The sequence below is a fragment of the Aristolochia californica genome, unplaced genomic scaffold (genome assembly GCF_029961685.1).
Source record: "Aristolochia californica isolate CCGP_79_NKW_82.1479 unplaced genomic scaffold, dmAriCali1.0.hap1 SCAF_6, whole genome shotgun sequence".
Taxonomy (NCBI): domain Eukaryota; kingdom Viridiplantae; phylum Streptophyta; class Magnoliopsida; order Piperales; family Aristolochiaceae; genus Aristolochia; species Aristolochia californica.
This window is the reverse complement of record NW_027182257.1, coordinates 6,539,650-6,611,738: the sequence shown is the minus strand read 5'-3', so window position 1 is coordinate 6,611,738 and position 72,089 is coordinate 6,539,650. Positions and strand designations below refer to the sequence as shown.

At 38.4% G+C, this 72,089-nt stretch overlaps 3 protein-coding genes across 4 annotated transcripts; 2 read left to right on the top strand and 1 right to left on the bottom strand.

Moving 5' to 3' along the window:
- The first annotated feature begins 47,891 nt into the window (after window positions 1-47,891).
- On the top strand, window positions 47,892-51,276 carry LOC137934827 (uncharacterized). Of its 2 annotated transcripts, none has more exons than XM_068779363.1 (8): window positions 47,892-48,274; window positions 48,392-48,413; window positions 48,616-48,726; window positions 49,495-49,664; window positions 49,773-50,099; window positions 50,187-50,309; window positions 50,446-50,752; window positions 50,858-51,276. In XM_068779363.1, the coding sequence occupies exons 1-8, from the start codon at window positions 47,933-47,935 to the stop codon at window positions 51,073-51,075; spliced, it is 1,620 nt and encodes a 539-aa protein (XP_068635464.1). In that variant the 5' UTR covers window positions 47,892-47,932; the 3' UTR covers window positions 51,076-51,276. The 2 variants fall into 2 exon arrangements, with proteins under 2 accessions (XP_068635464.1, XP_068635463.1); XM_068779362.1 differs by having other exon boundaries at window positions 48,392-48,512.
- Window positions 51,277-52,322: 1,046 nt separating this feature from the next.
- Window positions 52,323-55,469, bottom strand: LOC137935222 (ubiquitin carboxyl-terminal hydrolase 21-like). The gene is made up of 7 exons (XM_068779914.1): window positions 55,203-55,469; window positions 55,064-55,085; window positions 54,753-54,863; window positions 53,817-53,986; window positions 53,382-53,708; window positions 53,172-53,294; window positions 52,323-53,035 (listed from the first exon to the last, which is right to left on the bottom strand). The coding sequence occupies exons 1-7, from the start codon at window positions 55,467-55,469 to the stop codon at window positions 52,919-52,921; spliced, it is 1,137 nt and encodes a 378-aa protein (XP_068636015.1). The 3' UTR covers window positions 52,323-52,918.
- A 583-nt stretch (window positions 55,470-56,052) lies between these two features.
- Window positions 56,053-59,076, top strand: LOC137935221 (vacuolar fusion protein MON1 homolog). The gene is made up of 10 exons (XM_068779913.1): window positions 56,053-56,350; window positions 56,403-56,578; window positions 57,344-57,423; window positions 57,507-57,578; window positions 57,677-57,716; window positions 58,011-58,112; window positions 58,240-58,361; window positions 58,580-58,636; window positions 58,842-58,883; window positions 58,981-59,076. Exons 1-10 carry the CDS (start codon window positions 56,053-56,055, stop codon window positions 58,994-58,996), a joined length of 1,005 nt encoding a protein of 334 aa, XP_068636014.1. The 3' UTR covers window positions 58,997-59,076.
- Window positions 59,077-72,089: the final 13,013 nt, after the last annotated feature.

Genomic DNA, 72,089 nt, shown 5'->3' with positions numbered 1-72,089 from the left:
CAATTTTAGGTAGAGGTCATGCCCAATTTTATACAGGTATTATATACATAGATTATGCCTAATGTTAAGTAGAGGTCAAGCCCAATTTTATACAGGTATTATATACATAGGTTATACCCAATTTTATGTAGAGGTCTTGCCCAATTTTATGTAAAATGTATGCATAATTTTATATACAATTTATTTGATATGTTTTTTTTGAAAAGTTTTAAATGTATGTTGAAGCTCGAGCTTGCTCGAAATTGGATAAAATTATTGGCTCGATAACAATTTTAGGCTTGAGGCAGGGCTCGGCTCGAGCTCGAGTTCAAAATATTTAAATCAAGCTCGGTTCGAACATAGGCAGGTTCGGGCTCGGCTCGGATTGATGCCACCCCTAGGGACCATCATCTTACCGTGGTCAAGGCCATGGCAGAAATTCTAGAGGAGGACGAGGAAGAGGTGGAAGGAATGGTTATGATATAACAGATTGGAAAGAATGCACTAAGTGTGGGAAAAGTGGCCACACTATAGATACATGCTATTCTGACAAGGAATGCACCTTTTGCAGAAGATATGGCCACATTGGAAAGATATGTTATAAGAAGGTTCATCAAACCTTATTAAGTGCCACAAAGGAGGAACAACCTACCAAATCCATAGAAAAGAAAACCCTTAATGATGATGAGTATGAGTTATTCTAGAAAATAAAAACACTATTGGGTTTGTCCATCCTCCACTATTATTTCCACCACCGCTTCAAGTATGTTATCTGCCTCCTCTTCATCCTGGATAATTGACACAGGAGCCTCAGAGCATCTCACAGGTAACAAAAATGTACTACACTCAGGGTCTCCATGTCTTTCACAAATATTTGTTACCATAGGTAACGGTTCTCAAACTAAAGTTCTAGGGAAAGGATCCACTTCCGTTACATCATCACTTCCGCTCACAGATATTCTGTTTGTTCCTACTTTTCCCTTGAACCTTTTATCTGTTAGTCAGCTAACAAATTTTTTTAATTGATTTATCACCTTCTCGCCTACTTCTAGTATTTTTTAGGATCTTGTAACGAAGTAGGTGATTGGTGGAGGCTATGAACAATGGGGCTCTAGTACCTAGATGTGCCTCAAATAAATATTGTTTCAACCAGTGAAATCGAGACAAGTCTATGGCACAACCGATTGGAACATCCATCTGCACAATCTCTTCATCATATTTTTCCTACTCTTAAAGCAAGGTCAGATTTAAATTGTGAAGTCTGTCAATTGAGCAAACACCAGAGAAGTACTTATTCACTGCGTCCAGAACTTAAAAGTGTTACTTCTTTTTCATTGATTCATACAGATGTATGGGGACCCTTGAGTGTCTCAAATATTTCCAAAGTCAAGTATTTTATTACATTTATTAAAGACTTTACTCGTACCACTTGGGTATTTCTTTTTAAAGAACGTTCTGAAATACCATCCATATTTAAGTCTTTTCATGCTATGGTACTCACTCAGTTTGGTAAGAAAATAAAAGTACCCCAGTCTGATAATGCCAAAGAATATACTTCCAAAGATGTCACTTTTTATGACGACTCTTCATATTATTCTGATAGTGCCCCCTCTAGGTCTCTCTTCAGTACCAGGTTCACCTCGACCGGTTGTGCCCCATGATACAAAAATGGCTCAACCTCCAAACACATTGGTTGACACCACACCTACTGAGTTCATGGATCCCACTGACGTAAGTACATCTTCCCTAGTTGTTTTTGGCCCACAATATGATACTCATCCAATTGCCTTGAAAAAAGAACCCAGAACTTCCACTAGACCTTCCATCTCTTACCCCATTTCAAATTTTGTGTCTCACCGTCGTTTATCACCTCTATGTTGTCAATTTATTTCATCTATTTCCTCCATATTGGTCCCATAGTCCTATCAGGAGGCTCTCAAATATCCAGGGTGGAAGGCAGCAATGGACAAAGACATGCAAGCACTATATGAAAATCAGACATGGGCACTCGTTCCTCTGCCATAAAATAAAACCTATCAGTTGCAAGTGGGTTTTTATGGTGAAACATAATCCGGATGGGTCCGTTGCTCATTTTAAAGCTCGCCTTGTTGCTAAAGGCTATACACAATGTTATGGTATTGATTATGAGGAAACTTTTTCTCTAGTGGCCAAAATGAACTCGGTATGTATTTTATTATCTCTGACTGCTAATTCTTCCTGGTAGGTATATCAGCTTGATGTAAAAATTACTTTTCTTAATGGGGATATTAAAGAAGAGATTTATATGCAACAACCACCTGGTTAAGTGGTTGAGGGGGAGTCGGTATGTCGATTAAAGAAATCTCTTTATGGTCTGAAACAGCCTCCTCGAGTTTGGTTTGAAAATTTTAGCCAAACACTCATACAGGTTGGATTTCACAGATGTTCGGTAGATCACTCCGTTTTTGTTAAAGACACACCCAAGGGCAAGGTGATCCTAGCAGTATATGTTGATGATATTATTTTAATCGGTAGTGATCCCGAAGGCATCCAGGAAACCAAATAAAAGATATGTGCAGAATTCAAAACAAAAGATCTTGGACTACTTAAATATTTTCTAGGAACTGAAGTACTATAGTCCAGACATGGGTTGTACTATCTCAAAGGAAGTATGTCTGTGATCTACTGGAAGAGATAGGAATGTTGGGGTGTAGACCAGTAGACACCCCGATGGACTCAAATACAAAATTATGTGCAGGTACTAAAGAAGATGTGGATATTGGAAAATATAAAGGCTTGTGGGAAGACTTATTTATCTTTGTGTAAAAAAGCCACATATATCATATGTAGTAAGTGTGTTGAGTCAATACATGCACAAACCACAAATCAGCCAATGGCAAGCTTTTGAAAGAATATTGTGATATTTGAAGGGAGCTCCAAGAAGAGGGCTTCTCTACAAGAACCATGGTCACTTCAACATAGAAGGATTCTCAAATGTAGATTGGGTCGGATCTTCGGATGACAGAAAATCCACTTCGGGATATTGTATTATGATTGGAGGGAACCTGGTTACATGGAGAAGCAAGAAAAATAATCTAGTTGCACGGTCTAGTGCCGAACCGGAATACAAAGCCAATGCACACACAGTTAGTGAACTTCTATGGATCAAATCTTATAAAGAAGCTCCAATGGGTCTATAATCAAGTAGCTATACATATCACATCAAATCCGGTCTTCCATGAGAGAACAAAGCACATTGAAATAGACTGCCACTTCATATGAGAAAAATTCAAACAGGCATATTATCTCTTAATTATATATCTTTACAGAGTCAAGTTGCAGACATTCTCACCAAGCCAGTCAGTTATGGACTCCATAGCATCAAGAGTGGCTAGTCGACACAGAGGGTAGATTATGTAATTTTTAACTTTATTTCATTAGTAGATTTTCTTGTAATTCGGTTGGAACTTATGGCCTCTTGTTTGGCCTTTGTTGGTGTCATTCCCTAATACCCCTTAAAGGGACGTCTGGTTAATGAAAGGGTAAACATTGATCAATAGTTGTAAATGAGATCGGGTTCTCTCTCTCACGAGGCCTAAAGTGGAGCTCCTTCGAAAGCTCAACATTTTCCCTAACCATTGGTCGTTCTAAGCACCCTAAGTCACTCTCTTCATCGTCATTCAACCTGGAAACCAGAGGAGATCACCGGGTGACTCGATCCATGGCAAGGGAACCTAACATCGTGGTATCAAACAGGACCACCATTGGTGATTCCTCTTCCCCTGCTGATTTGCGAAATTTCGTGGAGGAAAATGGTGTTGAGGTTCAAACTCAGGTTGACGCACTTCAACAGGAAGTTTTCGGCCTCAAAGACAACTTCCACCAAATGATGGTTCATATGGAAGAAGGGTTTGCTCAGATTGCAGCTCAGCTAGGAAGTTCCTCACGCTCATCTGACCACCCTCCAGCCCATCCCCCTCCACCACCACCGCATTGTTATGGTCCTGGGGTTAAGTACCTATGACTTCTGCTCGTAACAGGCCGGTCTTTTGGGTAATATTGGCTAGGTGCTTAATATTTGGTATCAAAGCAAGCGCTACATCTCAACTTCGAGTCCCCGCGTGCGCAGGTGGACCACACGCCCCTGGCGGGGTGCCGTAAGGGAGTATGGGCTCCTGACCCGGTCCCCGTTGCTATGTTAAGGCCGCCGTGGTCGTCAGCTCAGGAGGGCGGGGTGTACTGTTATGGTCCTAGGGTTAAGTACCTATGTCTTTTGCTCCTAACAGGCCGGTCTTTTGGGTAGTATTGGCTAGGTGCTTAACACGCATTTGCCCCAAACACCTCCTCCAGCCGTGGGAGTCTATGGACCAGGCCACACGACGGTGCCCCGGTATACTAAATTAGACTTTCCCATGTATGATGGGTCTTCGGACCCTCTGATTTGGTTACACCGGTGTGACCACTTCTTTTGCAATCTAAGAATCCACCCCGAGGATAGGGTTCCATTAGCTGCATTCCACATGCTCGATGAAGCACTTTTGTGGTATTATCAACTTAAAAATGAGCATCATGTGTATGATTGGGAGATTTTCAAAGACTATTGTATGTTATGGTTTGCTCCACCAACACGCAACAATCCTCTAGGAGATTTTGTCAATCTCAAACAAACCGGGTCTATTGAACAATATCAGAAATTATTTCAAGAACGGCTTGCCCGCACCAGTCAGTTGGTGCGTCCAAACCAATATGTCCACTTGTTTACCACCGGTCTGGTTGAGGCGCTCTGCCTTGAGGTGGAATTACACGACCCCCCATCTTTGGCACATACATTGGATGCCAAACAACGTATCTTAAAGGAATCATTGGGCAGGAGACCCCCCTGGCAAGGCCGAGCACCACCAGGTGTTCCATCAAGCCCCCCCACCCCACTGCGCTAGGGAACCCCTCCCTCCACTACATCACAGACTACCATGCCCACTTCCCCACCACAATTTATCAGACACCTTTCCAAAGCATAAATGAACCAAAGACGGGCTCAGGGGCTATGTTTTAATTGTGATGAAAAATATCGAACGGGTCGTCTCTGCAAAAGGTGATTTTGGTTAGAGGTGGACAATCAAACAGAGGGTGCCACACAAGAGGATGAAGACGACACCGAAGTGGAGGAACCAATAATTTTCCTCCACGCCATGACTGGGTTGCACAACACCAACACCATACAGGTCCACGCTACCATAAAAAATCTCATGTTACTGGCACTAGTCGACTCGGGCAGCACCCATAATTTTCTCAGCCAACCAGCAGCACAACAATTGGGCTTATCACTTCAGAATAATTCAGGCATTTCAGTCTCTGTGGCTAATGGGGACAAGGTGACCAGTGTGGGGTTATGTTCAGTTGTTCCATTTTTTATAGAAGGGAACACCTTTGTGGCCGATTTCTTGGTCATTCCACTTGCTGGCTTCGATTTGGTATTGGGAATTAAATGGCTGCAATAGTTGGGTGCAATTCTATGGGATTTCCAATCCCTTACTATGAGTTTTACACAAGACCATCACCAACTCAACCTACATGGCACCCAGGCTTAGTTCCCGTGCACTCTCCAGAGTATCAACGGTATGGACTAAGATCGTTGTCACTTAAACACTCTCTTGATAGAATTCACTAACTTATTTCAGGAGCCAGCTGCACTTCCGCCCATACGAGCTTGTGATCATCGTATTCGGTTAAAGATGGACACCAAGCTAGTGGTAGTGCGTCCCTACCGTTACCCACATTTGCATAAAAAAGAGATAGAATGACAACATCAGATGTTAGCTCATGGCCTTATTCAACCCAGCCACTCTCCATTTTTTTCCCCAGTGTTGTTGGTGAAAAAACATGATAATTATTGGCACCTTTGTGTGGACTCCAGCGAGCTCAACGTTCGAACAGTAAAGGATAAATTTCCTATTCCGGTGGTGGATGAATTATTGGACGAGTTACATGGGGCACAATTATTTATTAAGCTGGACTTGAAATCCGGCTACCATCGGATTCAGGTACACCCTGAAGACGTGGAGAAAACCGCATTCAGAACGCATCATGGTCATTTTGAGTTCTTGGTGATGTCATTTGGGCTTTCCAACGCCCCTTCCACCTTTCAGGCGCTTATGAACGAGGTATTTCATCCATTCTTACGTAAATATGTTTTGGTCCTCTTTGATGATATATTGATTTATAGCAAGTCTTGGGAAGACCATCTGTTGCAATTGAGACAAGTATCCATACTACTGCGTGCCCACCATCTCTTCCTCGACCAATCCAAATGTGCTATCGGTACGTCAAAAATTACTTATTTGGGTCATGTTATCTCTGCCTCTGGCATCAAAGTGGATACTAGCAAGATACAGGCAGTTATTGACTGGCTTACTCCCCAGTCAGTCACGGCATTAAGGGGATATTTAGGCCTCACTGAGTATTAAAGAAAATTCATTCGCAAGTATGGTCAGATTGAAGCACCGCTGAACAATTTACTCAAGCGTAATGTCTTCCAGTGGTCTGGTATTGGAGTGTCATCCTTTCAGCAATTGAAACAGGCATTAGCTTCTGCCTCGGTTCTACAACTACCCAACTTTGAGGAACCTTTTGATATTGAATGTGATGGTTCAGGAGGAGGCATTGGCCCCATCTTACAGCAACAGGGCCACCCCATTGCCTATTTCAGCTGCCACCTTGCCCCGCACCACCACAAGTTAGCTGCATATGAAAGGGAACTTATCGGCTTAGCAAAAGCTATTCAGCATTGGAGGCGCTATTTGTGGGTAGAACCTTTGTGATACAGACAGACCACTGCAGTCTGAAATACTTGTTGGAGCAACGCCTCACTACTTCGCCGCAGCAACATTGGTTGAACAAATTAATGGGGTTTGATTTTCAGGTGGAGTACAAACCAGGCCATCTTAACAGGGGGGTTGATGCCTTGTCACGCAAGGAAGCAGGGGACTCACAGCTGCACGCCATTAGTCAACCCCGGTCACTTTTACTCGATTCCATCTGGAGGATATTCAGCACCAGCCCAAGCTTATGGAATTGTATGATAAAATCAAGCACCATACTATGGAGAGCGACTGGGCAGTTCAGGACCGTCTTATAGTGTATACGAGCCACATTTATCTCCATCCGACTTCTACACTCATCCCCAACATTATCCCTTCCTTTCACAACACCACTCATGAAGGCCAGCAGAAAACATATTTTCGTCATAGTCATGACTTTTATTGGAGGGGTATGAAAAGGATGATAGCTAAATATGTAGTTGCTTGCCAGGTTTGCCAACGGAACAAGGCAGAATCTTTAGATCCAACCAGCCTGCTCCTACCTCTTCAGCTACCGTCATAGATATGGGTAGATATCTCCATGGACTTTATAGACGGCCTTCCCCCCTCTTTCGGCAAATCCATTATTCTAGTCGTCATGGATTGGTTCTCTAAATATGTGCACTTCCTGGCCCTCACACATCCCTATACGGTGACCCATGTCGCTCAACTTTTCATGGACCAGATTGTCCGCCTTCATGGCTTCCCCGAGTCCATCACCAGCGACCGTGATGCAATTTTCACAAGTAAATTCTGGATCGAACTATTCAAATTACATGGCACGAAGTTAGCCTTCTCCTCCACCTACCACCCTCAGACTGATGGGCAAACAGAGGTAATCAATCGCACTTTGGAAATTTATTTGAGGTGTTTCGTTGACTCTCCCCGACGTTGGGTCAGTTGGTTGGCTTGGGCCGAGTATTGTTATAACACCTCTTACCACACAACACTGGGCACCACACCGTTCCGGTTGGTTTATGGGTGAGACCCACCTCGTCTCTTATCTTATGAACCTGGGTCATGGCACTGGACCAGGCTTTAGAGGAACGGGATACCATGCTTTCCGAGGTTAGAGCTCACTTGCAGCGCTCTCAAGACACTATGAAGCAAACATATGACAAGGGCCATAGTCCTCTTTCCTTTGCTCCGGGGGATTATGTATGGCTGAAGCTCCAACCATACCGCCAACTTGCACTTGCTATATCCAAAAGGCATAAACTTTCTCCCAAATTTTATGGTCCCTTCCAAGTGCTACAACGTATTGGCAATGTGACTTATCGCTTGCAACTTCCACCTGACGCCAAGGTCCATGAAGTTTTCCACGTCTCTCTCTTGAAGCCATTCAGGGGCGACTCCCCACTACTGCATACACCCTTGCCACTTGTACAATATGGTCGGTCGATTCCTACTCCAGTGCAGGTACTGCAAGCTCGTTGTGCTCAGGGATCATGGGAAGTTTTAGTTAAATGGACTGCCCAAGACCTGGTTGAAGCTTATTGGGAGCCACTCAAGTTCTTCCAGGCCCTATACCCCACTTTCGAGCCTGAGGACAAGTTTTTTCTCTAGGAGGGGATGATGTTATGGACTCCATAGCATCAAGAGTGGCTAGTCGACACAAAGGGTAGATTATGTATTGCAACTTTATTTCATTAGTAGGTTTTCTTGTAATTCGGTTGGAACTTATGGCCTCTTGTTTGGACTTTGTTAGCATCATTCCCTAATCCCCCTTAAAGGGACGTCTGGTTAATGAAAGGGTAAGCATTGATCAATAGTTGTAAATGAAATCAGGTTCTCTCTCTCACGAGGCCTAAAGGTGGAGCTCCTTCGAAAGCTCAACATCTTCCCTAACCATTGGTCGTTCTAAGCACCCTAAGTCACTCCCTTCAACTTCATTGAACCTGAAAGCCAGAGGAGATCATCGGGTGACTCGATCCATGGCAAGGGAACCTAACACAGTCACTCATAAAATTTTATCTACCATCTGTAGCAAATTGGGCATTTACGATGTTTTCTCACCCCCAACTTGAGGGGGACTGTTACAAGGTAGGTTCCACCATGAGGACGAGGGATGAATTGATGATTCATCACACGAGCTAGCATGAGTTGGAAGAGTTTAAGAACAAGTAGGACTGCCACAAGCTGGATGTCTTATCTCATAAGTTGGAAGATTAAGTGGGACTCACACAAGCTGGTTGGAAGATCAAAAAGAACTCTTGTAGGAAGATGGGCTCCAGCCCACACGACCAAGGAAGGCCCACATATCTAAGAGGATTATAAGATGGGCCACACGACCAAGGAAGGTGCACAAGATAGGCCCAAGCACATAATAAGCAGGACCCACCATGATTAACACGATCTGGCATCCTTATCACATAAGTTGGAAGATCAAGAAGGACTCACAGAGAAAACCACAAGCTGGTCGGAAGATCAAGAAGGATTCACAAAGATTACGAGCTGGCATCTTTATGTTGTGGTCACGTCATACAAGAATTCTAGTTTGAGTTATGTTTGTCTTCTATTTATATTGAGTTATTGAATTATGCTAAGGCTTATCCTTAAGTGTTAGATTTTGGGTGTAATTAGGACAAAGGTAGTTTTATTGTAATTGGACTCTACTACCTTCCTCTATTATAAATAGAGGTTCATGTACTCTGATTATAATAAGTTAATAAGTCAATGAAGTATTTAAATTTTCCATATATTAAACATGGTATCAGAGAAGGTTTTGTGAGTTGTCGTGGTCAACCCACAGAGGTAATGTGATTATTTTCTGATCTATCATCTCTAGCAGTTAGGGTTCGTAGTTATTTTTTTCAATCCCTACACCCGTAGTTTGTTTTATATTTTTCACCTCTATACTGAGCATTTCATATTTCAAATTATATATTGACGGAAAGATATTAGATTCTACTATCCAATAAAAAATATTTTTCCAATCATAGTTATCTACAAAGAGAAATTGCTATTTGAAGTAGCAAAGGTCAGATTGCATAAGAGGTTCGAGCAGCAGCAGAAAGCTTAAACTTCTGAGGTATTTTATGCTATCAAGAACGAGACTTTATATGGAGAAATATATATATCAAAATAAATATATGTAAGTCTATTCTCTTTCCTATTCTATCAATTTTCTATCTGAGTTATCTACAAATATAAATCAATATTTTAAGTAACAAAGGTCAGATTGCAAAAGAGGTTCGAGCAGCAGCAGAAAGCTTCAACTTCTAAGGTATCTTATGCTCTCAATAAAGAGACTTTATATGGACAAATGCATATCAAAATAAATATCAGTAAGTTTTTTTTTTTACCTATTCAACAAATTCTCAATCTGAGTTTTTTATAAGGATATATTGATCTTGGAAGAGTCAATGGTCAAGCTGGAAAAAAGAAACGGTACGTAGTTCATCTTGATGACAGAGACCGAAATCTACCAGATTATTTATCTTCTAATAATTATATTTTATGAATAAAAGTTATACTTGGATTAAATTTATTTAATTCTAATTTTAGAAGGAAAAATTCCATGTCAATCTGATCTATATTTTAAGATATATTCGCATTGGAAGAATCAAAGGTCATGCTGGTATCTTGTTGTATTGAAAAATCCAAATTTAAGCCGATTGTTATGCGTCACTGTTTGAGTTTCTATATCAGGTCAATATCTCACTTCTCCTCGATTTAAGGGCTCATTACTACATCTATATTATTTAGGTTTACTGTCACATCTATGATATTTGGTTCAAGCTAGGATCACTACCATTACCTCCCAGCTTTAGGGGGAGAAGAAGAAGAAGTACAAGAAAGAGGTATTTTATTCCATATGTTGTGGATAAGTTTATATGACCAAAATATGTAAGAAAGGGGGAGCACCAAAGATGAAGCTTTTGTATCTAAGAAAAAATATTTATATCGGATTATGATTATTTCATGGGTTCTTCTACAAAGTTTATTATTTTTTTGTGTTATTTGTGTTGGAAGATGGTCGTGTAGTATTCAGTTGTAACTATTATGTCTCTTTGGAGACAATATTATTGAAGAAGACGTGGCCTTAGTATCCTTTCTCAAATCATCATTTATTTGACCTTGTCAAAAAATATCACGGTTGTGAAACCATGACGGAGGAACTTAATACCTTGTCAAAAAATATCATGGTTGGGAAACCATGACAAAGGATACCCTAACAAAAAATATCCCGGTTGGAAACCATGATGGAGGAACTTAATACCCTATAAAAAAATATCACAATTGGGAAACAACGAAGGGCCCTATCAAAAAATATCATGATGGGGAAACCATGACGGAGAAACTTAATACCCTATCAAAAAATATCACGGTTGGGAAACCATGATGGAGGATACCCTGTAAAAAAATATCACGATTGGGAAACCATGATGGAGGAACTTATTATTACATCTATCACCCCCCCCCCCCCCCCCCCCCCCCCCCCCCTGAATTGGCCAGTTGGGCCTCAAGGAAGAGAGCACTAGCATGAAGGGGGGGAGTTGGAAAATGGGAGGACTGCCATTTTATACAAAAAGATTTTATATATCATTTGTAGCAAGCTAGGAGTTCATGATGTTCTCTCATCCCCAGTTTGAGGGGGAGTGTTGGAAGATGGGCTCCAGCCCACAAGACCAAGGAAGACCCACATATCTAAGAGTATTATAAGATGGGCTACACGACCAAGGAAGGCCCACAAGATGGGCCCAAGCACATAAGAAGTAGGACCCACTATGATTACCACGAGATGACATCCTTATCATATAAGTTGGAAGATCAAGGACTCACAAAGATAACCACAAGCTGATTGGAAGATCAAGAAGGACTCACAAAGATAACCCCGAGCTGGCATATTTATCTTGTGGTCACGTCATAGAAGAGTTTTAGTTTGAGTTATGTTTGTCTTTTATTTATATTGAGTTATTTAATTATGCTAAGGTTTATCCTTAAGTGTTAGAGTTTGAGTGTAATTGGGACAAAAGTAGTTTTAATGTAATTTGACTCTACTACCTTCCTCTAAGGGTGGCATCGAGCCAAGCCAAGCCCGAACCTGCCTATGTTCAAGCGAGTTTGATATAAATAATTCAAGCTCGAGCCCAAGCCTAAAATTTTTATCGAGCTCGAGCCTAATAATTTTAACCAAGTTCGAGCCGAGCTCGAGCTTTAACATTCATTTAAAGTTTTTCAAAAAATACAAGTTTCGAGTTCGTGCCCCAACATACATTTAAAACTTTTCAAAAAATACATGTCAAATAAGTTGTATATAAAATTATACATACATTTTACATAAATTGGGAATAAACTCTACTTAAAATTGGGCAAAGGTGGCATCGAATCCAACTGAGTCTGAACCTTGTTCAAGCCGAGCTTGATTTAAATATTTTGAATTTGAGCTCGACCGACCCTAGCCTCGAACCTAAAATTGTAATCGAACTCGAGCCATATAATTTTAACCAAGTTCGAGCTCGAGCTCTAGATGAGTTCGAGATTAACTTACATTTAATACTCTATATAAAATATATGTATAATAAATTACATATAAAATTATGTATACATTTAAAAAAAAGAATGATAGGGGAGGTTCTAGATTGAATTTCAATAATGGATTAGAACACACAATTATTAATCTTTTTTACTCCAAATGTTGTCTAGCTTATTTTGTAATTTTTGAATCTAGCCATAAATTTACTATGGCCTCCTTAGTGCTCCAAGTTGAAAATTTATATTCTAGGAAAAACTAGAAATGTTTTTCCTATGATACATATTTTCAAAAAAACTTTAAATAAAATCCTCTTACTATTGGTGGCTTATTATAAAATTACAAGAAATATTTTAAAATTTTCTTAGGAAAGTTAAATGGACCTCTTATTGCCTCTTGTAGGGAAATAAAAATAATAATAATCAATCTAATATATTACTATACTTATCGATAAATTTTTAATCAAATAAAATGTCAAACACAAATATGCTATTAAAATTGCCTCATGCTAAAACGATTACAACATCAACTGTCAAATACTTATTCAAAAAATTTCTATACGGTTTTCTAGCTCATCTTGGCAGGAAAATCTTACTTAGAAAATTATATGATTTTTTAATAAGAATATTCAATTAGAAAAATGTTTACAAAAAATATGTGACACTAATAGTCCCTAGAAACTTATTTCTACTAAAATATTTTTTCAATTTTAATTTTTTCAATTTATTTCAAAAAATTTCACTTTATGATCTCACAGGTGCAAAATCATCTTCGGACGCAGGGCGGGGGTGGGGAATTATTTCTCCCCTTAACTTAGGTATCTCTGCTTCTGCTAGTTCTGGTTTTCCGTCGAGATGTGGAACGATGCCGAGGAAACTAGCGGTGCCAGCGAGGAACTTTCGTCGGGGATAAAGGCTGCGACGGAGGCGGCAGCGACAAAAGCGAAGGCAGACGAAGGGGAAGAAATCAAGCAGTGGCCACAGAATCGGCGGTGACAGAAAGGTAGAAGGCGGTCGGCGAGGTAGCTGTTGACGAAGATAGAGGTGGCCACAATAGCGGCCGGTGGGGCTCGGTGATGACTAGGGGAGGAAGAATTTTTCCCCCCTCGCTCTCGTTCCCACTCCGCTCGGTGCTCCGGTCCCGACTCCCCCGAATCCCGCACCGCTCGTTAAATTAACGAGTTGGCTCATGAGCTTTCGAGTCGAACCTTGATTTGGTCGAGCTCAGCTCATTAATTTAAACGTGTCGATCCCGGATCTCAAACTCGACTCTAGATTCAGGTATACCGAATCGAACTGAGCCAGAATCGGGCTGCTCGCGAATCGGCTCGGTTCGAAGCCACCCCTGCCTTCCTCTATTATAAATAGAGGTTTATGTACTCTTATTATAAAAAGTTAATAAGTCAATGAAGCATTTCTCTTTGCCATAAATTCAACACTAAGGAGAGTCATGAGCTGGTTAGAAGGTCTAGTGGGACCCACAAGATAGCCACAAGTTGGCCTCTTATTCTAAAGGTCACGTCCTCATAAAAAGGAGTTAGTATTTGAGTTTTGTTAGACTTCTAGTTTACGTTGAATTATCTTATCATGATAGGCTTATCTTTAAGAGTTAGAGATTGAATGTAATTAGGAGAATGAAGTGTAATTACACATGGACTCTACCACATCCTCTATTAAGAAAGTGAGTTTAAGTTTTTCTCTTTCACGTGAAGAACTCTTCTCTTGCTTAACCTCTCTCTTTTCTTTTTCCGTTTTCTCTCTTCTCCTCCTTACCCAAGAGCACTCTCTCTCCTCTTTCTTTTTTCTCCCTCTTTCTTCTTGTTCATGATTTCAGAAAAGGGATCCTAAATTCAACACCAACTATGTGAAAAAGCACAAAAATAATAAGTCTATAGCATATCCAAATTATGAGTGACCATGAAGAAGAATTTTAAAATTCACACTATGAGTATTATTGTACTCAACACTGTATAGACCATACCTTTTCCAGTTCCTCGAACTCCTCAACAAAAAGTTGTTGAAAAAAAATAGATTTGTGATTGAAATGGCAAGGGTTATGCTACATGCATAGAATTTGCCTCACAAATTTTGGATAGAAGTTGTAAATTTCTACATTATAAACCGAGCGAGTGTTGGGCCACTTCTCAACAAAACTCCTTATGAGTTGTACACAGGAAACCTTCTCAATATAACCTATTATAGAACTTTTTGATGCAAGGTATTCATACTCATAGAACCAAATGAAAGATTAACGAATTTTGACTCAAGGGCTGATATAGGAATACTCTTAGGTTATTCATCTCATAGTAAAGCATATAAAAATTTATCACAAAGTGTCAATGAGAGTAGAGGATTTAATATATGTTGAATTTTATAAGTTAGATTCATCAAGTGTAACACCAACTCAAATTTTGGATGTTGAAGAAGAAATCCCTCTTGATTCATCAATGGGTTCTCAACCTCCAGATCAAAATTTATATGAGATTCACAAGACAAATATGACCAAGAGGAACCTCCTATTGAGTCAAAGAACTATAGGTTCATGGTTGATCACCCCTTAAATCAAATAACTGATGAACTACTAGGTTAAATTTGAATTAGGAGAACAACTCATGAATACATGGAAAATAGTGCCTTCGTTTCCCAATTATAGCCCAAATGTTTTTCAAAATCTGAAAAAGATAATTTTTGAATAACGGCAATGCAAGAAGAACTAAATCAATTTTTAAAAAAATCAAGTCTGGACTCTAATACCTAGACTCCAAAATCAACAAATGATAGGAACAAAATGGGCTTTTCGAAATAAAGCTAATGAAGAAAAAATGAGATTATGTAACCAATCAGAAGGAATTGACTTTGAGGAAACTTATGCACCTGTGGCAAGCTAGAGGCAATTAGAATACCATTAGCTTATGTGTATCACACAAAATTCAAGTTGCACTAAATATATGTGAAAAGTGTATTCTTAAATGGGTACACACAAGAGGAAGATTATATAAAACAACCCAAAGGTTTGAAGATATGGAAAAGTGAAACCACGTCTATAAACTGCATAAAGAATTATGCGATTTGAAGCAAGCTTCTAGAACCTATTATGAAAGACTTAGTGAATTGTTAAAGATATGAGAGAGGTAGTGTGGATAAGACCTTATTCACCAATAGTCTTGATCAAAACATGATTATTGTCCAAAGTTATATGGATGGTATCATATTTGACCCTACCAACACCTTACTATGCGAAGACTAAAGTAATGAAGAATGAGTTTGATTGGTGAACTCGCATTCTTCCTTGAATATCAAATAATACAAACTGAAAATAAAACATTCATAAATCGGTCCAAGTACACAAAATGATTTCAAAAAATATTTACTATTGAAAACCTTAAATCAATTAGGACACTCATGAGTTTGTCCCTTTTGGATTTAGACAACTCAAGTAGACCCATTGATCAAAAATTGTGTACCACTATGATAGGATCTCTACTTTATTTATCAGCTAGTAGACTGGACATTATGTTCTCAGTTCACCTATGTACTAGATTTCAATCCAACCCTAGAGAATCACATTTAGTGATTGTGAAACGAATTTTCTGATACCTACTTGGAACAAAACTTGGGACTGTGGTAGTCAAACACCTTTAGTATAGACTTAGTTAGGTATTTCGATGCTGATTTTGTTGGATGGAAAATTGATAGGAAGAGTACTAGTGGAATCTGACAATTACTTGTATAAATACTTGTTTCTTGGTTTTTCCAGGAAACAACTTTCTATTGTCTTGTCTACCATCAAAGCTTATTATATAACAGGCAGAAGTTATTGTGCACAACTTCTATGGATGAAACAACATTTAGAGGATTATGGTTTGAAGCAAATTGCAATGTTTATCTATTGTGACAACATGGGACAAATTAGTCTAAAAACCCAATTCACCACTCTCGATCAAAGCACATTAAAATCAGATATAATTTCATGTGAGAGCTGGTTCAAACCAAGGTAATTAATGTAGAATTTTTTCTACCAAAAATCAATTAACCAAGATTTTCACAAAGCCATTAGGATTCAATCGATTCTCTAAGCTAAGAGGCGAAGTAGACATTTGTAACTCACCTTTATCCAAATAGCTTGAAATTCATACATATTGAAACATTTCCCATTAAAATCAAGTTAAGAATGAGAAATGGAGTAAGGACACATCAAATCGGATATTTTTCATATGGCACGATCGATCAATGCAAAATGCATGATCTATCAACTTGACTGATTGGTAGATCGATGAACCATGGAGGAACCCTACTCTACAAAAGGCTCAAAAAGAGTTTTAAACCTCAAAACAGTCATCTGAGTAAACCCTAGCATCCAAAAAATCCTCTTTACTCATCCTCCTTTTCCTTGGTCGATTAGCATCTATTTGAGCCGATTCCAAATCCTTTCCACCAACAAAACCCTTTTTCTGACGTGGTGCCCTTTGACCATAGTTTTCAATTTCATCGTAGATCCTCACACCTCACTTCATCCCCATTTCCCTCTCTCACCATGGTATGTATCAAGAGAACCAATTGAAAAGAAATGCCTCCTCAAACCAACAAAGATTATGTTATGGTCCTGGGTTCAGTACCTATGTCTTCCGCTCCTAACAGGCTGGTCTTTTGGGTAGTATTGGCTAGGTGCTTAATATTTGGTATCAAAGCTGGCTCCCACATCGCGAGTTCGAGTCCCGAGACACGCAAAGGCCAAATTAAAATACTGGTAGGTCCTTGTGATAAGCCCTGGGTCCGGCCAGTGTCATTGCGCGGGCGCAAAGGCTAGATTAAAATACTGGTAGGTCGAGTCTAGGTATTATCGCGGTCGGGCCAGTGTCGTTGTGCAATCGTGGTCGTCGGCTCACGAAGGTGGGGTGTGATGTTATGGTCCTGGGTTAAGTACCTATGTCTTCCACTCCTAACAGACTGGTCTTTTGGGTAGTATTGACTAGGTGCTTAACAAATTACTCCAAAATGTTGGATAGGAGAGGATATTTCCGGACGAAAACTCAATGAAGTAGGTATGTGAAAGTGTTTCTCATTAGGAGCATGGTAGAACCCACAAGAGTGGACCTTGGTTTCTATAGAAGAGAGGTATAAAATTTTGATGACGTCTTTGGGCCATATACCACTCTTTTGGAGGGTAAAATATGCATTTACCCAACCTCACTAAAGTATTCTACACAAAGTTGGAGATAGAAGAGCTTGACAGTGGAGAGGTCAAGTTCACTTAGTTCCTATTTCTCTCGTTTTCTGTGAACTCAACGAGCTATTGGAGATCCACAAGGATGGATTAAAGAGGAATGTCAAGGAGAGCAGGCATATTGACCTTAGAGATGAGTGCTCTCATTCCCTCACGTATGCGATCAACCTCATTTTTTAGCAAATGGCCAAAAGCTCCTATGAGATAAAAGTAAAAGACTTAAGCAAGGAGCATCAACTCCACATAGAGATAGTAACACTCATACTCAAAGCAAGGAAGAGGACCTTCTCATAATTTACAACCTCAGAAAATTTTTGGATGTGGGCCTTGATCGAATAGGTGGAAGCAAATTTCAATTACTTCATACTACATCGAATTGTGGGTGTCTCTGACAACTTAAGAGTTGATGGTCTTCCTTTTGGAAAAATCATTACTCTCATGCTTGAGTGTCACAACTGTTAGAAATGAGATGCCTTAATTCAATAATAATGAGAGCAATAATAATCGTAGAAGAAGAGATAATCAAGCGCACAAAACACAAGATTTATACAAGTTCGCCTCAAGGTGAGACTACGTCCTGTCTTCCGCCGCTGCAATAATTCACTATGATAATGAAGTAGTTTATAAGAGAAACCACACACACACAAGTGTTTGTCACTAACCGCTCTCTACAGCAACTGATGATCCTCGATGATCACCCTAATAGCGGCATCCCCAAATATAAAGAGAAAACTAGGATAACCGAAATACAAGTGTGAAACCCCCAAACTACCTTTAATGAAACAACAATCAATATATCATGGAGCTTTTGGGGGCTCCGCCCCCGAGTCCCCCTTCTAACCCCCACAACGACCTTACCATGAATGTCAGTCCACGTGCCAACTCTGCGTAAGGTGTTAATTAGACACCACAAGTTAACAATGGCATTGTACTTGAACAAGAAGACAATTGATGAGCTCAAAGTGTGCAAATTCGGATTTGAAAAAGTGTGTGACTAGTGGATATCTAAGCATAGTAAGGGGAAGGGCACTCAAGAAAGTGAGTATTAGGGTGATGAGTCCAGTCCCAACCGAAAGACAATGAATCAATACACTTTCATGAAGAGGAAAAGACATGATACATCCTTCAACACCAGTCACCTTACGTGACTTGAGGATGATATGGATGATGTCAAAGAAACACTTGTAAACAATAAAGTAGCCCAAGTTGAAATGAAGGATTCAAGGAAGTGAAAGACCTTCTCTACTCAGTAGTTGACTATCTTTCCCCATCGCATCCACCTCCTCCCTCAGCTTACTACCTTACTATCCACCTTTTGACCTAAGATTGACCTCATTTATACTTAATTTGTAATTAAAGTTGATGGTCACATTTTGTGTATCTTGTAATCTTTTTAAATACGAAAGGAAAAACCTTGTGCACTCTTTTGCAATGAGAATCATTTTTTTTTATTAGGTAGTCTTTTTATCAATGACAAAAAAGGGAGAGAGGACATAAAAATAGGGAGAAATCATAACCCAATATATATGCACAAATTCAAGGGGAGAAATAGTACTAGATATTATGAATAACCTCATATTTGGATTATGTTTTTAGTTTCTATGAGTTAGGTTTTGTCATCATGAAAAAGTGGGAGATTGTTGACCTAGGTTTGCCCTTATCCATATTTTTAAGATCACAAAACTTAACCAAATTGAGCTAATATTTGTAACTCAAGCATTTCAAATGCATTCCTTCAAGGGACACAAGACCAGGGTCTTTATAAAAGAATCCACAGATACAATACAAAACCTCTTGCTACATGATGTGTCAAGCCATCTTGAAGAAGCACCTACAAAAAGCTTGAAGACTTGAAGATATTTAAAAACATCTCAAGAACTCTAGCCAAATATGATAGTATTCACCAAACTTCGATTCTAAAGTACACAAGAGCATTGGAGCTTTAAGACATGAAGCTTTTCAAAACCATGTTTAAATAATGCATAAAAATGATTTACACTTACTGTTGATTTTCAGAACTCCATGAATTTAGCTCATGGAGGAAAAGGGAAAGAAACCCGTTGGGAGAAAACTAGAAGAAGAAGGGCTATGGAATTGATTTTCCCTTACCCTCCCCCTGAAGCTCTATGTATAGATTTATGAAACTACTATAATACAATAATACCCCTGAACTTAGGGTTTAGGGTTTTAACCCTAGAATTTTAACATAGTTACATCAATGCCATCTCTATGAGATGACCCTTTATTTACCATCCTGCCATCAATATATGTGTGCCTATGGGCTTCTCCTTGATTTGTGGGCCTTTAGCCCATCTTCTATTTCTCTTGGATTCAAGGGTCTTCATTGGTCTTATGGGCTTGGGCCCATCTTCTAATACACTTGGATATGTGAGCCTTCATTGGTCGTGTGGGCTTGGGCCCTGTCTTCCAACATTCCCCCTCAAGCTGGGGGTGAGAGAACAGCAAATGATATATAAATTTTTTTTTGTATAATATGCATTCATCTTCCTACACTCCCCCTCACGCTAGTGCTCTCGTTTATGAGGTCCAGCTAGTATAATATCAGTGAGAGTAAATCACTCCTAGCCACTAAGACATTGCTCTGAAGTGTCCACCTCCACCACCATGTCCCTCCACAGGACAACAACTCTCAAGTGGTAGAGTAATATATGATATTAATGGGGAAAGTAACATAAATATAACAATAAGTTCCTCAGTCATGGACTTCCTACCACAAAAATGTGATATTTTTTATGGGGATAAAGTTCCTCCATCATGGACTTCCAACCACAAAAATTTTGATATTTTTGACGGGGATGAAGTTCCTTCGTCATGGACTCCCAACCACAAATAAATTTGATATTTTTGACAGGGATGAAGTTTCGCCGACATGGACTCCAAACCACAAATAAATTTAATATTTTTGATGAGGTTGCCAATAAATATAACAATAAGTTCATCTGTCATTGACTCCCAACCAAAAATATTTTGATATTTTTTACAAGGTTGACAATAAATAATGGTATGGGGCTACCTTTTCTTCAATAATAATGTATCATCAAAAGAGAAACAATATCAGAAGCTTAAATGGGCTTAGCTTGGGCCCACTTAACATGATCCAAAGTAATCCTTGTAAAATAACCCATGAAATAGTCTAAGGCACATATCTAGACCAAATAATATGCTAACCAAGGAATAATTTGTCAATTCTTAAAAAATAATAATCATCCAAAGGAAAAAATTTACCAAGTCGCACCAAAATCTTATGCATGTTTATCGAGCTAGAAAATAAGTGGCCCAAGTTAGGTTGACCTGGACCCGAGTTGGTCTGAGTTGAGTCGGTCTGGCCAGAACCACGACCCTCGGTTCACTAGCTCGCTGGCTTGACTCAGGCGAGTCGAGCCGGGTCTCGGCAGGTGCTGAACTAGCGCTGATTAATTTTCCTAACTTAGGAAATCTTAAATCTGGCAACGGTCATCTTCTTCCCCCACTAGAGCTGGTGATGAGCAGAAATGGGATAGCAGCAAGAGACTTCCCAAAATAAATCAATACAAAAGGTTAGTTTCCAAAAAATCTGTAGAGGAGCTTGCCAAAAATTCTTTCCAAAAAATCTGCAGAGGAGCTTTCCAAAAGTTCTTTCCGAAGATAGCCTAGCATTAGAAAGAACTTGGATGATTTTTCGTGATGTTCTGTTGACCAACAACACGGCAGCAGTAGAAAACAGAAAAACCGGATTTTGGATTCTCAGACAGGAAATGAAAAAGGAAATGGATTATCATCGAACAGAGCTTCTCTTCGGGAGGAAACTTTCCGAGAGCAGCAACGTTCGGGCCGAGGACCCGGAGAAGAAGTCAGGAAGAGAAACTTACCCCGCAGAAATGTCGTCATGGCCGCCGTCTCCCTCTCCTGCCATCTGTTCTCCCTTTTCCTACGGCAGAAATCCGCCGCTTCCGTGCCAGGACTTCCAAACAATTTTAGCCAATCGTCATCCTCTCCATGCGTCTTGGCAGTGTCGGACAACAAGCGCTTGTCGGAACGCAAAACTCTAACGGTATCGGCATCCGGGGTCATCTTGACAGACTTGGGGACAAACACGCGGGTGGACTGCCTCGTTCCGACGGACGGCACATCACCGAACGGGAAAATCCGAACCCTAGAAGCCGCAATTTTTGCCAACTCTCTTTTGTCTTCGTAGACATTGATCCCGTAAAGCTTCAAAAACCTAATCACAAGCGCCTCAGTAACCACGCATCTTCACATAGTTGGAGATCGCCCGTGAAAGAATCACCATGAAATCCGCCATCAAAGCTCCGCAACTCCTCAACTTAAATAAGAAACAACTAAAAGACTCACTGATCGGGACCAAGAAATACCATCAGAACCGCCATTAATACCCCAAACCCCCTCCAATATATGAGCCAATAAAAACTGACAACAAGACGATGAGAAAAAAAAACTAAGCAATGGTAGAACAAAGAAAAAATAGAAGTTTTTTAATCCAAAAAACCATAGATGTGAGTCCTGAAAATCAAAGCTCTGATACCATGTTGATTTTTCAGGACTCCATGAATTTAGCTCATGGAGGAAAAGGGAAAGAAACCCACCGGGATAAAACTGGAGGAAGAAGGGCTATGAAATTGATTCTTCCTTAACCTCCCTGTGAAGCTCTATTTATAGATATATGAAACTACTATATTACAATAATACCCCTGAACTTAGGTTTTAGGGTTTAGGGTTTTAGCCCTGTGGTTGAAGATAGGGTCCAAGCCCACATAACCAAAGAAGCCCCACATATCTAAGAGTATTATAAGATGGGCCACACGACCAAAGAAGACCTACAAGATGGACCCAAGCATAGACCCACAATGATTACCATGAGTTGGCATCATTATCACATCAGTTGGAAGATCAAGAAAGACTCACAAAAGTATCTTTATCTTAGGGTCACGACCAAGAAGTATTTTAGTTTGAGTTATGTTTGTCTTTTATCTACATTGAGTTATTTAAATAAGCTAGGACTTATCTTTAAGTGTTAGATTTTGGGTGTAATTGGGACAAAGGTAGTTTTATTGTAATTGGACACTACTACCTTCCTCTATTATAAATAGAGGTTCGTGTACTCAGATTATAACAAGTTCATGAACTATTTCTCTTTTCCATAAATATTACACCCTTGAATTTTAACATAATTACATCAATGCCATCTCTATGAGATGACCTTTACCATCCTGCCATCAATATATGTGGGCCTATGGGCCTTCTCCTCTATTTGCCTTGAGACCATCTTATATTTATCTTGGATTCATCGGTCTTTCTTGGTCTTATGGGTTTGGGCCCATCTTCTAATACACTTGGATATGTGAGCTTTCATTGGTCGTGTGGGCTTGGGCCCTATCTTCCAACACTTACTAAAGCCATTTTGTCTTGTTTTCATCATGCATACAACTCAATTTAGCACTCTAGCATAAAGCATGATCAATCAACCTACATGAGCTTGATTGATCATCCATAATGCAGAATAGCAGAACTTATAAAGCATGATCAATCATACAGAATGTTGTCAAATAAGGTTATAAAGTATGATCTACCATACACCATTGCATGATTAATCATGCAGAAATCTTCATAGCTAGTCCTATAAAGCATGATCAATCAATCAAAATGGGTTGATCAATCAATAATTTTCTGAATGATTGAAGACTCTTCGATTGATGCCCTAATCAATCAACAAGCTTGGGGAACTTAAAAAATATTGCCACTATACATGGTTGATCGATGTTAAGAGACACACATGTGTGTAGGGGTAGCATGACTAGTAAATAAGGAGAACGTTCATATAGATGGCATTCAATTTTAATTATGCAAGTTGGTGTATGTTTTCTTATGTTTTTTTCTTTTAAAGCATATAGCCTAAGGGCATTGTAGTCATTGTAAACTCCTTCCCACAACTATAAATAAAACCTCAAGGTATGGGGTAGAGCATTCAAGCTTCTTCCTCTTGACTCAAAATTTTCCATACATCTCTCTCTCTTTTCCTCTTTCTTCTCTCCCTTGTTTTCTTCTCTCCTCTCTCCCAAGAGCTACAATTCCTCTTTTCTCTCATTCCTTAGAGATCTCTTGTGTTTATGTCTTGTCCCTAGAAATCAACATGGTATCACAGTGGGCAATGATCTGACATGGAAAAGGAGAAGAAGATGGAGAAGAAAGGGAGGAAGAAGAAGAAAAAGAAAAAGAAAAAGAAAAAGAAAAAAAAAAAGTTTCTTGTTTTTCCTTTAATCTTCTTTCACAATTTATGTCTTTCATTGGATGTTTCACACTCTTACCATATGTTACATAATGAAAAATATATAACTTTAGAAAGAACTTTTTTTCTAGTTTTTAAATAAAAAAAATTATTAAAATCAGATTTTTCTAGAATGATAAATTGATATTTGAAGCACCAAAGGTCAAACAACATAAAAGTTTCATATAGCAAAAGAAAACCTCAACTTCCATAATGGTTTGTACCAACATTATAGAGGAATTCTATTGGGATATATATCTCAAAATAAATCTATGTCTACCTAATTTCTATCCCAGTAAATTGTTTCTCAATCTGATCTTTCTAGAGAGAGATATCCATATAGGAAGAATCAAAGGTCATATTGATATCCTGTTGCATGTGAAGATCCGATCTATGCCAAATTTTTTGTTTCACTTTTTCAATTGCTAATGTTGGTTGAGTTTCCTTTTTTTTTCAAAATCTAGTAAAAAATTTTCCAACTTGAGTATCTTTCCTTCATTAAAAGTTGTATTTCTTTTATCTCACATCACATTAATTTCCTTAAAAGAAGTCTTTCCCCATATGAGTTTAGTTTCTTTTTCTAACAAAGTCTGAAAATTTTGAATTAGAAAGTCTAGTTTCCTAATTCTAGATTCCAAATAAATGTCCTAAATCTCCCTTATTCCAGAATTTATCTCCTGAATATTTTGTTCCAAATTGGAAATCTATGTTTATAAAAAAAAATTATTATGTTCCAACTCAAAACTTTCTTATTTAGTTTTTTAAAGTTTCCTTGATCATCATGTTAATAGAGGAATTATTTTTTATCTCCCTCTTGAGTCAAACTTTGTCACTTTTATCCATCTATTGGTTTAAAAGTGCCTCCTTCTTACATGAAAGTATGAAAAGTTGCATTGTGCGCCTCCTTCCTTTTGAAATATGAGAGTTGCTATCTTTTTATTCACACCCTTAATTCCTTAAAGTACTTCCTTCAACTTGTGTTTTTTGAAATCATTTCAGAGCAATGCCTACATAACCACTACCTAAAAAGTATAGGAGTGTGCCAAACATATAGCTTGAGTCAAGTCTTTTTATTCTTCACCCAAGAGGTGTTTTTTTGTTTGAGCCACCCTTAGAAAGTGAGTAGTCACTTTCTTGTGCCCTAAAGTTGGGCTATTTTTCCGCCATTGAAATTGAGTAGAGTGTGTTTTAGATTATGACCATTTTAACTAGTGTATGGAGCTTCGTGGTACGATTAGGAGTGATTTTTCTTCACTTACCATTATGTTGTGCAAGTTGGGTCTCTTGGTAAACAACAAAGAGATCCCCAACTTGAGGAGGAGAAGTAGAAGAAAAAGTACAAGACAGAGGTAACCAACAACGAATAATTTCATGTGTTGTGGTAATCAACTTTTATGTGGAATAATATCCAAGTAAGGGGGTGATAAGATGAGAACAAGATGAAGATTATAAGCAAGATGTGAACAAGAACAAAATGAGTCAAAACAAGGTAATCAAGATTTCTTTTTCAAGCATACAAGTTTCTTGACCAAGATTATTTACAAGTGAAGTTACAAACACCAGCTTGAGGGGGAGAGTTAAGAGACACCCATGTGTGTAAAGGTCACATGTCTAGTAAATAAGGAGAACTTTCATAGAGATGGCATAAAATTGGAACTATGCAAGCTAGTATATGTTCTTTTGTGTCTTTTTCCTTTTGAAGCATGTAGCTCTAAGGGCATTGTAGTCATTGTAAACTCATTCCCACAACTATAAATACAACTTCAAGGCATGGGGTCGAGCATTCAAGCCTCTTCCTCTTGGTTCAAATTCGTCTATACACCTCTCTCTTTTCCTCTTCCTTCTCTCCCTTGGTTTCTTCTTTCGTCTCTCCCAAGAGCTAGAATTCTTCTCTTCTCTCATTCCCTTGAGATCTGTTGTGTTTATATCTTGTCCCTAGAAATCAAAAATCAATCATACCTTTCATGTGATCAATCAACACTTTTTGAAGTTTTTTTGGAAATGGGCCAAAATGGATAGTTTCATTGGGAAAGTTATAAATAGGCCTCCAAACTCGTAGGGGACCATTAAGTAAGAATTTATTGGCAATTCAAAACAATCCAAAAGTCTTTTTAATTGAAATTTTCATACAAATCCATTTTGAGAAGAAAAAAAAGTTGTTTCTATCTTGGAAAATCACATCATTCTCTAAAATCACTCAAAATTCCTAGCATTCTCAAGCTCCACTACATCCACTCTTGTGCTCATGAGACGTGAAACTCTCTAGGAGGATGTTGTCTCTGCTATAAAAAAAGGTATAAGTTTTCCTTTTTTACTTGTATTTTTTATTTTTTATTTAAGGGGTGTTCAAAGCTCAATCTAGAAAGGAAGAGCCTACTAGAGCCATAATCTAGTTGTTCAATCTCTTAGGAGAGATTTGTCTTGTATAATTGGGTATTAAACTAGGCTTAAAGAGAGTCAAAATCTCTTTTGTTTGTAAATTTGAGCTAATAGAGTTTATTAGGAATTTTTTTGGAAGCAAGGGTACTTGGGTAATAACTACTAATAAGGGAACATCGAAACCATAAAATATTTATCTCCTTGCGTTGACCATAGGTTGACTCCCTTATTGCTTTTGATGATAACAAAACTTAATAGAGCGGACAAAATTTTAAATTAAGTATTCAAATACCTTACCTTCAATAAATATGCGTCTCAAGGTCTAAAGCTTCAAAACGATCAAGCATACTCAAGACCTCAAGCATCATTGAAAGACAACTCTTGATGAAGCACCCTTGGAGAAGAAGATAATGTGAAGACTATAGAGTTTACAAGTCATTGTGGTATAGTCAATATGTAAGAGAGTCTTCCAAACTCCTTCTCTTAAGGTACAATACTAAACATGGAGCTTTAGGGCATACATTGCATTTACTCATGTTTAAAACATCATACACATATTTTCAAACATGTTACAACACTTAGATTCAATCATTCTCATGCTTTAAAAGTCAACTTAGTGGAACTGGTCATGGAATGATCGATCAGTATTTGCCAATGATCGATCATCCAGAAGTGCACAAGTCAAGCTTATAAAGCATGATCAATCAAACATAGTCAATTGATCGATCAATTACTTTACAGTGATCAATCAATCTAAGTATTGACTTTTGCAAACAAGCAAAAAACGTCTAATTTGGCTTGGGGAAGTTATAAATACCCCACCAAACTAAACATAGAGAAGTTAATGAGCATTTATTGGAAAATTCATAAGCCTTTATTCTCATAGTCTTGCTTAATCTTCTCTTAAGTACTTTTGAGTGAAAGAGAGTTATACCTTTGTAAATCCTCCTACTCTTTCCTCTTCCTTTCCTTGCATTTCATATTAGACAAACTTCCTTACTCTATATTGTTCCGCAAAAGAAGTGGATGTTTGGATCTCTCAAGGAGAGGTACTCTCCAAGTATTGGGTGTAAGTGATTTTTCCTTTCTTTATTTTTATTTGTAAAAGGTTCATCTAGAAACTATTTAATCTAGATAAAAAAGGCCAGCTAGAGCTAGAATCTAGCCAATCTCTTGGGGAGATTGTGATTGTAAGAATTGTGTGTTGAGCCACAAGTGACTGAAGAGAGTTGAAATCTTTTTGTGTAAATTCCATCTATTAGAGCTTTAAATAGTAGAATTTCCAATCAAGGGTTCTTTGGCGGAGAAGACCAATAGGGAAACATCGATAATGAAAATTCTTTTGTCTCCTATGGTGTGTGAATGTTTACTTTATATTGAAATTGGTATATGCTATATCGCATGATTTTTATAACACACGTTACTTAAGTCTTTAATTTTTAAATCTCAATTTACCCCCAACCCCTCTAGAAGCCACTTGGGCGAACACCTTGTGAATTGTGCTTTTAATTATTTGTCTTAAGTAATGTTTGCATTTAAAGCACCAAATTTTTCACTTAATATCTCAATTCACCCCCTCTTAAGAATTTTGTTGGAAGATAGGTCCAAGCCCACACGACCAAGGAAGACTCACATATCTAAGAGTATTATAAGATGGGTCCAAGTACATAAGAAGTAGGACCCACCATGATTACCACAAGTTGGCATCCTTATCACATAAGGTGGAAGATCAAGAAAGACTCACAAAGGCATCTTTATCTTATGGTCATGTCCTAGAAAAGTTCTAGTTTGAGTTATGTTTGTTTTTATCTATATTGAGTTGTTTAATTATTTTAGGACTTATCTTTAAGTGTTAGAGTTTCGATGTAATTGGGACAAATATAGTTTTATTGTAATTGGACTCTACTATCTTCCTCTATTATATATAGAGGTTCATGTACTTTGATTATGATAAGTTAATGAAGTCAATGAAGTGTTTCTCTTTTCCATAAATTTAACAAAGTCGTCCCTTGGTTGTGTGCAAGTGTGTTCATTGCTTTTATATGCACTTTGAGATTTGTAGAAGTTAGGACCCCATGAGAATGACTCTAGGTTAACGTGGAAGAAGAAGGAGAGAAGAGAGAGAAGAGGGAGAAAGGAGAAGGACGTTTGAGAGGAGAGTTTGGATTAAGGGAAGGAGAGAATGCATCAAGAGAGAAGAGAGGGTGGCTGGACGTTTTTCCAAATAGAGGAGAAGGATTGAATTCCTTACCTCTTAGCTAATGCTCTTGTTTGTAGTGTTACAAATCCCTTAGGGTTACAACTTAATAGATTAAAAGACATACTCAGACAATGTATTTACATATCCATGCCATCCTTATGGAACATGTCATAAATAACCACATTGCCACTCCTTTGATGTGTGGGCTTCTAGCCTTGAGTTTGTGGGCTTGAGCCCTTCTTCCAACACTCCCCCTCAAGCTGGTCAGGAAAATACATCATAAATACCCAACTTGCCACCTATATAAGAGAGAACTTTGGACGTTACCGGTTTGGTGAGGATATCAGCTAATTGCTCTTGAGATGAAACATATTTAAGAGAAATTATTCCTGCTAGAAACTTTTCCCGTATAAAATGACAATCCACTTCAATATGTTTAGTTCTTTCATGGAAAAATGGATTTGACGTAATGTGCATAGCTGCTTGATTATCACAATGTAAGCCCATAGAACCTCCTTTATAAAATCTCAATTCAGTAAGAAGCGTCTTTATCCATAAAAGTTCACTAACAGTGTGGGCCATAGCTCAGTATTCTGCTTCAGCACTAGATCTTACAACCACATTTTACTTTTTGTTTTTCCATGTGACCAAGTTTCCCCCAACAAGGGTATAATAACTAGATGTAGATTTTCTATCATCTGGTGATCCAGCCCAATCTGTATCTGAGAAGCCTTCTATATTGAAGTGGACATGTTGTTTATATAACAATCCTCTTCCTGAAGCACTTTTAAGTATCGTAGTATTATCTCCAACGCTTGCCAATGAGTAATTTGTGGTTTGTGCATAAATTGGCATACCACACTCACAGCATATGATATATTTGGCCTAGTTATCGTGAGATAGATCAATTTTCCCACAAGTCTTTGATATTTTCTAGTGTCAACATCTTCTCCATTTGTGGCACACAATTTTTCATTCGCATCCATAGGTGTATCAACTGGTCTACAACCCTTCATTCATGTTTCTTCAAGAAGATCCAAGACGTATTTTCTTTGAGATACTACTATTCCATGATTTGACTGAAGGAGATACTCAGAAAATATTTGTGTTTACCCAAATCTTTAGTCTTGAACTCTTTACATATCATATTCTTCACTTCTTGTATACTATGAGCATCATTTCTAGTCAAGATAATATCATCAACATACACGGCCAATAATATCTTCCCTTTGATAGTATCTTTAACATATATTGAGTGATCAACCGAGCTCCTATGAAAGCCAAATCGTAGAAGCGCTTGACTGAATTTATCAAACCAAGCCTGAGGGGACTATTTAAGCCCATATAAAGATTTCTTTAATTGGCATACGGACTCCCCCTCAACCACATATCCTGGTGGTTGGCGCATATATTACCATTTAAAAATGCATTTTTTACATCGAGCTGATATACTGGCCAAGATGAGTTAGCAGCAATAGAAAGGATGATACATACCGAGTTCAGTTTTGCAACTGGAGAGAAAGTCTCTTCATAATCTATCCCATAGCACTGAGTATAACCTTTTGCAACCAGGCGTGCTTTAAGGCGAGCAACCGACCCATCTGGGTTGTGTTTCACTGAAAAAACCCATCTGCAACCAACCGGTTTTTACTTTTTGGGTGCGATGCCAATGTCCATGTTTGATTGTCATATAATGCCTGCATTTCTTCATCCATAGCCGACTTCCATCTTGGATACTTCAGGGCCTCCTGATAGGATTGTGGTATGGAAACAGACGAAAGGGATGCAGGAAACTGAACACACTGAGAAGATAAGCGATGAGAAGACATAAAATTGGCAATTGGATGAGACGTAGTGCAAGAACGGGTAACTTTTTGCAATGCAATAGGTCGAGTATCAAATTCAGGCCCAAACATAGGTGGAGGAGCAAGACTTACCTCAGGTGGATCAGACAACTCCACAGGTGAGGGGACGGCCGGTGCTTCAGGGGTTGAGTAATATCTTCATGAAATGGCACAAGCGGACATGGAGTGGTAGGAGTAGATGTAAACCCTATAAGAGCCTCATGTGAGGAATAGAAGGAAGTGTCTTCAAAGAAAGTCACATCCCGAGATACCATCAATCTTCGAAGTGTAGGACTATATAACAAATATATCCTTTCTAAGTTCGAGAATACCCCAAAAAAATACACCTCAGATACTGAAGATCAAGTTTACTTTTTTGTGGTGAAGTATCATGAACAAAACATGTGCAACCAAATACTTTAAGAGGAAGATAAAATGGATCTTCACCAAAAAACAAAACAGAATACGGAGTTTGATTTCTAAGTACTGATGAAGGTAACCTATTGATGAGAAAGCATGCTGTAAGAATAGCATGAGGCCAATAAAAGTAGGGTACCTTCATGGAGTAGAGGAGGCCCCGAGCAACCTCAAGGAGGTGACGATTCTTTCTTTCAGCAACACCATTTTATTGAGGGGTATAGGCACATGATGTTTGATGAAGAAGCCCATTACCCTCACAAAACGATTTGAACTCATTAGAGAAATATTCCTTAGCATTAACGAATCTAAGGATTTGAATTTTTTTTCCAAATTGCGTTAGAACCATTGTATGAAAGTTTTTAAAAATTGAAAGAATTTCTTATTGTTCTTTAAACAAAAACAACCAAGTCACTCAGGTAAAATCATCCACAAAAGTAACAAAATATTGAACTTGAGAAATGTTAGAGACCTTTAAAGGGCCCCATATATCAAAATGTATTAATTCAAATGGAGTAGTACTAGTAGTTTTCAGACGAGGAGAATATGTACTCCTAACATGCTTACTTAATTGATATGCCTCACAATTAAAATTAGACAAAGATTTAAGAGATGGAACTAAAGAACGAAGTGACGAGATAGATGGATGACCAAGACGGTTGTGCCACATTTGAGCCTCGGATGTAGTGGATGAAATAGCAGCCACAGGTGGAAGAGTAAAATAATATAAACCCCCTTTTTCATGATCGCCACCAATCACCTGTTTCGTAGTTAAATCCAAAAATATACACGAAGATGGTGAGAAGGTGACAGAACAATTCAATTGTTTGGTTAATTGACTAACGGAGAGCAAATTTAATGGAAATTGAGGAACAAATAACACATCTTTGAGAGGAATAGACGCGGTAAGAGAGGAGGAACCCTTGCCAAGCACCTTGGTGTGGGAACCATTAGCAATAGTGACCAATTTATGAGGAAGCCATGGAGACAATGAATGAAGCATGTGTTTGTTACCTGACAAGTGTTCGGAAGCCCCTGAGTCAATGATCCAAGAGGAAGTGGTTGAAGAGGAAGAGAGCATACCTGAGGCAATGGAAGTGGCAACAATAGGGCCCGGCGGAGCAAAGGACTGGTCCAATAAGGATTTCAACTTCTGTATTACAGCATACTCTTCCGAAGAGATAGTCACATTCCCAAAATGAGAATCAGTCTTGTCCTCTTTTTTCTCAACATTAACTGAGGTTGGATTGGCTGTCACCCAATCAGACTTACCATGGAGTTTCCAGCATGAATCCACAAGGTGGTTTTGACCACCACAGTAAGAGCACAATCGCGGCTAAGTGAGGGAATGGATTGGACCCGTTCGAGAACCTCTATTGCGGCCTCCTCTTGTATTTCTGCCACGTCCTCGAAATGGGGATGATGTACCCCGATTACCAGAGAACATAGCTGATTGAGCATCAATCGGAGAAGGAGGAGATGGATCAGGGATCTGTAACAACGTTGCACTGAAGTCATCAAACGATGGAAGGGTAGAGGAACTAAGAAGTTGAGTCTTAACCACCTCTAGATACGACTTAATATTGGTAAGGCAAATAGCCGTTGCCAAGGCCTTGCGCTGTTTTTCTTGGACAACAATGTTGGTAGAGTATGGTTGAGCAATTTTCCATTCTTGGAGAAGGCCACGAAATTGGGCCAGAAACTCATGAATATTATCTCCTTGTTTTGTAGCCAACATACTTTGGAAAACATCATATACTCTTTGCAAGGAGACGGTACTAGAATAGAGCTTAGCACATGTGTCCCAAATATCCTTCAAAGTTTCCAAGTGGACCACATTGTTAGCAACATGCTCTTCCATGTTATTAATAAGTCAACTGATAACCATGTTGTCATTTTTTACCCATTTATGGTAGACTTCATCTTCATCATCAATCTGAGGAGGGATTTTGATAACATGATTGAGAAGGTCACGAGTAATGAGAACCCTCCGTACCGATTGTGACCAGCTGAGGTAATTGGAAAGACCTCTTAGTGGAATTGTAGTAATTCGGGGTATGTCACTCTTATTACTCATATGTTCACTCTCCATGTTGACGCAAATCAACTAGTAAGGTCAATTGTCAAAGAAGCTCAAATAACAATTACACAACATAATTTGAAGCACCTGTAGGACAATTTAGCCACCAAAACTAAGTAGAGAATATTTTCACGAGAATAAGCACCAAATCATGAAAAAATTGGTGTTTTTGTCAAGTGATAACAAGAACTAGCCATTACTCAACTTTTCTTATATTTATCAAAAAATATAGAGAAGAGAATAGATGCAACTCTTATCCTTAATCCAAACTCAACATCAAAACTAAGAGAAATTTTAGACAAGGCCTTCCTTGGAAAACCGAGAGAAATTCCTTGGCAAAAGAAACTCTAACTCATGGGAATACTTCAACAAAATAAAAGATTCAATTTCTAAAGTTCAAACACAACAAATAATAGGGATAAGTGAGTGTTGGAATTGCATCAAACATATAACAGGCATCCAACAACATGACATACTCCCATGAGTAACATTAGATTATAGAATGGACAACAACATATGCTGGAATCCCATATCAACAATATGTGATTCCCATTTCATAAAGGTAACTAAATCCAAATAACAAACCAAAAAAAACAACCGTTGATCAATTATATAATTGTGCTACAAGATGATCAAGACTACAATATCCTTTTAGTCATACACGATAGATCTTCACAATGTTTATGAAGATTATCTTGCCTTGACATGAATCAACAATTCAAGAAGAGAGGGAACAAAAATTGAAACCGTAAAGAGAGAATATGCAAAAAAAAAAAAAAATGAAATTTTACCTATCTCTTCATGGCAGAATTCCTTCTTCTATACACAACTTCTTGAATGGATGACATAACTACTTGAATAGGGATCCTAACCTCCGATTCTGATACCATGTAGAAGTTAGGACCCCATGAGAATGACTCTAGGTTAACGTGGAAGAAGAAGGAGAGAAGAGAGAGAAGAGGGAGAAAGGAGATGGATGTTTGAGAGGAGAGTTTGGATTAAGGGAAGGAGAGAATGCGTCAAGAGAGAAGAGAGGGTGGCTGGACGTTTTTCCAAATAGAGGAGAAGGATTGAGTTCCTTACCTCTTAGCTATTGCTCTTATTTATAGTGTTACAAAGCCCTTAGGGTTACAACTCAATAGATTAAAAGACATACTAAGACAATGTATTTACATCTCCATGCCATCCTTATGGAACATATCATAAATAACCACTTTGCCACTCCTTTGACGTGTGGGTTTCTAGCCTTGAGCTTGTGGGCTTGAGCCCATCTTCCAACAAGATTCATGCTTTTAAATTGACCACAACTTATATGAAAGATTATCTTAGTTAAAATTTTAATTTATAATCTCAATTCACCAATTTGGTGGTAGAAGAACTCTCCATCTGCAATCTAAGCCTCACGAGCTACGTAAAAAACACAAGCATATCAATTATGACTAGTGAGCTCGATGCTTGGCTTGGGACGTCATCTATGGGATTACCAAAATTTATAAAGGAGAGCTGGCCTATGAACCTCCATCAGAACTGCCCTCAAAACACCCAATACGCCATCCAAGTGTTAGTTGGGCATGGAGCATCGAGTCTTCATAGAGATTGTGTAACACATTTCCTCAATCCAAGGAAAGATAAAGTCTCTCACCTCGCTATGGTCCATTAATTATAGAAATCCGCTCAACTACGAATATAATATGACATGTTGCATGTTAGGTAACCCAACGACCTTCCATTTTCCAAAGAAATCACCATCGTCCTACGCCAGAGTGATGTAGATCTATTAGATGAGGTATCCATGGACATGACAAGAAAGATGTCAATCAGAGAAATAAATGTTGGAAATTTTGGGTTCAAAAAATAGTGTGGACAATGGATCCAAAAGGAGAATATACCCACAACCTGTCACTTCCAGAGACGAGCTTAGTCCAAAGGTTCCCGTGGATCAATTCAAGTTCGCGAAGAAGAGAAGAACGAAAGAATGTGTTTCATCTTATTTTTTCTAAGTTGGGTTTTGTCATCATAAAAAAGGGGGAGATTGTTGACCGTAAGTGGACTTCCACATTGTTTTTTATGATAAAAAACTTAATTGAATGAATAACTTATAGATCTAAAGTATTTCGGATACTTTACCTTAAAGAGGATCTCAAGGTCTAAAGATTCAAAGCCAAAATGAAGACCTCAAGCACAGTTGAAGAAGAACCCATAAGAAAGAAGACAATGAGAAGACTCGAATTCAAGCATCATAGACAAGTATTTAGACTCAGTCATTTTTTTTGTAAGAGAGTATTTTAACTCCTATTCCTTAAGTACTCATGAAATTGGAGCTTTAGGATATAAACTACATATAGACATGTTTAGAATCATCATCACATCACTTAGAAACATGTTAAAGCACTCAAAGAAAAATTCTCATGCTTTATAAAATATACATTTTTATTGTGGCACTAGAATGATTCGTCAAACTGTGATCGGTCATCTAGAACTGTGCAGGCCAAAAATATAAAGCATGATCGATCAACCATAGTTGATTGATCGATCATCCAAGATATGGCCATTTCATTCTATAATATATGATCGATCATCCCCTCAGAGATTGATTGACTATAGTTGTGTAGGCAAGCAAAATTTACATGGAACAATCAATCATCTCTCCAGATCGATCGCTCAGTCAGAACCTTGCTAGTAAGGGACTTCAAGCATGATCGATCAAATAAAAATATAGTGATGCATCATACTTGTATTCCACAACCAAAGGGAATCTCAATTGATCGAACAACCACTGGTAATGATCAATCAACTTAAAATTTTTGGACCAACAGTAACATATTGATCGATCAGTCCATTGATCAATAAGTCACTATCTGACAGAAAAGTAATCGTTATGATCGATTGATCAATCAGTCACTTACCTGTGATCAATCAATCAACAATATGATTTTTTACAAATGGGCAAATAACGGCTAGTTTGAGTTGGAGAAGCTATAATTATCCCCACCAAACCGTGAGTAAAGGAGTAAATGAGCATTTATTGGCATATCTTCAAGCCACAAACCTTTATCTTGTAAATTCCCACCTAAAGTGATTTAGAGAGAAAGAGAGAGAGTCATACCTTTGAAAAACCAAACTCTTGATCTATTTACAATGTGATACAAAGGAGGAGGCAACTTGAAACTTTCAAAGAGAAACATCTCTCCAAATAATGGTGTAATTTTTCCCTTTCTTTTTATGATATTGTGAAAGATTCATCTAGAACCTATTAATCTATAAGGAAAGGTCTAGCTAGAGCTAGAATCTTGCAACAATCTCTTGGGGAGATTGGCTTGTGTAAAAAACGTGTATTGAGCTATACGTGGCCGAAGAGAGTTAGAATCTCTTTGTAATTTTTAAGCTATTAGAGCGTAATAGTGGAATTTTCCCAAGCACAGGTTATCGAACAGTGACTACCACTAGGGAAACATCGATAACAAAAAAATCTTTTTGTCCCTGTGTGGTGTGCATGTCACTATTTATATTGAATTGCTTTTATGCATGATATTTTGATTACACGCATAAATTGGTTTTAATTTGAATATCTCAATTCACCCCCTCTTGAGAAGCCACCAGGGGCGACAGAAGTCACCTGGACCAATAACATTTGGATGCCAACTGACATTCAAATACCCAACAAAAATGCCAAAGCATGTCATTCGAATGCCACCCTAGTATTTTAATGCTCTGAAGCCTTACATTTGAATTACACTTTTCTAGGTTTCAAATGTGTTGGACTCAAATTCGTTATCAAATATAGTTAATGATAACTAACATTTTAGATTGATTATGTGTTACGAAAGAAATTTTTGAGCAACTACATTTAAATGAAAAAACATAAGCAAGATACACTATTCAAAGAAAGAGCCCTTGCAAACATATGTATTCTACCAAAAGAAGTTCTAGAAGAACAATGATCCAACAAATTTGGATGATCAACAATGGTAAAAAGAATGTTCGAATAAAGGGTATTAACAATAAGCACAAATATAAAGGAAATGCTCAAACTAAATAGAATGTTTGAACAAAGTTCACCAAATAGAAGCTCTGACAAAAGAATAAATGTTCAAAGAAAGTCAATATTTTTAACAAAGCTAGAGAAGAAACATTGATAGAAAAAGTAATATTTGAACAAAGCCAAATATTCAAACAACTCTACAAATAAAAAAACTCAAGAGAAAAAGAAATGTACAATCAAAGTTCCAAAACAGAAGTACCTACTAAAGAATAAATGTTTGAACAAAAGAAAATGTTCGAATGGACTCCAAAATATAAACATGTTGCATAACAGAAATTACCAGCATATGAACGTGAACTTATTGGTCTAGCGAAGGCAGTACACAACTGGTGACCTTATTTATGGGGTCAATATTTTATCATCCGCACTAACCACTACAATTTGAAATATTTGTTGGATCAGCGCATTTCCACTTCCCCTCTACAGCAGTGGATAAGTAAATTATTGGGGTTTGATTTCACGGTGGAACATAAGGCGGGTAGATTGAATATAGTAGTTGCTGCTCTCTCACGCAGATTTGAAGCTTCAACGCAATTGAGTGCCATCAGTCACCCCTCACCTACACTATTGGACTCCATCAAGGCCGAACATAGCACCATACTGGAATTGCATGAATTATTTTAGAACATTACAGCCAGAAAAAATGCCCTCATATTGGACCATTCATGACAACATCATTCTCTATAACCGACACATTTATTTGCCTCAATCATCTCCTCTGATTGCCACCGTGTTGTCAGTTTATCATAACAACTATCATGAAGGAATTCAGAAAACATTAAGTCTGATCAGAAGGGATTTTTATTGGGAAGGTATGAAATCCTCTATTACTTTATATGTAGCTGCTTGTACAGTGTCAGTGTAACAAGGCAGAGCATTTAAGCCCCGCAGGGGTGCTGCAACCGCTCAAACTTCCCACGCAGGTATGGTCAGACATATCTATGGATTTTATTGAAGGTCTTCCGAAGTCTTCTGGGAAATCTATTCTTCTTGTGGTCGTGGACAGATTCTCAAAGTATGGCCACTTCATTCCTTTGGAATACCCTTACACAGCGGCATCAGTAGCAAAGATATGTTTTACACACATTGTTTGTCTCCATGGCATTCCGGAGTCAATTGTAAGCGATAGGGATGTCGTCTTCACTAGTCAATTCTGGCGTGATCATTTCCACCTCTACAACACCAAATTAAATTATTCTTCAACATATCATCCTCAATCAGATGGCTAGACAGAAGTGTTGAACCGCACCATTAAAATGTATTTACGGTGGTTGGTGAGAGACCGTCCAAAACAATGGGTAGAATGTATTGCTTGGGCTGAGTATTCCTACAACACCTTAAACACTGCCTTACAGGAGACACCGTTCCGGATTGTCTATGGCAGGGATCCCCCCCATCTCCTTTCTTATGTTCAAGGGTCCACCCGAGTGGATACAGTTAACAAAGCTCTCATCGATCGGGATCAATTGTTGGCAGTTACTCGGCTACGCCTATGCCAAGCCCAAGCACAGATGAAAGAGTAATGATCAAGGCCACCGGGACATTCAGTACAACCAAGGTGATTTTGTTTGGCTAAGGCTCCAGCATTATCGGCAATCTTCTATGGTAGGCAATCAGCACAAGCTCTCGCCCAAATATTTTGGGCCATTCCTCATTCTTTAGCGGGTGAGTGAAGTCGCATATAAACTCCAGCTTCCTCCAGACACCAAGATCCACGATGTGTTCCATGTCTCTTTCCTCAAGCAATTCAAAGGCAGCGTCCCTCCTCACACTTCGTCGTTACCACCCATGGAAGACGGGCAGCTATCTCTCATGCCAACCAAAATTTTAAACGCTCGTCAGAATCAGCAGCGTCGAGAAGTGTTAGTTCAATGGTCACACTCCGACGCCACCAATGCAACTTGGGAGGACATCAACGTATTTCATCAGGTCTACCCCACATTCGAGATTGCGGACAACCTCATTTTCAAGGAGGGGAGTGATGTTGTGGACTCGATAGTAGGACGAGTCATCTAGAGGCGACGCAGATGAGTTGGTGACTCAATGGAGCAGTGAAGGACATTAGGCATTACATGTTTCATTTATTTCTTTATTTCATGAATTATAAGTAGGAAGGCCACTAAGGGCATTATTGTAATAACCGAGATATCGAGCCTTGGCTTTAAGAGGCTATCGAAAGGAATGAGAAGGCAAGCATAAATTATTAAGGATCAGTGTTCTCCTTTATGGAACCTAGGGTCGGCGTTCCCCTTGAGGAACCCAAGGTGCAGGACTCCCTTTAACAAGCCTAGTTATCCTCCACTCCATTCGATTTCTCAATTCCCCTTTTCTGCATTCCGTTTTATCCACCCATTCGTCAACATAGGTCGACCAGGCAAAGCTAGGCGACCTGGTTCTGATTCAGAATTGCAAGAAGAACTCTACTTTCGTCGAATCACTCGGTCCATGGTCAGAGACCACAACATTCCATGACCATTCTGTTGTGGACTCAATAGCACACCGAGTCACACAACGAAGAAGACAACAACAACTCACTCAATAGGATTTAATTCTTATATTTCTTTGAGTAGGATTTATTTCTTATATTGTTTTAAGTAGGATTTATTTCTTATATTGTTTTAAGTAGGAGTTATTTCTAATTACTTTATATGTAAGGGCATTATGGGGAATTATTGTAACCCTAACCCTAAAACTCCCTATTTAAGGGATAGGTATGAATGAAATAGGAAGCTTTGAGATTTTAGAATAACCTAGTCTAAATAGGTTGAGATCACCTCTTGATCTCGAGTTTAGGGTTTACTCCAAAAATCCAACCTATCCTTCACCCTCCATTGCCATCCATCTTCACCCAAATTCATCCACCATCATCCCTACTAAGAAAAGGAGCTTCCTGCCCCTTTTCCAAGCCCAAAGAGGAGGTCTATCCTCCCTCTCGGTAGCAGCAGCAAGAGAGGCCCAATTCCTCCCTTACCAAGCAGCAAAGTGAGGATTTTTATCCTCAAATCTTGAGCAAATCCTGGTGCAACGTGGGAGCTGATCATAGCATCAAAGAAAAGGTATTAATCTATCCCAAAATCGTGTTTCAAGCTATTTAAGAAAGAAGGATTGCATTCTTAGCTAGTGCAGCAACAAAGAGGGCCAAACCCTCTTTGCTGTGACCAAGAAAAGAGAGCACCTTTCTCTAGCAAGGTCAGCATTGCTGTGGGGTCTTCTACCTAGCACAACAACTTGGTAGGACCCTCAAAAGAGGATCTTTCCTCCTGGCCAAGCACTGGTTAAGGAGAAATACTCATACACAGACCCTTGACGTGAAGTGAGTAAATTCTGAGTGCTAGATTCACAAATCCCACGCCGTGTTACTCGATCCATGACCCGAGACCGTAACAACTTGGTATCAGAGCAGGGTAACATGGGGGATCATATCAGCAATGAAGAAATCCAAATCAGGATACAAAAGATAGAAGATAGCCTTGAAACAGCACAACCAGTGTTGGGAAAGGTTTGTGGTTTGGAAGAAGAGATGAACCGAATCATTAGCATGCTACAGGAGTTGAGGACAGAGAGACATCAGAGTCCAGAGGTGCAAGAGGTTGCTCAACCATATCACAGAAGAGGGGAACAGTGGCCTGGGTGCACTGTTGTCCAAGCACCTCAGCATGGAGGCACAATCCCAAGGTACACGAGGTTAGAGTTTCCCTCTTTCAATGGTTCTGTGGATCCCATAATTTGGTTGCATAGATGTGAAAAAAAAAATTTGAACCAAGGGACTACTGAATGGGATAAGGTGCAACTAGCCTCTTTCCATATGACAGATGAAGCCATGTTATGGGTGACTCAAGTAGAGAAAGAGAGACCGGGAATGACTTCGGGCGAATTTAAAAATCTATGCACAGTTAGATTTGGGCCTCCCGCCAACAGCAACCCCTTGGGAGAGTTAGTCCTATTGAGACAAATGGGTTCGGTGGAACACTATCAAAAACTCTTCCAGGAAAAGTTGGCTCGTGCTGGAGAGAGGGTATTGGTTGACCAGCAGGTCTCCTTATTCATAGCAGGTCTCAATGAGTATTTACGGCTAGAGGTAGAACTCCTCATGCCCACGGATCTAGCTCATGCCATGAATATGGCCCGAGCAATGGAACAACGACAACAGTTGCAGCAATGTAAGCCGGGTTGGTCGGGTGAGAGGAACAGTTCCTTCACGTGGCAAGGGCGCCGCTATAATTCATCTCAGGGAGCATCTACAGCAGCACCATCTAGACACACTCCGATTACAACTCGGGTAGCCGATCCCTGCCCTGGTAATTCCCTACCGAGCTTTATAAAAAAATTGACGAGTGCGGAGATGGCAGAAAGGCGGTCCAAAAATCTCTGTTATAACTGCGATGAGAAGTATCGGGTCGGACACCAATGTAAACGATTATTTTGGCTCGAGATGGAGGATTCAGAGGATCCAGAGGAACCATAGGATATTATCGAGGAGGAACCAGTAAAGATATCCTTGCATGCTATTACTGGGCAGAAATCGCCTACTACAATGCAAGTCCGAGCTCATGTCATCGACCAAGAACTGGTGGGACTAGTCGACTCGGGGAGTACACACAATTTTCTGAGTTTGACAGCCGCACAGCATCTCCAGCTCTAGATACACACTCATCCGACAACCACCGTCTCAGTGGCCAATGGCGAGAAGGTCCCTAGCTATGGGATTAGTAAAGCGGTAACTTTTTCCATTGGATTTACTTCATTTAATGCAAAATATTTTGTTATTCCCCTAGCGGGATTTGATATGATTTTAGGCATTAAATGGTTACAAACATTGGGGCCCATTCTGTGGGACTTTTCGGCTTTAACCATGAGCTTTGATTTGGCCAGAAGTCGGGTGCTCTTACAGGGCTGTCAGGTGGACAGGGCCCACCTCATACACACTTTGCAAACACAGGATCAGCCTGAAAGTACTAGTGATGGTCTGGTTGAGGAGTTTTATGACCTCTTCCAGGAGCCTTCGGGGTTGCCTCCCATGAGGCACTGTGACCACAGGATCTGTCTGAAACCAGGTTCTGAGGTAGTGGTCGTGTGACCATACCGTTACCCACACCTTCAGAAGGATGAGATGGAGCGTCAGTGCCATGAGATGTTGAAACAGGGTCTTATTCGTCCCAGCCGCTCCCCGTTCTCTTCACCCGTCTTACTTGTGAAGAAACATGATGGGACATGGAGGTTCTGTGTGGATTATTGGGAGTTGAACGTGCAGACGGTAAAAGACAAGTTCCCGATTCCAATAGTGGATGAGCTTCTGGATGAGTTACATGGGTCTTGGTTATTCACTAAACTCGACCTCCGTTCGGGATACCATCAGGTCCGGATGCACCCCTCTGATATCGAGAAGACGACGTTCGTCACGCACCATGGCCACTTTGAGTTCGTCGTCATGCCGTTCGGGTTATCCAATGCACCCTCCACTTTTCAAGCTTTGATGAACAAGGTATTTAGCCCCTATCTTCGAAAATTTGTTCTTGTATTTTTTTATGATACTTTGATATAGCAAGTCGGTTGAGGAGCACTTGGCACACTTGAGGATTGTTTTCGACTTGTTAAGAGCACATCAACTCTATTTGAAACACTCCAAGTGTTCTTTTGCGGCTTCACATGTGGGATATCTGGGACACATTATCTCACATGAGGGGGTTACGGTGGATCCCGAGAAGATCCGAGCTATTCATGAGTGGCCGCAACCACAGTCGTGTTCTACATTACAGGGTTTTCTGCGTCTTGCGGGCTACTACCGCAAATTTATTCAGAACTATGGGCCAGTGGCAGCACCATTGACGAGTTTACTCAAGAAAAATTCCTTTATTTGGAATGAGGGGGCCACCACGTCATTTGTGGCGCTCAAAGCTGCCCTCGCATCCGCACCAGTATTACAACTTCCCAACTTCGACGAATTGTTCGTGGTAAAGTGCGACGCTTCAGGCGTGGGCATGGGGGTCATTTTACAGTAGTTGGGCCATTCTATTGCTTATTTTAGCAGACAGTTGGCAGTTCACCATCACAAACTAGCAGCCTATGAGCGCGAATTGATTGGGTTGGCCAAAGTGGTCCAACATTGGAGGCCTTATCTCTGGGGCCGGGCTTTTCTCATACGCACGGATCACTACAGCCTTAAATTCTTACTAGAACAGCGTTTGACGACGTCGCCATAGCAGCTCTGGATCAGTAAGTTGTTGGGGTTTGACTTCTCGGTGGAGTATCGTGCGGGGAGATTAAATAAGGTGGCAGATGCCTTGTCACGGTGTTTTGAAGATCAGCAGTCGGTCTATTCTATCAGCCAATCGAGATTTCTCATTATGGACTTGGTGCGAGAAGCACATGCTACTAACCCTGCACTGCAAGAACTGCATCAGCAGATCTCCGAAGGGACAATGAATGTGAAGTGGTCCATCTAGGATTCACTTATTTATTACAAGCATCGGATTTTCCTTCCACCTGAGTCCGAGTTGATTCCAGCTATTCTCTCGGCCTACCATGACAGTACACACGAGGGGATCCAGAAGACCTTGCACAAAATTCGAGCTGATTTTTATTGGCAAGCCATGAAACCCTCTATTGCGACTTATGTGGGAGACTGTCAGGTATGCCAGCGCAACAAAGCCGAGCACTTGAGTTTAGCCGGTCTTCTCTAGCCTCTGGCCCTTCCTACGCAGGTTTGGGCCGACATTTCAATGAATTTTGTGCAAGGCCTACCCCTGTCAGCCGGCAAATCTGTACTTTTCGTAGTGGTTGATCGATTCTCCAAGTACAGGCATTTTATACCGATGGCTCATCAGTATACAGTAACACGAGTTGCTCAGACTTTCCTGGAGCAGATAGTCCGCTTACATGGCATTCCAAAATCCATTGTGAGTGACAGAGATGCAGTTTTCACGAGCACCTTTTGGTGGGAACTGTTTCGCTTGAGTGGGACGAAATTGAAGTTCTCCTCCGCCTATCATCCACAAACAGACGGGCAGACTGAGGTGGTGAACCGCACCATCGAGATGTATCTATAGTGCTTGGTGGGGGATCGTCCACAGCAATGGGTTCAATGGCTTCCATGGGTCAAATACTGTTACAACACTTCGTTCCACTCTGCATTGCAATCCACTCCTTTTCGGGTTATATATGGCCGGGATCCACCTCGCCTCCTCTCATACAACCCTGGGTCCACCTGCGTGGACACGATTGATCAGGCACTCATAGACAGGGATCTATTGCTACAGAATATCATAGAATGGCTACGACTTGCCCAAACTCGGATGAAGGATGTATATGACAGAGGCCACCGTGAGGTCTCTTTTGAGGTTGGAAAGTATGTGTGGCTACGGCTCCAGCCCTACCGTCAGCAGTCTCTAGCGGGACCTCCACGTCATAAGCTCTCACCCAGATTTTTTGGGCCGTTTCCCATTCTTCGATGCGTGGGACCAGTCGCCTATCAACTCAAATTACCGGACACAGCCAGAATTCACGATGTGTTTCATGTCTCTCTTTTGAAGCCGCATTCCGGAGCACAGCCTACATCCACTCCATTCCTACCACCGGTTGATCATAGCGAGGTTATTCTTAACCCAGCTGCAATGTTACGTGCACGGCTGACCAATGATCATTGGGAGATTCTCGTTCAGTGGACGGACACTGACCCCGACGCTGCAACATGGGAACGTGTGGACATCTTCAAACAAGTCTACCCAACTTTTGAGTTTGAGGACAAGCTCTTTCTCCATGGGGAGGCAGATGTTGTGGACTCAATAGCACACCGAGTCACACAACGAAGAAGACAACAACAACTCACTCAATAGGATTTAATTCTTATATTTCTTTAAGTAGGATTTATTTCTTATATTGTTTTAAGTAGGATTTATTTCTTATATTGTTTTAAGTAGGAGTTATTTCTAATTACTTTATATGTAAGGGCATTATGGGGAATTATTGTAACCCTAACCCTAAAACTCCCTATTTAAGGGATAGGTATGAATGAAATAGGAAGCTTTGAGATTTTAAAATAACCTAGTCTAAATAGGTTGAGATCGCCTCTTGATCTCGAGTTTAGGGTTTACTCCAAAAATCCAACCTATCCTTCACCCTCCATTGCCATCCATCTTCACCCAAATTCATCCACCATCATCCCTACTAAGAAAAGGAGCTTCCTACCCCTTTTCCAAGCCCAAAGAGGATGTCTATCCTCCCTCTCGGCAGCAGCAGCAAGAGAGACCCAATTCCTCCCTTACCAAGCAGCAAAGCGAGGATTTTTATCCTCAAATCTTGAGCAAATCCTGGTGCAACGTGGGAGCTGATCATAGCATCAAAGAAGAGGTATTAATCTATCACAAACTCGTGTTTCAAGTTATTTAAGAAAGAAAGATTGTATTCTTAGCTAGAGCAGCAACAAAGAGGGCCAAACCCTCTTTGCCATGACCAAGAAAAGAGAGCACCTTTCTCTAGAAAGGTCAACATTGTTGTGGGGTCTTCTACCTAGCACAACAACTTGGTAGGACCCTCAAAAGAGGATCTTTCCTCCTGGCCAAGCATTGGTTAAGGAGAAATACTCATACACAGACCCTTGACGTGAAGTGAGTAAATTCTGAGTGCTGGATTCACAAATCCCACGCCGTGTTACTCGATCCATGACCCGGGACCGTAACACATTCCTAAGCACTATTGCACTTTGAAACTGAATTTGAAGTTCAGACTTGCATTGGGAAGACTAACCCCTAAGGAGCTAAGTATAATTGTGTATTTTACTTTGAAATCCATACATAGCTTTAGGCTTACTAGAATTATTGCACCCTTACTTTAAAATCAAGTTATTCATTCTAGTAAAGGAATTGAATTGACATTTTCTTTAGTATTGATTACTTGGGTTTGAATTTTAAAATCCAAGTACTTACAAGCATTTTTAAAATCTATCGAGTGTTTGTAAAGTGTGTTAACACTTGATTTCTTGTAATTTGAAATTGAATATAAAGTTCATCTTATTAGTTGTGGGATAGAATTTTGAAAACAAAGTTATATTGAGCTTCTTTGAGCATGACCTATTTTGTAAACCAATCCAGAATTTAATTTGATACTTGAATTTTAAAATCAATCAATTCTATTAAGGACTAATTAAGTTGGTCCCATCTAAATTGGCCACACATAATTACTTGTACTTTTCTTTGTGCTTATAATTTTAATGTCAACATGCTAAGAGATATTTTGTGTATTGAATTGTAAAGAAGTGATCCTTCATGTTTTAGGTCAAATTTTGTTTAGGCAAAACCATTCTTCAACTTAAAACATTGAGTAAGCCTTTGTCACTGATATTGAGGTACTAAAACAAACTTGTTCTAGATTTTTTTTTTTTTTTTTGTAGTTTAGTGGTCAAAATGCAAAAGCTGGATCTAGGCTTGAAAAAGTTTGTTGGCTATTGAAAACCCGAAGTGGAAGTCTAGGTTGGTGAGCTTAGTTTCTTGTAAGTCCTTATGAACGTAAGAGTTGTATATTGGCTTGTATGGCTGATTAAGTGGCATAAGTCCTTGAGTGGGCTTTATTGTAATTTAGATCTTGAGGGTTCTTGTTCTTTTTTTACCTTTTTACATTGTCAAGTCAACTTTTAAGTATGAACACTTTGAGAATGGATGCAACAATTATTACTTGTGTTAAACTTAGTTTAAAATCTAAAAGAGATCTGGATATGAAGGAAATATCAAACAAACATATCTAGAAGAAAAAAATCCTAAGTTGGTAGTACATTTGATAAATCTATCAAATCTCTAGGTTTATTCCCTACAAAAGAAGAAGAAAACGTACAAAAGATAAAAATGAAAAAACAACTAACACTGAAATCGCAGAGGAAGAACACATACAAAAGATAAAAATGAAAAAAAAAATCAACACCGAAATCACAGAGGAAGAAAACGTACAGATGATAAAAATGAAAAACAAAAATCAACACCGAAATCGCAGAGGAAGAAAACGTATAAAAGATAAAAATGAAAAAAATAAAAATCAACACTTACAAAAACAGAGAGTGTTCGCCGTTCGGAAAACCTTTCCAAAAATGAAGGATCACTGCTGAAATAAAGCGTGAGTTAGAGATTTTGTAGGGTTAGGTCGGCGACGCAAATAAAATAAAACATTAAATAAAAATCTTACCTCTCGTCGAACTGTCGCTTTCATTCGTCAGCAAGGAAAAACTTCGGATCAAGAAATCGAAGAGGAAGAAATTGTAAACGAAAAAATCGAAATCTTTGACAAAGATTGAGGAATCGAAGAAGGAGAGGGAGAACAAAGGATTTGAAGACCAAAATCCTCCATTTCTCATGAATTCCCGTCGACGGACAACGATTTCCGCGAGAAAATCATGCTGAAACGGCATGGAAATGGCAAAGAAGTATGGGTTTCGCAGGCAATAAGATAGAATGGAAGAGACAAGACTCTCTTTCCCGAAAATTTTCCAAATCCCCCCGATTCTCGAATCGCCACTCGTTAAATTAACGAATCGGCTCGTGAGCCGGCGAGCCAAACCTAGTTCAACTCGTTAATCTAAACGAGCCCATTTCTAATCTCGAGCTCTGAGATATAACGAATCGTACCGAGCCGAATTCGAGCCGCTCATGAGCCGACTCGGTTCAAAACCACCCCTACCTACAAGACCTAACAAAAAATGTGGAAATAGAAGTTGCCTTCTAACCTTGACATTTGGAACTTATTTTTGAAAATAATTACGCTAGAGCCTTTAATTAAGAAAAATGAGAAAGTATTTCATGTTTTTGATGTGTGAAAGGAAATTTCTGGATACCCAAATAGGATCGGAAGATCCGAAACTTTCGGCAACTATCCCAGATATTGGATCTGGACCCGTTTACATCCTATTTTGTATTTGTTTTTATTACTAATTTCTAAGTACCGATTACAGTATTCCACTAGAAGTTTTTTAAATGGCATCAAATGTAATTTCATTTAGAAAAAGAGGTTTTTGTTTAGTGAACATTTTAAAACGCCCGCCAAAACGAGGGTTGGAGACTTTACATGTTCCCTCTCTTTTCAAAACCAAAATGTCACCGCCTTTCTACCAATTTCGAATTCAAGAAAGCTCTGAAATAAGCCGGCGGAGGTCCCCTTAGCTCTCGGCAGTCTCATACCCTCTTTTTGGGTAATTATGCTCGTTCTTGATTCTTCAACAGTGAATTCTCTCCATTGTCGACAATTGAATTTGAGGAATCGGGACACCGCTATGAATCAATCAGGTGATTCAGAAAGTCCAGGTTTGACTCCTACAAAACTGGAGTTCGCAGATGAATACGAATTCGAAGCAATGAATCAGAATCCTGATATGTCTGATCTCACAAATCAATCCGTAGAGGCAGATGCATCGAGGATTATTAAAACATCAGCAAGATTCGATGAGACGAGTGAAAGCATCAGATCGAGTGTCTTCCCTCATCAAGAATACGCTGAAACTCCTCGAACCGAAGATCCTCCAATGTCCTCTTCGTTCGTGGTTTGTTGCTGTACACATTTCAATATTGTTCTTGGATTGCTCATGTATTCGATGCCTTTATCTGTTTCTTTATTCTTGTCGTAACGTTTTTATATTTGCGTTTTCCTTTTTATGTAGGGTGCCGGGCTAGTAAATTTGGGTAATACGTGTTTCCTCAATGCTATTGTTCAGAGTTTGACTCACTCTGTTCCTTTCATTTTAAGTCTTCGTTCCTGCGACCATGCATCTCCTTGTTCTCGTAAGAAGCCAATAGAGTTTTGACCTTTATATAGTTTTAGATTACTATGTTTTCTTTATCATTTGGGAATTTCTAATATCTGTTTTAAATTGGTCAACTGCAGGCAGTCAGGGGGGTTTCTGTATTATATGTGCTCTACGGGACCACATTGAGCGTTCTTTGGCTTCATCTGGTGGTATAGTTAAGCCTGAGAGTTTGGTGCAGAATTTGAACCGTATCCGCTTGACTTGATGCATTTGTTGTTTGTAACTTGTTTTGGAAGATAAACAGTCTTCACCATTTCTCTTTATGTTGTCTCCGTCATAGTTCGCAGTGGTATTTTTGGTGAACTTGAAGCTTGGAGCTCTACACAAACCCTTCTTTTATAATTTATTCAATATGCTTATAATTCCTCTTATTTGGTTAAATTTGCTAATAATCTTTGTGAATTTGACGTGCAGTTTGATCTGATTTATTTTTTAAATATTGCTTGCATCTGAATTTGAATTTTCCCTTGATCAGTGCTGGACATTGAATTATTAAATCCATCCTTCTGTCTGTTTTGCTTCAGCGACATACGTGAACTCAAGTAGGGGATTTGCGGTTGTCTTGTGTTCTTAATGTTTTTACATTAACTGATGGTCTTTCTTTATAGTTATTGCAAACTCTAGCATTTATTGCTAAATTTTAATTCAGTATGCCTTCATGAGAGTTGAATTCAGTGCTTAAATTTTGAATAAAATTTAAGTAGGTTTTTTTTTTTTTTTTTTGGACCTTGGAAAAGTTTATTGATCTGTAATTTATTTTGTCATTTATTTGAATGAATAATTTAGTTTGGCCTATACAATAGATAGTTTTTTTTATTGAATGTCATATATCCAATTGCACTATGTCACTTTCAAAGAAACAAGCTTCTCTACCTTTTGTTTTGTTTATCATTGTAATTTCTGATTCTGCTCTCTATGTTGTCAAAGTTTGGTTATCTTCACTTAGGTATTGTCAGATATCTCCCCAACATTCGTTAAATACAGGCAGGAAGATGCTCATGAGTTCCTGCAGTGCATGCTGGATAGGCTCCATCTGCACTGTACGGACTTAATAATGCAGGAACAGGAGCAGCCCTCAAAAGAGAGCTTCGTAAAACAATTATTTGGAGGCTGTCTTAAAAGTCAGGTATTGTTTGACACAACCAATTTCCTTGTCCAAGCCTGCTCAAGCGCATGGGAGAAAAGAAACTATATACTTTTCTTTAAGTCTTAACTCTTTCTTGAATAATTTCAGGTACGATGTTGTAATTGTGGTCACTGTTCAGATACATATGAGCCTCTAATTGATATAAGTCTGGAAGTGGAAGAGGCACACAGTTTGTGGAATGCTTTTGAATTATTCACCAAAGTTGAAAAAATAGATATGTTTTGCTGTGAAAGTTGTAAAATGAAAGTCTCAGTAGAAAAACAGCTTACTCTAGACAGGCTCCCTGTAATCTCCATTCTGCATTTCAAGAGATTTAACACCGTTGAGAGTTATGTTGAGAAACTATCAAAGTTTGTATCTTTTCCTCTAGAGCTGGACATGAGACCTTTTCACAGCAGCAGAGACGAAACTCATGTATGTATTTCTACCGTTGTGCTGCAGTGAACTAGGAACTGTTTTACTTTTCTATACCTGTCTAACAAATGGAATTTATGATGTCAGGAGGAATTAAAATATGATCTATATGCAGTTGTGGTGCATGAGGGTGTGTATTCTGGCTTTGGACATTACATTTCTTTCATTCGTTCCTCTGAACACTGTTGGTTCCAGCTGGATGATGAGAAGGTGCTCTAAATAGAATTTTACAAACTATAATTTTGTTTTCTGATTCTTACTCAGTATGCTTCTATTGTAAATACCTCGAACAAGCAACGAAGTAATATAGCCTTATATTGTGGTTCTATGGTCTTGGCTGTTGCAGGTGACACAGGTTTCTGAGGAGTTGGTTCTTTCTCAGCAGGCTTATATTCTATTCTATGTGAAGCAAGGATCACCCTCATTTGCAAGCTTGAAAGCACTTCCTTGGAAATGTCCTGAGTCTAGCATGCATGCTGCAGTATCCAACTCAGTTTCGGATGAGAGAAAGATGGATACTGGTTATGATAGTGAGCAGCCACCAACCATATCTTCTGGACAATATGCTCTTGATGACTCTGAGGACTGGAATTTGACTCCTCCAACACCTATAAGGTGTCCTAGTCTGGAGATGGTGGCTAAAGTTCCCTGGGGTAAAGATCATCTTCCTTGCTTTGGATTTGTCATTTGTAACTTGTTCTTCACTAAAGGAATCTTTTTTTGTTCAAGAATATGATATTGGTGCAATGATATGACAGATTTAGGCAAGCCAAGGAAACCCATAGCCACACCTTTGGATATGCCAGCCAAGGCATTGAATAGATATATGAAAGGGATGCCCACTTCGCGGAGACAATGTTTTATGAAATACATTCCATCTAGAAAGTGTAGAAGTGAGGGCACTGAAAACAAACGACAGAGGGTATTTTCACAAACAGGCCATCCTTATTCTGCAACGCGCGGATTTACAATGTAGAATTTCCATTTGTTTTTTTTGGGAAATTCTTAGCAATTGTAGATATTTTTCTTATAAAAAACTAGGCTTATTTTTCAATAAACATCAAACCTTTATGTTTTTCCTTTTTGCAATGTATATGTATTATTTTGTTTCTTTTTTAAGTTCCTTTGTGTGTGTAAAGACTCACATATTTGTCAAAAATCAGAGTTTGTTGTTTTAGATGGTGTGGTTCATTTTTCATTTCTAATAATATGCAATTTTGTAAATAATGTCCTATTCAAGCAAATACTTGTTGAGTTTTAAAAAATAAAAGGGGTTGAAGTGATTTAGAGTTGAAATATTTAGAATTTAGGTATCTTTAGAATTGTAATTTTGTATTAGCTACTACAATTATTTAATTAAAAGAAAGAAATTTTTTACTAGATACTTGAAATAATTGCTATTTGTGTGATATTGGGTGAATAATATTAATGGAAGTATTGTTCTTTCAAAACAATACTAATGGAAATATTGTTCTTTCAAAACAATACTATTGGAAGTGATATTTGTGTGATATTGGGTGAACAATATTAATGGTTTAGTATTGTTCTCTCACAACAATATTAATGGAAATGTTGTTCTTTTAGAACTAAACTATTGGAAGTGATATTTGTGTGATATCATACAAATATCACTTCCAATAGTATTATTCTAAAAGAATAACATTTCTATTAATATTGTTGTGAAAGAACAATACTATCATTAATATTATTCACCCAATATCACACAAATATCACTTCCAATAGTATCGTTCTAAAAGAACAACATTTTCATTAATATTGTTGTGAAAGAATAATATTACCATTAATATTGTTCAGCCAATATTACACAAATATCATTTCCAAATAGTATTGTTTTGACAACATTTGTATTAGTATTGTTTTGAAAGAACAATACTTCTATTAGTATTATTCACCCAATATCATACAAATATCAATTATTTCAAGTATATAGTAGAAATTTTCTTTTCTTTTAATTCAATAATTGTAATAGCTAATACAAAATTACAATTCTAAATATTTTAGTTCTAAATCACTTCAACCCTTTTTATTTTTTAAAACTCAACAAGAATTTGCTTGAATAAGGACATTATTTACAAAATTGCATATTATTACAAATGAAAAATAAACCACACCATCTAAAACAGCAAACTCTGATTTTTGACAAAATATGTGAAGTCCTTACATACACAAAGGAACTTAAAAAGAAACAAAATGATACATATACATTACAAAAAGGAAAAATATACAAGGTTGATGTTTATTGAAAGATAAGCCTAGTTTTCGATGATAAGAATATCTACAATTGCTAAGAATTTCCCAAAAAAAAAATGAAAATTCTATGTTGTAAATCCAAGCGTTGCAGAATAAGGGTGGCCTGTTTGTGAAAATACCCTCTGTCGTTTGCTTTCAGTGCCTTCACTTCTGCACTTTCTAGATGGAATGTATTTCATAAAACACTATCTCCATGAAGTGGGCATCCCTCTCATATATCTATTCAATGCCATGGCTGGCATAACCAAAGGTGTGGCTATGAGTTTCTGTGGCTTGCCTAAATCTGTCAAATCATTGCACCAATATCACATTCTTGAACAATAAAAGATTCCTCTAGTGAAGAACAACAAGTTACAAATGACAAATCCAAAGCCCATCGTCTCCGGACTAGGACACCTTGTAGGTGTTGATGGAGGAGTCAAATTCCAGTCAGCAAGACCATATTGTCCAGAAGAGAAGATATGGTTGGTGGCTGCTCACTATCATAACCATTATCCATCTTTCTCTCATCCAAAACGGAGTTGGATACTGCAGCATGCATGCTAGACTCAGGACATTTCCAAGGAAAGTGCTTCCAAGCTTGCAAATGAGGGTGATCCTTGCTTCACATAGAATAAAATATAGGTCTGCAGAGAAAGAGCCAACTCCTCGGAAACCTGTGTCACCTGCAACAGCCAAGACCATAGAACCACAATATAAGGCTATATTACTTCGTTGCTTGTTCGAGGTATTTACAATAGAAGCATACTGAGTAAGAATCAGAAAACAAAATTATAGTTTGTAAAATTCTATTTAGAGCACCTTCTCATCATCCAGCTGGAACCAACAGTGTTCAGAGGAACGAATGAAAGAAATGTAATGTCCAAAGCCAGAATACACACTCCCATGCACCACAACTGCATGTAGATCATATTTTAATTCCTCCTGACATCATAAATTCCATTTGTTAGACAGGTATGGAAAACTAAAACAGTTCCTAGTTCACTGCAGCACAACGGTAGAAATACATACATGAGTTTCGTCTCTGCTGCTGTGAAAAGGTCTCATGTCCAGGTCTAGAGGAAAAGATACAAACTTTGATAGTTTCTCAACATAACTCTCAACGGTGTTAAATCTCTTGAAATGCAGAATGGACATTACAGGGAGCCTGTCTAGAGTAAGCTGTTTTTCTACTGAGACTTTCATTTTACAACTTTCACAGCTAAACATATCTATTTTTTCAACTTTGGTGAATAATTCAAAAGCATTCCACAAACTGTGTGCCTCTTCCACTTCCAGACTTATATCAACTAGAGGCTCATATGTATCTGAACAGTGACCACAATTACAACATCGTACCTGAAATTATTCAAGAAAGAGTTAAGACTTAAAGAAAAGTATATAGTTTCTTTTCTCCCATGAGCTTGAGCAGGCTTGGACAAGGAAATTGGTTGTGTCAAACTATACCTGACTTTTAAGACAGCCTCCAAATAATTGTTTTACGAAGCTCTCTTTTGAGGGCTGCTCCTGTTCCTGCATTATTAAGTCCGCACAGTGCAGATGGAGCCTATCCAGCATGCACTGCAGGAACTCATGAGCATCTTCCTGCCTGTATTTAACGAATGTTGGGGAGATATCTGACAATACCTAAGTGAAGATAACCAAACTTTGACAACATAGAGAGCAGAATAAGAAATTACAATGATAAACAAAACAAAAGGTTGAGAAGCTTGTTTCTTTGAAAGTGACATAGTGCAATTGGATATATGACATTCAATAAAAAAAATTATCTATTGTATAGGCCAAACTAAATTATTCATTCAAATAAATGACAAAATAAATTACAGATCAATAAACTCTTCCAAGGTCCAAAAAAAAAAAAAAACCTACTTAAATTTTATTCAAAATTTATGCACTGAATTCAACTCTCATGAAGGCATACTGAATTAAAATTTAGCAATAAATGCTAGAGTTTGCAATAACTATAAAGAAAGACCATCAGTTAATGTAAAAACATTAAGAACACAAGACAAACGCAAATCCCCTACTTGAGTTCACATATGTCGCTGAAGCAAAACAGACAGAAGGATGGATTTAATAATTCAATGTCCAGCACTGATCAAGGGAAAATTCAAATTCAGATGCAAGCAATATTTAAAAAAATAAATCAGATCAAACTGCACGTCAAATTCACAAAGATTATTAGCAAATTTGACCAAATAAGAGGAATTATAAGCATATTGAATAAATTATAAAAGAAGGGTTTGTGTAGAGCTCCAAGCTCCAAGTTCACCAAAAATACCACTGCGAACTATGACGGAGACAACATAAAGAGAAATGGTGAAGACTGTTTATCTTCCAAAACAAGTTACAAACAACAAATGCATCAAGTCAAGCGGATACGGTTCAAATTCTGCACCAAACTCTCAGGCTTAACTATACCACCAGATGAAGCCAAAGAACGCTCAATGAGGTCCCGTAGAGCACATATAATACAGAGACCCCCCTGACTGCCTGCAGTTGACCAATTTAAAACAGATATTAGAAATTCCCAAATGATAAAGAAAACATAGTAATCTAAAACTATATAAAGGTCAAAACTCTATTGGCTTCTTACGAGAACAAGGAGATGCGTGGTCGCAGGAACGAAGACTTAGAATGAAAGGAACAGAGTCAAACTCTGAACAATAGCATTGGGGAAACACGTAAATTACCCAAATTTACTAGCCCGGCACCCTACATAAAATGGTAAACGCAAATATAAAAATGTTACGACAAGTATAGGGAAACAGATAAAGGCATCGAATTCATAAGCAATCCAAGAGCAATATTGAAATGTGTACAGAAACAAACCACGGACGAAGAGGACATTGGAGGATCTTCGGTTCGAGAAGTTTCAGCGTATTCATGATGAAGGAAGACACTCGATCTGATGCTTTCACTCGTCTCATTGAATCTTGCCGATGTTTTAATAATCCTCGATGCATCTGCCTCTACGGATTGATTTGTGAGATCAGACATATCAGGATTCTGATTCATTGCTTCGAATTCGTATTCTTCTGCGAACTCCAGTTTTGTAGGAGTCAAACCTGGACTTTCTGAATCACCTGATTGATTCATAGCGGTCTCGCGATTCCTCAAATTCAATTGTCGACAATGGAGAGTATTCACTGTTGAAGAATCAAGAACTAGCTTAATTACTCAAAAAGAGGGTATGAGACTGCCGAAAGCTAAGGTGATCTCCGCCGGCTTATTTCAGAGCTTTCTTGAATTCGAAATTGGTAGGAAGGCGGTGACATTCTGGTTTTGAAAAGAGAGAGGGAACATGAAAATTCTCCGACCCGCGTCTCGGCGGGTGTTTGAAAATGTTGACTATAAGACAGGGTTAGCGCACCACGGGTTAAGTTCATGTTCACGTAATCAGGATTCCACCGAAATCTGGTTCATCCACATGAACTCGTCGGGCCCGAAAATTTTTTCTCCTGGTTCATTCACATGAACTCATAGGGCACGAAAATTTTTTCTCCCGACGCTGGCTCGTTCTCCCGAAATTTTTTCTCCTTCGCCCTTTCGCACCCGCTCTCGCTCCCCTTTCCCTTCTCCCTCTGGCACCGCTCTCGATGGAAACTCATTAAAACTTCCCCCCCCCCCCCCTTTCCCGTCGCTCCTACCTATCTCTCAAAATTTCGGTTCCAAAACCCTCATGGACTCCGCTGCAGATGCCGATTCCGATTCAGTTCCTCCTTCCTCCCTCCTCGCCGATCAACATAATCCTAATCCTTCCGAGCAGATCGTTGATTGCCTCAAACGTGTGTCACTTGTCGACACCGACACTTCGGCCTCTGATGCGCCTGTCCAACATCCAATTGATGAGGATTCTCATGCCGGCGTCAATGGCGTTCATGATGCGAGGTCTGGAAGTGAAGAAGAGAACAAAAAGGAGAAACGGGAGCACGAGGAAGGAGAAGCGACTGGGGATGTTTTAGTTCCTGCAGTTGCTGGTACGAAGGAGGCGGAGGAGGTTAGGAGATCTTCTTCGGTTGCGGATTTGAGGGATAATTGGGAGATTGAGGTGGAAGAATCGTCAAGCCCCAGCGGCAGTGGATACGCGGGGGAGAGGGGTAGTAGCCTGTAGTACGGGGATTGAGGAAGTTAGGGAAGATGGGATTGCTGAAGCTGATGCAGCAGATTCTTCCGCGTCGACACCGGGGAAGCGGCACATTGATGAGGTCAGTGTTATAATTTTCCATTTTATAGTCATCTATGGGCTTTAGTGGCTGTAAAACTTTGTGAATTTGTGTTCCGATGCTTCGGATGATTGAAATTTGGAGTCAAACTATCAGCAAAAATACGAAAATTGAATCTGCTACAACTTTCTTGTCCGCTGAAGCATTAGTGTATTTGTAGTCCACATTTTGCATTGATCAAATTCTATTGCATTTAGTTATGGACTCCCAAAGCTTGACATGTGGGAAAGTATTGGCCGTTGTCGTGGTGCCTTCTGTTTACTATATTGTTCTGTTAGAATAAGTACTCTTACGCAAACGGTGTTCATGATTAGAATACAAGTACTTGTGTACGTGGTGAGTGTCATCTCGTTAAGTTGGCAGTTTAATCAAACTAAACGATGTTATTTATGTTGTTTGACTCATCTTATTGTTTGCTTTGGTCTCTGTGTTTAGCTTTTCTTTAGCTTTGGTTTGCTCTGTGTTTTACTGGGCATTGAAATCTAACGAACCCACTAACTTTATCACTTTTGCTTATGTAAGTTCTCTGCTTACTTATTTTATCATTCATTACAAGGTGTGTGTAGGAGGATGGTTCTGTTTCATGGAGAAAAAGAAAAAAACACTTTTTTGTGTTAAGTCACTCTGGAAAGCCAATATACTCTAGGTTTGTGTGTGTTTCGCACCTTCACATCAAAATAAATCGCGAGAAGCAGTTTTTGATTTCTCTGCTTACTTATTTTATCATTCATTACAATGTGTGTGCAGGAGGATGGTTTTGTTTCATGGAGAAAAAGAAAAAAACACTTTTTTGTGTTAAGTCACTCTGGAAAGCCAATATACTCTAGGTTTGTCTGTGTTTCTCACCTTCACATCAAAATAAATCGTGAGAAGCAGTTTTTGATCTGTGATTAACTTTAATTTCTTCCAGATATGGAGATGAGCATAGATTATCTGGATTTTCTGCAACTTTGCAAGCCATTATTTCCTTTGTGCAGAACGGGTAAAATTACTGGGACTAGCTTTACGGAATCCTGTTTAACTAGAAGTTCAAGCTACATTGTTTCAATTCTGTTGATTTTCTTTCTGGTCTCTTTTTAGTGGAGATCGTGTGAATTTTGTAAGGGCTGCAAATCATCAGGTCAGTTTTTTGCCCTTGTTTTATTCTATCTGAGTTGAGTGAAAGAGTTATACTGGCTTAGTTTCATTTGTTAAAGATTTGGCTCAAATTCCTTCCATCCTCTTGCCTTGACCCCAACGTAACTATTAAATAATACTTCATGCAAGACAGCTGATTCACATAGCATACTGCATGTTTTGTAATAATTTATCTTCTAGATATTTTTTCTTTTCAAAAGTTTCTAGGATTCGTATGTTCTAGATATTGGCAGCATCAATGTTTTAGGATAATGACCAGAACTTGTTTTGTGCTCAGGTGGTTTTTCTTGTGAAAGGCCCTATATATCTGGTCTGTATCAGCTGTACGGAGGAGCCTTATGAGTCATTGAGAGGTCAGCTAGAACTTTTATATGGACAAGTAATTTACTTACTTTCTGAATGGTTTTTATAAAGCTAATAATAGAATGTGGCTTCAGCATGTGTTTGTGTACTTTTTATTTTCATCTGCTCTTGCTTTAAATGATTTTGTTTTGATTTGAATACAGATGCTTCTTATCTTGACAAGATCTGTAAACCGATGTGTTGAGAAGAATCCAAAGTTTGATATGACGCCCTTGCTTGGAGGAACTGATACTGTTTTTTCCTCTCTTATTCATTCTTTCAGTTGGTTTGTGCATTGCTATCTCTCTCTCTCTCTTCCTCTTCTATCTCTTTTTGATTGTCTAAGGATTTTCCTTTCTTTTTTAATGGTAATTTATTAATTTTTCTTCAATGTTTATTTTTTTGTTAATTCATGTTTGATTTCAGTTGGTTTGGGTTCTTTGGAAGTGGATGGGACAGAAATGTTGGATGGTTTTGATTTTTTTTTTTTTTAATCTGTTTCAGGAACCCTACAACATTTCTTCATGCATATACATGCCTGCCTTTTGCTTACCCTACAAGGCAAGCGGCTGGTACTATATTAGATTCTGTGACAACTAGTGTCAAGTCCTAATTGTATGCATATCTATACGAGTGTGTATGCATTTATTCAATATTCAGATTCTGTGACAATTGAGTTCAGCCTCTCTCTATGTTTTTGTTTGGCTTCCTAGTGGCGCTCCACTTTAGGATACTTACTCCAGTTTTATTGTGCTGGATCACTCAGGACTTTGAACTTTATGCAGCTTTTGATCCACTGGCTAACAAGGTTTGCCTCTTGATACTTTCTGAAACAATTGTCCTCTCAATGACCATGTATATAATGTATCTAACACTATACTTGACCATGGACTTTGTTGGATCAGTAGGCTTTGGCGATAAAAATTTGCAATCGAGTATGTCAATGGGTGAGAGACATTGAAAACGAGATTTTCATATTAGGTGCAAGTCCATTTTTTTTGGTGACTTCCTTCAGATGTATAGGTCATTATATGTAGGTCCTTGTAATTAAAGTCCCCACCTATTATTTTCATTTCCTGTACACTGCTAGGAAGTGGATCCTGGTCCTCTATCATCTGAGGTTTGGGTCGATGACTGCAAAAATCAACCTCTGTTACACTGAAAATATGCTTTTATGTTGTACTAGAAAATTATGGAAGGAAATTTTTTTCTTTATTTATTTGAAAAATTACTTGTAAAATGCAATTTTTTGTAATCTTCACAAGTCTGTATCCCAATTGAATCTGGGTCGCAGAGTTTAGTTTCTGTTTGAGCCGACACTTCTCCATTGCTGTTAGTTTCAAATTCCAGCATCTAAAAATGAATTTGAGCAAGTTCGATACATGTACAATTCTCATAAAAAAATATTCATATGATTAACCAGATGACATTAGAAGAGTTTTCCTCTTAGGAGTTGTGGAACCTCATGGAAATGTTGAACAGTAAGGCTACCATTAGAGGTCTGGGGTGTGTGCTTTTGAGGAAATATATTATTAATTTATGTTAGGTAAAAATATATCTTATGTTATTAATAAAATAATTTATTTATTATATTTATTTTTTATTAATGTATTAAATTACAAGAATGGTAATTAAAATATTGTTAAAGTAAGCATTTGATCAAGTATTTTTGTTCAATTATTTTATATTTATAATTAATTAAACTCATAATTTTTTATGTTATGGAAATATATTATTAATATGTAAAAATATATCTTACGTTATTAATTAAATATTTTATTTATTTATTTATTTATTATATTCATTAGCTTTATTATTGCATTAAATTAGTGATTTAAGAGTGGTAATTAAAATATTGTTAAAATAGGCATTTCATCAAGTATTTTTATTTAATTATTTTATTTTTATAATTAATTAAAATAATAACTTTTAATTTTTTAGAAATATATTATTAATTCATACTATGTAAACATATATCTTATGTTAATAATAAAATAATATATTTATTTATTTATTATATTAATTAGTTTTATTATTGTATTAAATTAGTGATTTAAGAGTCGTAATTAAAATATTATTAAATTAAACATTTGATCAATTATTTTTGTTTAATTATTCTATTTTTTCATTAATTAAACTAATGATTTTTTAATTTTATGGAAATATATTATTAACTTATAGTATGTTAAAATATATCTTATGTTATTAATAAAATAGTATTTTTATTTATTATATTCAATTATGTTATTTTTTTATTTTTATAATTAATTAGTGCATAGTTAATTATCGCACATAATTATTGTATCAATTTACAGTAAACTGCTATCATTTATTAATTAGGGTAATTAATTATTATATTAATATATTTTAATTCTACATTAAATTACTTATTAGTGTTGTAACCATGTTTGTTTTAGTTAATTATCTATTTAGATATATGTTCTATTTAAGCATATTATAAAAAAATACTCATTCTCTTGCTTAAACTTCAAAGTTATCTGTTGCGTCCATTCTCAATGTCTTCACACTTCAAAGTTGACTTGACAATGTAAAAAGGTAAAAAAAAAACCTCAAGAGCTAAATTATAATACTGCCCACTCAAGGACTTATGCTACTTTAGCCATACTAGCCAATTTATAAGGACTTAAAAAAGAAACTAAGCTCACCAACCTAGACTTGCACTTGGGCTTTTCAATAGCCAATAAACATTTTCAAGCCTAGACCTAGGCTTTTGCATTTTGATCACTAAACTACAAAAAACAAAAAAAAACAAAAAAAAAAATCTAGAACAAGTTTTTTTAGTAGCTCAATATCAGTGACAAAGGCTTACTCAATGTTTTAAGTTGAAGAATGGTTGTGCCTATTCAAAATTTGACCTAAAACATGAAGGGTCGGTCGCTTCTTTACAATTGAACACATACAAAAAAATATCTCTTAGCAGGCTGACATTAAAATTATAAGCACAAAGAAAAGTACAAGTTTAGATGGGACCAACTTAATTAGTCTTTAATAGAATTGATTGATTTTAAAATTCAAGGATCAAAAGAAATTCAGGATTGGTTTACAAAATAGGTCATGATCAAAGAAGCTCAATATAACTTTGTTTTCAAAATTCTATCCTACAACTAATAAGCTGAACTTTATATTCAATTTCAAATTACAATAACTCAAGTTTAAACACACTTTACAAACACTCAATAGATTTTAAAAATGCTTATTCAAACCCAAGTAATCAATACTTAAGAAAATGTCAATTCAAATTCCTTTACTAGAATGAATAACTTGATTTTAAAGTAAGGGTACAATAATTCTAGTAAACGTAAAGCTATGTATGGATTTCAAAGTAAAATGCACAACTATACTTAGCTCCTGAAGGGTTAGTTGTTCATAATGCAAGTCTGAACTTCAAATTCAATTTCAAAGTGTAATAGTGCTTAGGAATGGTCATGGAATGTTGTGGTCTCTGACCATGGACCGAGTGATTCGACGAAAGGAGAGTTTTTCTTGCAATTCTGAATCAGAACCAGGTCGCCTAGCTTTGCCTGGTCGACCTATGTTGACGAATGGGTGGATAAAACGGAATGGGGAAAAGGGGAATTGAGAAATCGAATGGAATGGAGGATAACTAGGCTTGTCAAAGGGAATCCTGCACCTTGGGTTCCTCAAGGGGAACGCTAATCCTTGATAATTTATGCTTGCCTTCTCATTCCTTTCGATAGCCTCTTAAAACCAAGGCTCGATATCTTAGTTATTACAATAATGCCCTTAGTGGCCTTCCTACTTATAATTCATGAAATAAATAAATAAAGGAAAAATGTAATGCCTAATGTCCTTCATTGCTCCATTGAGTCACCAACTCATCTACGTCACCTCTGGATGACTCGTCCTGCTATCGAGTCCACAACATCACTCCCCTCCTTGAAAATGAGGTTGTCCGCAATCTCGAATGTGGGGTAGACTTGCTGAAATACGTCGATGTCCTCCCAAGTTGCATTGGTGGCTTTGGAGTGTGACCATTGAACTAACACTTCTCGGCGCTGCTGATTCTGACAAGCGTTTAAAATTTATGTTGGCATGAGAGAAAGCTGCCCGTCTTCCATGGGTGGTAACGATGAAGTGTGAGGAGGGACGCTGCCTTTGAATTGCTTGAGGAAAGAGACATGGAACACATCGTGGATCTTGGCGTTTGGAGGAAGCTGGAGTTTATATGCGACTTCACTCACCCGCTAAAGAATGAGGAATGGCCCAAAATATTTGGGCGAGAGCTTGTGCCGATTGCCTGCCATAGAAAATTGTCGGTAATGCTGGAGCCGTAGCCAAACAAAATCACCTTGGTTGTACTGAATGTCCCGGTGGCCTTGATCATAATACTCTTTCATCCGTGCTTGGGCTTGGCATAGGCGTAGCCGAGTAACTGCCAACAATTGATCCCGGTCGATGAGAGCTTTGTCAACTGTATCCACTCGGGTGGACCCTTCAACATAAGAAAGGAGACGGGGGGGGGATCCCTGCCATAGACAATCCGGAACGATGTCTCCTGTAAGGCAGTGTGGAAGGAGGTATTGTAGGAATACTTAGCCCAAGGAATACATTCTACCCATTGTTTTGGACGGTCTCTCACCAAACACCGTAAATACATTTCAATGGTGCGGTTCAACACTTCTGTCTAGCCATCTGATTGAAGATGATATGCTGAAGAATAATTTAATTTGGTGTTGTAGAGGTGGAAAAGATCACGCCAGAATTGACTAGTGAAGACGACATCCCTATCACTTACAAATGACTCTGGAATGCCGTGGAGACGAACAATGTGTGTAAAACATATCTTTGCTACTGATGCCGCTGTGTAAGGGTGTTCCAAAGGAATGAAGTGGCCATACTTTGAGAATCTGTCCATGACCACAAGAAGAGTAGATTTCCCAGAAGACTTCGGAAGACCTTCAATAAAATCCATAGATATGTCTGACCATACCTGCGTGGGAAGGTTGAGCGGTTGCAGCACCCCTGCGGGGCTTAAATGCTCTGCCTTGTTACACTGACACACTGTACAAACAGCTACATATAAAGTAATAGAGGATTTCATACCTTCCCAATAAAAATCCCTTCTGATCCGACTTAATGTTTTCTGAATTCCTTCATGATAGTTGTTATGATAAACTGACAGCACGGTGGCAATCAGAGGAGACGATTGAGGCAAATAAATGTGTCGGTTATAGAGAATGATGTTGTCATGAATGGTCCAATATGAGGGCATTTTTCCGGCTGTAATGTTCTAAAATAATTCATGAAATTCCAGTATGGTGCTGTGTTCGGCCTTGATGGAGTCCAATAGTGTAGGTGAGGGGTGACTGATGGCACTCAATTGCGCTGAAGCTTCAAATCTGCGTGAGAGAGCATCAACTGTTGTATTCAATCTACCCGCCTTATGTTCCACTGTGAAATCAAACCCCAATAATTTACTTATCCATTGCTGTAGAGGGGAAGTGGAAATGCGTTGATCCAACAAATATTTCAAACTGTAGTGGTTAGTGCGGATGATAAAATATTGACCCCATAAATAAGGTCGCTAGTTGCGTACTGCCTTCGCTAGACCAATAAGTTCACATTCATATGCTGGTAATTTGTGCTGGTGTAGTGGGAGTTGTCGACTGAAATAGGCAATAGGATGGTTTGCTTGTTGCAGCACTGCCCCTATACCTCCTCAAAATCAGGTAACTGTAAGACAAGCGCAGTGGCTAGGTTTATCTTAAGAGTTTGGAAGGCATTGCGACGTAGAAGATTGGATAAAGGTGCTCCGAGTGCCGCATAATTTGGAATGAACTTTCTATAATATCCGGCTAAGCCAAAAAAACCCCTTAAAGCTGAAATGTTGCACGGTGCGGGCTACTGTGTAATAGCTGCAATTTTGCTCGGCTCCACTGTAACCCCTGATGCTGTAATAATGTGCCCCAAATAAGTTACCAGTTGGCTCCCGAATGTACACTCGGTCCTTTTTAAGTAAAGGCGATGGGCGTGAATAAGTTGGAAAACCATGTGTAAATGTTCTAAATGTTGAGGCCATGACCTCTTGAAAATTCATATGTCATCAAAGAATACGAGAACAAACTTTCAGAGATAGTTATTAAATACCTCGTTCATTAACTCATGTATCATGGAAGGTGCATTGGACAGACCAAATGGCATGACGATAAATTCAAAGTGTCCGTGATGAGTACGGAATGTTGTTTTATGAATATCCAGAGGATACATACGGACTTGATGATACACCGAACGCAAGTCCAACTTGGTGAAAAACTGAGCCCCGTGTAGTTCATCTAATAACTCATCGACTATCGGGATAGGAAACTTGTCCTTGATAGTCTTGGCATTTAATTCTCGATAATCCATGCAAAATCTCCAAGTATTGTCTTGTTTCTTGACCAATAAGACTAGAGAAGAGAAAGGGGACGTACTCCTTCTGATGAGGCCTTGTTCGAGCATCATTTTGCATTGCTTTTTGATTTCATCCTTTTACAAGTTGGGGTAGCGATAGGGCTGCACAACCACCACCTCGGAGCCAGCCTTCAAAAAAATTATGTGGTCACATTGTCTCAAAGGCAGAAGGCCTGTAGGTTCCTGAAAAATATCGATATAGTCATCCAATAAATTTTCTAAGGTAGTAGGCGGATGATGCTGTTGCTAGAGTACATGTAATTGTGGCTGAACTTCAGCCTTGCGCCCCTGTAAAGTTAATCGGTGGCCTGCCAAATCAAAGCTCATGGTCAAAGCGGCGAAATCCCACAAAATTGGTCCCAACATTTGCAGCCATTTAATTCCGAGAACCATATCGAATCTGGCTAGAGGAATGATAAGAAATTCTGCATCCAATTGATGACCCTCAATGGAAAACATAATGACCTTGCTAACCCCATAACTTGGAAGTTTTTCTCCATTAGCCATTGATACGGAAGCTACTGGGCGAGGTTGCACCTGAAGTTGTAACTGCTGGGCCGCATTGAAGCTTATAAAATTATGGGTACTCCCTGAGTCAACCAGACATAAAGAGGTTGCTCGTTGACTAGAGCACAAAGTTGCATGGTTTTGGTGGATTGGAGGCCAGTGATGGCTTGGAGAGAAATTGCAGGTTCTTCCTCCACTGGCTCTTCGCTCTCTGGAGGTTCCTCCTCATCATCCACTTCTGACATTGATGTCCAAATGTGTACTTTTCATCACAATTATAATATAAGCCTTTGGACCTTCTGTTTTCCATATCTGCCTTGTTCAATTTTTTTATGAATGCTGGTTGAGACGGACTGGGCTTGGGGTTTATAGGCACAACTGTAGGTGCATTAGTGCTCCATTGGTTACTAGTAGAGATGGCGCCCTGAGTTGGTTTCCCTCCCTGCCAATTAGGCCTTCAGAATTGAAGTTTTTGTTTCGCTTCTAATGTTCTGGCCAAATTCATTGCCCGTGCTAAAATAGGAGGGCCAAGTAGTTCCACTTCTAAGTGGAGGGACTCGGTCAAGCCTGTTGTAAACAGACTGACTTGTTGATCCACCCAAACAATCTTGCTGGCCCTTGCCAACTTTTCTTGAAATAATTTTTGATAGTGCTCCACACTACTCGTTTGGCGTAGCAGCACTAGATCCCCCAATGGGTTGCCTTGAGCAGGAGGTCTAAACCGAATTGTACACAACTCTTTAAACTCCTCCCATTCTAGGTGCGGATTCTCCAATTCTAACTGGTGGCCCCACAGTTGCGCTTCATTGAGCATGTGGAAGGTGGCCAACCCCACTTTGTTTATTTCAGCCATCTTTTGATGTGAATTTTTTTTTCACACCTATAGAGCCAAATGAAAGGGTCTTTGGACCCCTAAAAAATTGGGAAGTCCAATTTTGTTTATCTTGGGATGGTCCCACTACCTAGACCAACACTCATGCCACTTACTAGGTGCTCTATTCGTCTAGCAAATTGCTCCCCTTGCGTGGTCGCAGGGCTTCTCCTTCTTTCCCGAGGGGTTGGGTTTCTTACCCCCAAGCATTCATCTAACCTATTAGATAAACTTTGAACTTGTTCATTTACCTGGTTAGAGACTTGAGAAATTCTGTTGTCCACCAACGTAGCCAGACGCCCCTCACTTTCTTCATGCCTTGCTACTAGTTCGGCGTGTATCATTTCCCTAATGTTGGATAACAATTCAGCATTGTTGGAGGACTTTCCCATCCTGACCTGCTCTGATACCAAATGTTATGCACCTAGCCAATACTACCCAAAAGACCGACCTGTTAGGTGCGGAAAACCAAGTACTTAACCCAGGACCACAACAACACACGCCCCCTTGGGGAGAGAGCTTTTCCTCAAGCTCTTTACGAGCCCGAGCCCAAGCTCCCTTGCTGCGAGCCGACCGCCCATGGACGGCCCATACCATCCAGGATGGCCCTGACGGCCCACCTAGCGACAGTCCACTCTAGCGACACTGGCCCGACCCACCTTTTTTGTGACCCTACCAGTAATTTTAATCCAGCCTCTAGGTCACTCCCTCCGCTAGGTTTGCTCACGCTGGGATTCGAACTCGCAACGTAAGCACCGACTCTGATACCAAGATGTTGCGATCTCTGACCATGGACCGAGTGACTCGACGAAAGGAGAGTTCTTCTTGCAATTCCGAATCAGAACCAGGTCGCCTAGCTCTGCCTGGTCAACCTATGTTAACGAATGGGTGGATAAAACGGAATGGGGAAAAGGGTAATTAAGAAATCGAATGGAGTGGAGGATAACCAGGCTCGTCAAAGGGAGTCCTGCACCTTGGGTTCCTCAAGGGGAACACTGACCCTAGGTTCCACAAAGGAGAATGCTGATCCTTGATAATTTCTGCTTGCCTTCTCATTCATTTCAATAGCCTCTTAAAGCCAAGGCTCGATATCTCGGTTATTACAATAATGCCCTTAGTGGTCTTCCTATATATAATTCATGAAATAAAGAAATAAAGGAAACATGTAATGCCTAATGTCCTTCACTGCTCCACTGAGTTACCAACTCATCCACGTCGCCTCTGGATGACTCGCCTTGCTATCGAGTCCACAACATGGAAGCTTTTGGAATCAAAAGGTTTTGTTTTTTTTTTTTTTTAAAACCCGGGGGGGGAGGGGGTGAGGAGGAGGGTGGTGAAAAATAACTAAAATAGATGATACATTCAAAAATTGAACAATTAAACTAAAAAAAGTACATTTTGTTTAGTAGTAAAATTCAACGAAAACTTAGTTAAAAATCTCAAGAAATACTTAAAATTTTCTCTTTGAGCTATTGGACACATGGATATGTCACTTAATATTTTGTACGTCTATCATGGTTCTTAAGTTTCTTCTGTAATGTTCTAGGTAGCATTTATTCAAACCAAACCTTTTATATAAACATTTCTTTTACGCAACATGTTTATATTTTGGACTCCATTCGAACATTTTCTTTTGTTCAAACATTTATTTTTTAGTAGGGACTTCTGTTTAGGAACTTTGTTTGAACATTTCTTTGAGCTTTTTTTTGTAGAGTTGTTTGAATATTAACATTACTTTTTCTTTCCAAGTTTCTTCTCTAGATTTGTTAAAAATATTGACTTTGTTGGAACACTTATTATTTTGTCGAAGCTTCTATTTGGTGAACTTTGTTCAAACATTCTATTTAGTTTGAGCATTTCCTTTATATTTGTGCTTTTTTTTAATACCCTCTATTTGAACATTCTTTTTTCTACGAAAGCTTTTGATAATGACCATTGTTTGATCATCCAAATTTGTTGGATTATTGTTCTTCTAGAACTTCTTTTGGTAGGATACATATGTTTGAAAGGGGTCTATCTTTGAATAGTGTCTCTTGCTTATGTTTTTTCATTTAAAAGTAGTTCTCAAAAAAATTCTTTCGTAACACACAATCAATCTAAAATGTTAGGTATCATTAACTATATTTGATAAGGAATTTGAGTCCAACACATCAGAAACCTAGAAAAGTGTAATTCAAATGTAAGGCTTTTGAGCATTAAAATACCAAGGTGGCATCTGAATGGTGGGCTTTGGCATTTTTATTGGGTATTTGAATGTCAACAGGCATCCAAATGTTATTGGCCCAGGTGACTTATGTTGCCCTAAGAGGCTTCTTCTGAGGGGGGTGAATTGAGATATTCAAATTAAAACCAATTTGTGTGTGTAATAAAAATATCATGCATAAAAACAATTCAATATAAATAACGACATGCACACTACACAGGGACAAAAAGATTTTTTGTTATCGATGTTTCCCTAGTGGTAGTCACTGTCTGATAACCCATGCTTGGGAAAATTCTACTATTATGCTCTAATAGCTGGAAAATTACAAAGAGATTCTGGCTCTCTTTGTCCACGTATAGCTCACTACATGATTTTTACACAAGCCAATCTCCCCAAGAGATTGCTATTAGATTCTAGCTCTAGCTAGGCCTTTCTATCTAGATTAACATGTTCTAGATGAACTTTTCACAATATCATAAAAAGAAAGGGAAAAATTACACCATTACTTGGAGAGATGTTTCTCTTTAAAAGATTCAAGTTACCTCCTCTGTATCACGCTGCAAATAGATCAAGGAGTTTGTATTATGATGTATGCAAGGATGATTGAAAGAGATTGAAGGTTTTTCAAAGGTAAACACTCTCTTTCTCTCTAAAGGACTTTAGGTGGGAATTTGCAAGATAGAGGTTTGTGGCTTGAAGATATGCCAATAAATGTTCATTCACTCCTTTACTCACGGTTTGGTGGGGGTATTTATAGCTTCTCCAACTCAAACTAGTTATTATTTGTCTGTTTGAAAAAAAATCATACTATTGATTGATCGATCATTGGTAAGTGATTGATCGATCAATCGATCATAATGATTACTTTTCTGTTAGATAGTGACTTATTGATTAATGGACTGATCGATCAATATATTACTGTTAGTCCAAAAAAATTAAGTTGATTGATCATTACCAATGGTTGTTCAATCAATCGAGATTCCCTCTAGCTGTGGAATACAACTATGATGCATCATTGTATTTTTATTTGATTGATCATTCTTGAAGTCCCTTACTAGCAAGGTTCTGACTGATCGATCAATTTGGAGGGATGATTGATTGTTCCCTGTAAATTTTGCTTGCCTACACAACTATAGTCGATCAATCTTTGAGGGATGATCGATTATGCATTATAGAATGACATGGCCATATCCTGAATGATCGATCACAATCAATGATCGATTGATCATTCCAATGCCACAATAAAAATGTATATTTTATAAAGCATGAGAATTTCTCTTTGAGTGCTTTAACAAGTTTCTAAGTGATGTGATGATGATTCTAAACATGTCTAAATGTAATTTATATCCTAAAGCTCTAATCTCACAAGTACTTAAGGAATAGGAGTTAAAATAATCTCTTACAAAAAAAATACAAAATGACTGAATCTAAATATTTGTCTATGATGCTTGAACTCGAGTTTTCTCATTGTCTTCTTCCTTGTGGGTGCTTCTTCAATTGTGCTTGAGGTCTTTATTTTGGCTTTGATGCTTTAGACCTTGATATGCTCTTTAAGGTGAAATATCTGAAATACTTTAGATCTATAAGCTATTAATTCAATTAAGTTTTTTTTTTATCATAATAAACAATGTGAGAGTCCACCTATAGTCAACAATCTTCCCCTTTTTTTATTATGACAGAACCTAACTTGGAAAAAATAAAATGAAGAAAAGCACCTTCTTCCGTTCTTCTCTTTTTCGCGAACTTGAATTGATCCATGAGAGGCTCTAGAAACGACAGGCTGTGGGGGGCTAACTCCTTTGGTATATTCTCTTTTTGGATCCATTGTCCACACCATTTTTTGAACCCAAAATTTCCAACATTTATTTATTTGATTGACACCTCATCTAATAGATCTACCCCCACTCTGGCATAGGATGGTGGTGATTTCTCTAGTGAATGGAAGGTTGTCGGGTCGAGTATTAGTGGCTATGTCTAACATGCGGCATGTCATATTATGTCTGTAGTTGAGCAAAATTCTCTTATTAATGGCCCAAAGTAAGAAGATGTCAAATGCAGTGAGGCGAGAGACCATGTCCTTCCTTGGATTGAGAAAATGTGTCACCATCTCCATGAAGACCCAAAACTCCATCCTTAAGTCATTGATTTTAACTTCATAGAAACTTCCACACGTTTGCCTAACTGACACTTGGATGGTGTATTGGATGTTTTGAGGGCAGTCCTGATGGAGGTTCACAAGCCAACTCTCTTTTATAAATCTTGGTAATCCCATAGATGGCGTCCCAAGCCAAGCACCGAGTTCACTAGTCATAATTGATATTTCTCGGTGTGCGGCTCTTGTGGATTGTAATGCACGCTCCCTCCGAATATTTGTTAATTGGTTGTCTTCATCCAAAAAACCATCATTATCATCACTATCTTCATCATTATTTACACCTAATTTGACCTCATCACCTCCTCCACCAAGTTCATCAACCGAATCATCCTTTTTCGTTTCAAACATATCCCTGTAAATCTCTCTATGTATATAATTATGTAATATGCAACAAACAATAACAATTTTTATCTGGATCTCATAAGAAAATGGAGGAGCGCCTTTCAATATTTGAAACCGAGCTTTTAAAGCATAAAAAAATTGCTCAATAGAATTCCTCAAAGATGAGTGCTTTCGGTCGAATAATTCTTTATCATTTCTAGGAAGATTGTTTCCAAATTCTTGCAAATGATAATGAGTACCTCGATATGGAGCCAAAAATCCTAGAAGATTTGCATAACAAGCATTGACTAAATAATATTTATTTACAATAAAAAATATATTCCATATAAAATAATTGAAGATAATAATAGATAAAAATACTACATAAAAAATATATTATTTACCTTCAGGTACAAAGAGTTTATCTTGATGAATCAATGCTGACTTCAGTACACAGGAATCAGTTACTGGTCCCTTTCATCCAACAAGTACATAAGTAAATTGCATGTCAAATGTATATGCTGCCATTATATTTTGTGACAGATAATCCTTCCAAACCTTTATTGTTGCTCAAGTGACGTTTTGATATGAGTTCCATCAATAGCCCCAATATAATCCTAATTATAACATTTCAATTAATACAAACATAAATTTGTATATTACCCTAAAATTATTCATTCGAGGGCAAGTGATGTTACCTTAAAGTATGGATAAAACATTGGATTGTTTAAAATCTTTGAGTGAGTGTATTCTGAAGGCCGTTTGATGTAATTAGAGTGAAGTTTGAGAACAACATCCAACACCTTATTGAAATGTCTACTTATGGTCTAATTTAATCTATCAAACATCTCTGCTATGACATTATACGATGGTTGACGACCAACAGTGAGGAGAAAATATGCAAGTTGTTATTCCACTGAGATAGTCTTTGTGGTTTATAAAAATCCTCTACTCTTAAGTATGTCAATCAATTTGTGAAATACAATTTTATTCATCTTATAAACTTTTCAAAATTTAAAAGGTGATTTTTCTAATGCCTTTTGCAAATACAATGGACCACCAATCCCAAAAGAATGTGGTACATGTCTATTTCAATGGAATAGATCGTATCTTCTGATGGTGAACATAATTGCAATATTTTCTTCGTCAGTAATATTATCTATGGATACCTATAAACACAATCGTCATAATCACAACCACAACTACAATAATAATTCTTGTTTCTTCCCAAAAGTCATAAACACAAACACATTTCTATCTTCAATAATAGCCTATTTTCAATCACACCTTTAGAAAACCACAAACACACCTCTATTTTCAATTATAACCTATCTTCAATCATTTCCCTTACAAGTATGAGACATATTCATCAACATCCATTTTCATCGACATCCACACATCCACCTATCTTCAATCACATCATATCTTCAATCATTTCCCTTACAAGTATGAGACATATTCATCAACATTTATTTTCATCCACATCCACACATCTTATCTTTATCCACAAAACCATTTTTATCCA

Excerpts from the sequence above, each read along its gene's own strand:
- LOC137934827 (XM_068779362.1), top strand. The coding sequence starts at position 47,933 with ATGCTCGTTCTTGATTCTTCAACAGTGAATTCTCTCCATTGTCGACAA. Across the intron at positions 50,100-50,186 it reads GCAGCAGAGACGAAACTCAT|GAGGAATTAAAATATGATCT; the intron begins GTATGTATTTCT and ends TTATGATGTCAG. Across the intron at positions 50,310-50,445 it reads TCCAGCTGGATGATGAGAAG|GTGACACAGGTTTCTGAGGA; the intron begins GTGCTCTAAATA and ends TGGCTGTTGCAG.
- LOC137935222 (XM_068779914.1), bottom strand. The coding sequence starts at position 55,469 with ATGAATCAATCAGGTGATTCAGAAAGTCCAGGTTTGACTCCTACAAAA. Across the intron at positions 54,864-55,063 it reads TGCCGGGCTAGTAAATTTGG|GCAGTCAGGGGGGTCTCTGT; the intron begins GTAATTTACGTG and ends GGTCAACTGCAG. Across the intron at positions 53,987-54,752 it reads TTTGGTGCAGAATTTGAACC|ATATCTCCCCAACATTCGTT; the intron begins GTATCCGCTTGA and ends AGGTATTGTCAG.
- LOC137935221 (XM_068779913.1), top strand. The coding sequence starts at position 56,053 with ATGGACTCCGCTGCAGATGCCGATTCCGATTCAGTTCCTCCTTCCTCC. Across the intron at positions 57,424-57,506 it reads GGAAAGCCAATATACTCTAG|ATATGGAGATGAGCATAGAT; the intron begins GTTTGTCTGTGT and ends AATTTCTTCCAG. Across the intron at positions 58,113-58,239 it reads TAGAACTTTTATATGGACAA|ATGCTTCTTATCTTGACAAG; the intron begins GTAATTTACTTA and ends ATTTGAATACAG.